Genomic DNA, 72,089 nt, shown 5'->3' on the forward strand with positions numbered 1-72,089 from the left:
CCGCCTCCACAGCCGCGTCGCCGCCCCCGCCTCCACACCGGCCGGCGCCGCCGTCTCCACCCGCCGTCGCCCCGGCCTCCCCCGACCACGCGCTGCACCGGCCTCCCCCGACCCCGCCACTGCGCCGGCCTCCCCCGACCCCGGCGCCCCGGCCTCTCCCGACCCCGCCGGCCGCGGCTCCGTCCGGCACCGTCCCTCCCGTCCCCGACCGCCCCTGCCTCACCATCCCCTCCACCGCCTCGCCCCCTGCCACGCCCCTCCCGGTGAGCTACGTTTTTTTTCATTTTTTTCCATTTTTTTCTACTGTTGGATGGATGAATGAATGCATGGATGGATGTTGGATGTTAGATTGTTAGGTTAGATGTTAGATGTTAGGTTGTTAGGTTGATATATAGTTGAATGTTGGATGTTAGGATGTTAGATTGTTAGTTTGCATTATTTTTATCATGATGATCTTGTCATTTGAGATGTGCTCTAAAATTGGTATAAGATGAGTGATTATTTTTATCATGATGATCTTGTCAAAAAAATTGAACCGGACAAAATTTGACACTTGACAAAATAAGATTTTTTTTTCATAGTTTTAAGTGTCAGTGCTTAATGTTAAGTAGCTATGTGAGATGTGCTGCAAAATTATGATATGATCAGTGGTTATTTAATCATGATGATGTTGCAAAAAAATTGAAGGACAAAATTTGACACTTGACGAAACATGATTTTTTTTCATAGTTAAAAGTATCAATGCTTAATGTGAGGTGATGACCTAAATTTTTTTCACTCGGTGTAATTAACAGGATTTGTGGTGTTCCATCTTCGTGGAGTGATTGTCGACGTTGGACGTGTTGGTCCACGATCGTCCATCTCCTTTGATCGACTACATCGGAGGGTGAGCAACAATTCCATGACCTCGTCCACTTTTTTTCCATGTCACTAGATTAAATTTTCACATCAAGTCGCATAACCTAGGTCTCCCGTACGAAAGGGTTGCATCGATAAATATGCATTCAATTGCATATTTATCACCGCAGCTCTGTCGGATTGTCCAGCGCTTTCCACGGACAGACCGAGGATGTGTAGATTGGGTACGTTGTTCATGCTCTACCCCGTTCCGGGACAGGATTTCGGCGGCGCCTCCCTATTGTTCTCCGGATGCACATTCTCTCGGCATTTTGCCGAGAGGTGTATTTGGAGAACAGCGGGGAGGTGCTGCCGAAATTTTGTCTCGGAATGGGGTAGAGCATGGACAACGTACTCAATCTACACATTCTCGGGTGGGATTAGGGCCCATCTTTACCTATTAGAGATGTAGGTGGATAAAATGTCGTTTCTCGTCAACCTTGTAAAAAATAAAATATTGATGTGAGTAATTTAAATGAATCCTTAATTTTGTTGTGTGGCTTCCAATAAAGCAGAGATGGCAGATAATCAGTGGATGTATAGTGGGTTTTTCCGTCGGAATCAAGTAACAACAGAGTGGGTCGAGAAAACTGATGTGTTTTTGAAAGAGATATTCCTTAGTCCAATGAGGATGGTGCCAGAATGCCCGTGTGCCAGATGTAAGAGGCGTATTCGCAGAGATAAGAGTGAGATGACTAAGCACCTTCGCACGCATGGATTTATGCCCAACTTTAATATGCCGATAAACTTTGCCCAGCGGGACCGTGGTAAAGAGGATGTGATACAACAACGCGTCGCTGGTTATGAGGACGATGGGGTTAGAGACATGCTAGATGATGTCTTTGCTGCACAGCCGACACCTCCGTCACATTCAGCGAATGAACCGGAGGAGCCGGAGGAAACCGCAAAGGCCTTCCTGGAAATCTTGGCCTCGTCAAAGAAACCTCTCTATGAGGGTGCCAAGCTGTCTGTGCTGGATGTCATCTCGCAACTGATGGCAGTCAAGGCTGAGTACGGCTATAGCCGAGGTTGCTTCGAAGCATTTCTGGGAGTATGGGCTAACAGCCTGCCTGAGGGCCATGAACTACCGAAAACCATGTACGGTACGAAGAAAATCATGAAGGCGCTCTCGATGGACTATGAGAAAATACATGTTTGTCCAAAGAATTGCCTTTTGTTTAGGCATGAGTATGCGGATGACAAGTACTGTAGGAAGTGTGGTTCCTCTCGGTATATTGAGGTGGTCGATAAGCATGGTCAGGTATGCTGACGGCTAGGCCGTCGGCATAGATTTCCATCTATGCCGACGGCCGAGCGGTCGGCATACATGCGCCACGTGTCGTCCCCTGAATCGCCAGCACTGTTGACGACGCCGTCCGTTGCCGTCAGACGGAAAACAACGCCGACGGCTAAACTATGCCGACGGCTCTCCCACGGCCGTCGGCATATGCTCCTATGCCGACGGCTATACTACGCCGACGGTCTGACACATCTACGCTGACGTGATCTACGCCGACGGGGTTATGCCGACGGCAGCCGTAGGCATAGATCTATGCCGACAGCAATGGACCTATGCCGACGGCCCTGGGCCGTAGGCATAGCCCGCGAGTCCGGTGGTGGAAGACGGAGAAGGAAATGGAGTGTGATTGGAGTTGGGGTCTATGTCCGGCGTAAACAGCCGGTCTTCAGCCATCGAGTGGCATGCCAGAGCGGCGCCACGCAACACCCTCAATGTGTCCTCACCGCCAGACGGCTGCCGAACCGATGGTTTCCGACTGATTCTGCATTGGATCCAACTGCCAGTCCAACATGGTGGACGCGCCGTGGCGTGTCCGGGTCTTCTCATACTCGCCTTAAATTTGGTTTGGATATGAGAGGTGGCCGTTAGCCCGGGCGTTTGGAGGCGGTTTGAAGCCCTCGGGTGGGTCTTTTTTTTTTTGATCTGCCACCGTCCGGACGTTTGAGGCGGTTTGAGACGCCTGGTTGTAGATACTCTGAGCCTGATTTGAAGTGTGCCACTTTTTGATGGTGTAGACTATTCCCTCCATTTACAAATATAAGATGTTTAGGATATTTTAATATGAAATACATATAGACTGAAATGAGTGAAAAGAACAATAAAATGTGTTTATATACATCCGATTCGCAAAAAAAAATTAGAACATATTATATTTCTGAACAGATTACATCATGGGCACAAAAGTTGCACATTTGCAGATTACATCATCCATACAAACCAAGATTAAAACTTTTTCTGGCCGTAGTCGTCGGCTGAGATGCAGCAGGGCTAGGCCGATCTGTTGGCAAATTTTAACAAGCAAGCGAAACCGCCTAGATTTTCTCGCTCGTCTGCTTTTTTGGGAAGAAATCGTTCTAACGAATTTGACCGTCCGTTCTTTCCATTAAAATTCTTCTTTTCTTGCGGGTGCTTTCCATCAGAATTCGACCGGAGAGAATTGGTCTGACGATTGGAGGACGTGATCGGCGTCTGAATAGAAGAAGGGTTTTCATCAGAAATCCTTCTTGCCTTTGCACCGCCGCCGCTCCCTTTGCCTTTCCTGCTGATTTCTCCAGCCGATCTGAGTGTTGATCCGTCTACCTCAACTTTTTCAAAGGGCAGCAAACTAGATCCACCGCTAGTATGGTAGATCAACAGCTTCTGGTGTTTGCCGATCTGCTCTTTTGATTGAGGTTTTGCAGTAATCCGATATATCAGCCTAATATTCATCCTCCATCTTCCTTTTGAGAACTAGGTGACAGGCAGTAATATGAGTCGTCGGTACTTGAATCTGGTAGTGCACGACTTCAGCAGCCGCGTCTACTCGCTGTGCCGCATCGACGTCCGCAAGCACCTCTTCTACAAAGACTCGGAAATGGCGCGACGAGCAGCACAACCTGCAGCGGAGAAGAAGAGCAATCGAGGGGAGTCGGCAGCGATGGGCTGCCAGAGAAGATTGCCTCGGCCGGCGATCAACTTCCAGGCATCGCCCAGCGCCGTAAACACGAACACGGTGTATCTGTTCTCTACACTGGGGGGCTGACCTAACACGACCGGGTGGATAGTTCCACTAGTCAAAACCCGTCCGTGCAAAGTCAAAGGGCTAGATCCCGTGGTCAAACGCTACAGGGTTAGGCGGGACGGGGGCCGTGGGGGGATAGCAATGCCACCCGAGCATCGCACCGGGCCCTCATACATGCGGGGTGCTGTGCTGGCATGTCCGAAGAGGCGGCACGCGTCTCCGGGTTGTGCCCTCTCACACGGACGGCGCCGACGCCGGCACCTGGAGGGGGGAAACGGACGCGTCGGGTCTACACGGAGGGGATCTTATTGTGGGTTTGGCCCGGATGTTGCTCTAAAGTGTTCGTATGGGCCGACCTAACACGACCGGGTGGATAGTTCCACTGGTCAAAACGCGTCCGTGCAAAGTCAAAGGGCTAGATCCCGTGGTCAAACGCTACAGGGTTAGGAGGGACGGGGGCTGTGGGGGGGTAGCAATGCCACCCGAGCGTCACACCGGGCCCTCATACATGCGGGGTGGTGTGCTGGCATGTCCGAATAGTCGGCACGTATCTCCGGGGTGTGCCCCCGCACACGGACGGCGCAGCCGCCGGCACCTGAAGGGGAAAAGGGATGCGTCGGGTCTACACGGAGGGGATCTTACTGTGGGTTTGGCCCGGATGTTGCTCTAAAGTGTTCGTATGGGCTGACCTAACACGACCGGGTGGATAGTTCCACTGGTCAAAACCCATCCGTGCAAAGTCAAAGGGCTAGATCCCGTGGTCAAACGCTACAGGGTTAGGCGGGACGGGGGCCATGGGGGGTAGCAATGCCACCCGAGCGTCGCACCGGGCCCTCATACATGCGGGGTGGTGTGCTGGCATGTCCGAAGAGGCGGCACGCGTCTTCGGGGTGTGCCCCCGCACACGGACGGTGCAGCCGTCGGCACCTGAAGGATGAAACGGACACGTCGGGTCTACACGGAGGGGATCTTACTGTGGGTTTGGCCCGGATGTTTCTCTAAAGTGTTCGTATGGGCTGACCTAACACGACCGGGTAGATAGTTCCACTGGTTAAAACCCGTCCGTGCAAAGTCAAAGGCCTAGATCCCGTGGTCAAACGCTACAGGGTTAGGCGGGACGGGGGCCCTGGGGGGTAGCAATGCCACCCGAGCGTCGCATCGGGCCCTCATACAAGCGGGGTGGTGTGCTGGCATGTCCGAAGAGGCGGCACGCGTCTCCGGGGTGTGCCCCATCACACGGACGGTGCCGCCGCCGGCACCTGAAGGGGGGAAACGGACGCGTCGGGTCTACAGGGAGGGGATCTTACTGTGGGTTTGGGCCGGATGTTGCTCTAAAGTGTTCGTATGGGCTGACCTAACACGACCGGGTGGATAGTTCCACTGGTCAAAACCCGTCCGTGCAAAGTCAAAGGGCTAGATCCCGTGGTCAAACGCTACATGGTTAGGCGGGACGGGGGCCCTGGGGGGTAGCAATGCCACCCGAGCATCGCACCGGGCCCTCATACATGCGGGGTGGTGTGCTGGCATGTCCGAAGAGGCGGCACGCATCTCCGAGGTGTGCCCCCTCACACGGACGGCGCCGACGCTGGCACCTGGAGGGGGGAAACGGACGCGTCGGGTCTACACGGAGGGGATCTTACTATGGGTTTGGCCCGGATGTTGCTCTAAAGTGTTCGTATGGGCTGACCTAACACGACCGGGTCGATAGTTCCACTGGTCAAAACCCGTCCTTGCAAAGTCAAAGGGCTAGATCCCGTGGTCAAATGCTACAGGGTTAGGCGGGACGGGGGTCGTGGGGGGTAGCAATGCCACCCGAGCGTCGCACCGGGCCCTCATACATGCGGGATGGTGTGCTGGCATGTCCGAAGAGGCGGCACGCGTCTCCGGGGTGTGCCCCCTCACACGGACGGCGCCGCCGCCGGCACCTGAAGGGGGGAAACGGACGCGTCGGGTCTACAGGGAGGGGATCTTACTGTGGGTTTGGCCCGGATGTTGCTCTAAAGTGTTCGTATGGGCTGACCTAACACGACCGGGTGGATAGTTCCACTGGTCAAAACCCGTCCGTGCAAAGTCAAAGGGCTAGATCCCGTGGTCAAACGCTACAGGGTTAGGCGGGACGGGGGCCGTGGGGGGGTAGCAATGCCACCCGAGCGTCGCACCGGGCCCTCATACATGCGGGGTGGTGTGCTGGCATGTCCGAAGAGGCGGCACGCGTCTCCGGGGTGTGCCCCCTCACACGGACGGCGCCGCCGCCGGCACCTGAAGGGGGAAACTGACGCGTCGGGTCTACAGGGAGGGGATCTTACTGTGGGTTTGGCCCGGATGTTGCTCTAAAGTGTTCGTATGGGCTGACCTAACACGACCGGGTGGATAGTTCCACTGGTCAAAACGCGTCCGTGCAAAGTCAAAGGGCTAGATCCCGTGGTCAAACGCTATAGGGTTAGGCGGGACGGGGGCCGTGGGGGGTAGCAATGCCACCCGAGCGTCGCATCGGGCCCTCATACATGCGGGGTGGTGTGCTGGCATGTCCGAAGAGGCGGCACGCGTCTCCGGGGTGTGCCCCCTCACACGGACGGCGCCGCCGCCGGCACCTGAAGGGTGGAAAGGGACGCGTCGGGTCTACAGGGAGGGGATCTTACTGTGGGTTTGGGCCGGATGTTGCTCTAAAGTGTTCGTATGGGCTGACCTAACACGACTGGGTGGATAGTTCCACTGGTCAAAACCCGTCCGTGCAAAGTCAAAGGGCTAGATCCCGTGGTGAAACGCTACAGGGTTAGGCGGGACGGGGGCCCTAGGGGGTAGCAATGCCACCCGAGCATCGCATCGGGCCCTCATACATGCGGGGTGGTGTGCTGGCATGTCCGAAGAGGTGGCACGCGTCTCCGGGGTGTGCCCCCTCACACGGACGGCGCCGCCGCCGGCACCTGGAGGGGGGAAACGGACCCGTGCTGCCTCTTCGGACATGCCAGCACACCACCCCGCATGTATAAGGGCCCGGTGCGACGCTCGGGTGGCATTGCTACCCCCCCCCCCCAAGGCCCCCATCCCGCCTAACCCTGTAGCGTTTGACCACGGGATCTAGCCCTTTGACTTTGCACGGACGGGTTTTGACTAGTGGAACTATCCAGCCGGTCGTGTTAGGTCAGCCCATACGAACACTTTAGAGCAACATCCAGGCCAAACCCACAGTAAGATCCCCTCCGTGTAGACCCGACGCGTCCGTTTCCCCCCTCTAGGTGCCGGCGGCGGCGCCGTCCATGTGAAGGGGCACACCCCGGAGACGCGTGCCGCCTCTTCGGACATGCCAGCACACTATACGGCATGTATGAGGTCCCGGTGCGATGCTCGGGTGGCATTGCTACCCCTACGGCCCCCGTAGCGCCTAACCTCCCAGGGTCCCGGTGTCACGGTCGTCGCACCGGGTACCGGGTCCCACACAGACAGTAAACTAAAAATCTAAAAATGTAATAATTGAATTGATTAAAAACTCTGGTATTCATCATTGAAAACGTACTATCACTCTGAAACCTTTAGTGCCCGGGCACCGGGCCGGCTGCCCGGGCACTGAAAGTTTCAGAGTAATTGTCCGTTTTCTTCATATAAGTCTAATGAATACCGGAGCTTGTAACGTATGGATTAGTGAACTATTTAAACAGGTCAAATTGCTTTCCCCTCGGCGAGGTGGGACTATTTTAAAAAAATTATGGTTTGCATATATGCCGACGGCCTTGCCGTCGGCATATGTGCACGTTATCAACTCCCCCGGCTGCTGACGTGTGGGCCCAGGCCTATGCCGACGGCCATGCCGTCGGCATAGGGCCAACCTTATCCGCACCGCACCCGACCTCCTCCACTCATTTTCTTCCTCAACCGCGCCCGACCCCTACCCCAACCGCCGCCGCCCACCTCCTCCGCCGCCCGCCCTGAGCACGCCACCGCCCGCGCAGCCCCGCCCCGAGCACGCCCCCACTGGCGCCTCCCCGCTCCGACCCGCGCCGCCCCACCCCGAGCCCGCCGCCGCCCGTGCCTCCCCGCCCCTACCCCGAGCCACCCCGCCCCGACCCCGGGCCGACCGCCCTGCCTCGACTCCGGCGCCCCGCCCCGGCCGCGCCGGCCGCCCCGCCCCGACCCGCCTCCGACCTTCCGGCCCAGACCCCGCACCGTCCCGCCCCGACCCCCCTCCGGGCTGCCCCGCCCCGACCCCCCTCCGGCCTCCCCGCCCCGACCCGACGCTGGCCGCCCCGCCCCGACCCCCCGCCGGCCTCCCCGCCCCGACTCCGTGCCTCCCCGCCCCAACTCCGGTCGGCCCTCTCGAAGGTGAAAATTTTATGTATTTTAAGTGTTTTTTAGTAATTTTGTAGCTAGTTAGATAGGTATTTAGATAGATATTTAGATAGTTAGATACCTAGTTAGATAGATAGTTATATAGATAGTTAGATAGGTAGATAGTTAGATAGATAGTTAGATAGATAGTTAGATAGTTAGTATGTAGTAAAAAAAATTTGGTTAGATGAGATGCTATATGTTGCATATCTTGCAAAAAAAATTGGTTCGATGGATTAATCAATGATTATGACGAATAGGTGATAATGATGATGATGAATATGTGATGACGATGATGAATATATTGTTAATGTTTTTAGTTTTTTTGCCTACATGATGCAAAAATAAATTGACCGTCGTCCGATGGAATTTGCAGGCTTTGTGGTGTTGCATTTCATTAAAGTGACTGTCGTCCAACGCGTTGTTCCCTGAGCATCCCTCTGTTGTTCGACTCCTTCCCCTACAGCCGAAGGTGAGCTACAAGTCCATCTCCTCCATTTTTTGATGTCACTAGATTTCATTCTCAAGTCAACTGGTGTAACCTAGGCATCTCCCGTCCGAAAGGGTTGCATCGATAAATATGCATTCAATTGCATATTTGTCACCGCAGCTCTTTCGGATTGTCCAGCGTTTTCCACGGACAGCCCGAGGATGTGTAGATTGGGTATGTTCTCCATGTTCTACCCCGTTCCAAGATAGGATTTCGGTGGAGCCTCCCCATTGTTCTCCGGAGCACATTCTCTCGGCTATTTGCCGAGACGTGTATCTGGAGAACAGCGGGGAGGTGCTGCCGAAATTTTTCTCGGAACGGGGTAGAATGGAGAACGTACTCAATCTACACATCCTCGGGTGGGATTAGGACCCATCTTTACCTATTAGAGATGTAGGTGGATTAAACGCAGTAGAAACTGAAAATTTGATGCCACTAATTTAAGTGAATCCTTAATTATGTTGTGTGGGTTGCAAAAAAGCAGAGGATGGCAGATAATCAGTGGATGTACAGTGGTTTTATCCATCGGAATCGAGTAACATCAGAGTGGATCGCGAAAACCGATGTGTATTTGAAGGAGATATTCCGTCGTCCAATGAGAATTATCCCACCATGCCCCTGTGCGAGATGTGCCAGACATCACCGTAGAAATTAGACGGACATGAGTGAGCACCTTCGCACGCACGGATATATGCCAAACTTTGACATGCCGCCGATAAACATAGCCGAGCAGGACCGTGGTAGAGAGGAGGTGATGCGACAACGCATCGATGGATATGAGGACGACGGGGTCAGGGACATGCTAGATGATGTCATTGTTGCATAAACGGCAAATGCGACACCTTTAGAGAATGAACCGGAGGAGCCGGAGGCAACCGCAAAGGCCTTCTTGGAGGTCTTGGCCTCGTCGAAGAAACCTCTTTATGCGGGTGCGAAAATATCTCAGCTGGATGCCATCTCGCAACTGATTGCAGTGAAGGATGAGTACGGCTGTAGCCAGAAATGCTTCGAAGCATTCCTAGGAGTATGGGCTAACAGCCTCCCTGAGGGTCATGAACGGCCGAAAAGCATGTACGATACAAAGAAAATCATGAAGGCACTCTCTATGGATTATGAGAAAATAGATATTTGCCCGAAGAATTGCCTTTTGTTTAGGCACGAGTATGCGGATGACAAGTACTGTAGGAAGTGCGGTTCGTCTCGGTACATTGAGGTGGTCGGTGAGGATGGTGAGAAAAAGCAGCTAACCATCCCCGTTAAGGTTCTTCGGTATCTTGATTTTATAAAAAGACTGCAGCGCCTTTTCATCACGAAGGAGTCTGCCAAAATGATGAAGTGGCACAAGGAAGGTATAAGGTACAATCCAAAAAAATCATACATCCATCGGGAGGGGAAGCATGGAAGTCATTCGATGAAGAATACCCCGAGGAAGCAGTCGAGGCTGGGAATGTCAGAATAGCCATATCAGGTGATGGGTTGAATCCATATGGTATGTCGTCCAATCCATACAGCTGCTGGCCTGTGTTTGTAATTCCGCTCAATCTTCCTCTCGGTGCCCTAATGCAACGGAAGACCATGTTCTTGTCGCTCATCATTCCGGGGCCTAACTACCCGGGGAAGCAATTGGGCATGTTTATGCAGCCGCTTGTGGATGCTTTGCACCATTCTTGGTACTTTCCGAGGTTGACATACGACCGGGATCTGCAGAGAAATTTCTTGATGAAAGTTTGGTTGCACTATTGCATGCATGACTTTCCCGGCTATGCTCTATTCTGCGGATGGTGTACAAGTCGTAAGATGCCATGCCCAGTGTGCATGCAGACTCTGCGAATGATTTGGCTGAGTAAGGGTGGCAAGTATGTAGCCTTTGACCTGCATCGACAGTTCCTCCCTCCAGACCATCCAGACAGGGAAGACAAGAAGAACTTCACGAAAGGCCGGGTTGTTCATGAAGTAACCGAGATTCCAACATTTTCGGGGGCAGATGTTCTTGCTCAGCTAAAAGCTCTCAAGCCTAAAGTCAAAGGCAAAGGCAAAGCCAAAGCCAAAGGCTTCGAGGGATATGGTGAGACGCACAACTGGACGCACATTACCCCCTTCTCGCAGCTTTCCTATTTCAAGGACCTCAAACTTCCTTACAATATTGATGTGATGCACACCGAAAAGAATGTGGCATAGTCACTTTTCCACACGATCCTCAACATTCCTGATAAGACGAAGGATAACGTAAAAGCTAGAGCCGATCAACAAAGAATTTTTGATAGACCACGCCTGAACATGAAGCCTCCCATAGGCGGTCGAAAAAACTGGTTCAAGCCAGATGCTGACTTTGTCCTTAAACCGCCAGAAAAAAAAAGAAGTACTTATCTGGCTGAAACAAATTTTGAAGTTCACCGATGGTTATGCATCGAATATAAGTAAGGGAGTCAATATTTCAACGGGAAAAGTGACCGGCCTGAAGAGTCATGACTACCATGTATGGATTGAGCGGATAATGCCGGTGATGGTTCGAGGCTATGTCCCCGAGCATGTCTGGCGAGTGCTTGCCGAGCTTAGCCATTTCTTCCGCACGCTCTGTGCTAAAGAAGTAAGTAAAGAGGTGATTGAAAAATTGCATAAGAAGGCACCGGAGTTGATAGTCAAGCTAGAGAAGATCTTTCCGCCAGGCTTCTTTACTCCGATGACACATCTCATTCTGCACCTCGCGAACGAGGTATTGTTGGGGGGGCCTGTGCAAAATTGCTGGCAGTACGGCCCTAAGAGGCAGAACAAGCATCTTCGACGGAAATGTGGAAACAAAGCTAAGATTGAAGCTTCCATAGCTGAGGCAGTTATCCTAGAGGAGGTGTCAGACCTCAGGACATCATACTATCCAGACCACGTTCCCCATCTGCATAACAAGGTGCCTCAATACAATATAGAAGAGCCCAAGTATCAACCCAGGCTCGATCTATTCAACGCGCAAGGTGGGAGGGCTGGGGCCTCGAAATCTTATAACATGCCACGACAAGAGTGGGAGGACCTCATGTTCTATATCTTGCACAACATCAAGGAAGTTGAGGAAGTGTGGATGAGGTAATACCACTACACCATTCCTTTATGTCTTCCACATCATCATTTTTTAGTGAGGAAGTCCCGGTCTAACACCGCTTATCTTTTTTTAGTGATTTCGTTCAAGAGGAATGGACGGGAGTGAATCCTCCTACTGAGGCGGAGGCACTTACTCTTCTCCGTCATGGAAACCCTGGACGTAAAAAATTTGTTGCTTGGTTCATGGAGAAAGTAATTTTCCACACTCCCCTATTAAATACCTACTTCAACATTTATTAGTTAACCAAACTAATGCACGCAACAATTTCCATTATACTTGTAGGGAAAAGATCTGAACATATCTATGGATGATGAATTGAGATGGGTTTCCATGGGTTTTGACCCTGCCGTCATGACATGTAAAAAGTATGATGTGAATGGGTATCGCTTCCATACAGAGGAGCACCAAAACAGCCGCCCCGATCCCAAAACTATAAATACTGGAGTGTACACCCCTGGTCAAAATTCAGTAGACTACTACGGAAGGGTACAAAATATATACGAGGTTAAATTCCGCCAGGGGCGTGAGACCCTAAGTCTGCCTGTGTTCAAATGCCGATGGTTCGATCCGCGGGAGGGGGTAAAACATACGCCTTCCATTGGTTTGGTCAAAGTTAAACCATCAACCGTCTATGCCGGAGCCGATCTCTTCATTGCGGCTACCCAAGCTACACAAGTATATTTTCTGCCTTACCCATGCCAGAAAGTGTATCTAAAGGGTTGGGAAGTTGTGTTCAAGGTGTCGCCACATGGTAAGCTACCAGACCCGAATGAAGACGATTACTACAACATTAACCCCATGACATACGAGGGAGTGTTCTATCAAGAGCAACCTGATGATGATGATGATGATGTGGTTAGAAACGATGATGCTAGACCATTGGGTGATGATGATGTGGACCCAAACTTCCACGATGCACGGAATGATGGTGAGACCATCGTCAATGAAAATGACATACTTATGCTAGAAAAGTTAAACGAAGACGCTGACGACGAGGAAGAGCCTCCACCTCCGTCGGACAACGAAGATGATATGATTGATAGTGATGATGAGACGGACCGAGAAAGAGGTTACAACAGTGATGATTCATATGGGTTCTAGCAGATGTACGTTTCAAGTATTTTTTTTCTATAGTTTAGGAATATGCCTTTTTATGCATTTTTATTAATGTGTTTATTATCATGCCTTTTCCTTCATTTCATTAATTTACTAATTGCTTTTTCTCTTTTCAATGCAGGTTCGTGGAACATGGGCAAGGGGAAGGCCGACGGCGTGGGTTTCCTACGCAAGGTCGTCGGCCTGCCTAGTCGGAGTGGTCGAGCACGTAATCCTCCCCCTCGGCTACTTGACGATGACTCCTCACAGGGAGGTCGAGGGAGAGGTGCCCCTAGAGGAGGAGGGGGCGGGGGGAGAGCCTCTAGAGGACGAGGTGCTGGGGGGAGAGCCACTACAGGGGGTCGCGGCCAGAAAGAGCGCACCCTCACCGACTTAGGGGTGTTGTCTTCGAGGCCCTCCTCTAGTGAGGTACCCTCCTCTAGTGAGGCAGGCGAGGAGGAGGAGGAGGAGGAGGAGGTGGAGGAGGAGGCAGGCGAGGAGGAGGAGGAGGAGGAGGTTGGGGAGGAGGTTGGGGAGGGGGAGGCAGGCGAGGAGGAGGGTGGTGGCGGGGATGATCGTGGTGACGGGAAGGGGGTTGACACGAAGGGGTGGCTGCGTGGCAACGCAAAGCTACCAAAGCAGGTTCCTGCTACTGAGGAGCAGAAGTGGCTCATTGAGCCCACGGGAAAAGAGTAAGTGGTTCATTATGTTGCTTGTCACATGCTTATTCCGGTTGTTATTTATTTTTCTTGTGACATGCTAATAGTTCATTCTTTTGCAGCAACTGGATATATTCTAAAGGGGTCCGTATTCCCAACGGCCTCATCACCGTCTTGCTGAAGTTATATTGGCCGGGGTTGTACTATCCTGATCCAGTCAGGCAGCCGGACCGTCGGGTTTTGGACACGAGCTGGGACCACTAGGAAGCGGCCCGTCACGCGGACCATGAGACCCATGCCAAGGCCGTGATCACTACTTTCTGGGTGAGTTCTCTTCAGAAGCACAAGTCCATTCTAGTTTCATGACTGATTTAACTCATGGCTTCTCCCATTCTTGTTTCATGCATGATTGTAAAAATTCTATCGAGTTCTTCCGGAGCACAGGGCTAGAGCGGACCAGATTGTGCTGCGCCAATGCAAGAAGAAGGCCCGCCAGATGCAGTACGAGGTGCGCTATGTGGCCATCTCCACATACTACCACGACTATCTTGGTGTGAAGATGACCAAGGAAGAAGCGCGGAGGATGGGCATTACCTTGGAGAGGCCCGAGTTCTTGGCGGTAAGTATAAAAGATTTTTCATTATGCTTTCATATATTATGCTTTCATTATGCTTTCATTACCTTGTGGTACATTATGCTTTATGCTTTATGCTTCCATAACACCAATTTGGACACACCTACATGCCATTATGCTTTTATTATGTAGGTGTGTCCAAATTGGTGTTATGGAAAAGACGAGTCCTGGGCGGCACTGGTGGATCTTTGGTGTGATGAGGCTGGAGCCTGGGCGGCTATGAGAACCAAAAATAAGGCTAACCGAGGGACGGAGAAAGTACATGCTCAGGGAAACCGAAACCACTATCTCCACAAGGCAGTTAATGTATGACTAACCCCATTAAACATTCTTCTTCTTCTATTTACCATCACTTTCTTATGTACGACTAACCTCTGTTTGGTGGTGCAGGAGGAGAAACTGAAGCGGCCGCTCTCACACATGCAGGCGTGGGAGATCGCCCATACGCGGAAGGACCCCAAGCCTGGCGAGCCCAAGTACTACGGCAAGAAGACCGCAGAGAGGAAGAAGGCATACTCCGAAGCGTATCTGGAGTTACATCCTGACACACCTGACCACATTGCGGCGCCTCTGGACGACATGGCGGTGGTGAGGATGGGGCCCAAGGAGCACGGTCGGGAGGCGGTTCTCGATGCTGTGATCACTCCTAGTATCTCCTACACACAGCTTCATCGGATCGACCCGAGCCTGAGCCAGCGCATGAGCCAGCCAGTGACTAGTACACAGTACCTCTTTCAGGAGCAACAATCTGTAAGTATTTTCCCTCTTATCTTCATTTCTCACTTCATTTTCCGCATTTAGTAGTTTTATGAGTTCCATCATGTCATACCGTAGGCCTACATGGAGCACACACGCCAGGAGACCATGGCGTGGCATCAGAGGCTTTATGAACACCAAGTGCAGAGGGATAGCCAGATGCAGCAGGCTTTTCAGGATATGGCGGCCGGCAGGTGTCCTCAGTTCCCTCCAGCACAATGCCCTCCAGCACAACCAGTGTTGATGAGCTTTGAGGAGTTTGTGGCACAGACCGCTGGCCCCTCGCCGGTTAGTTCATCCCCAATCTATTCACCCAAAGCATGTCATGCCTTTCAACACAGTCATATATCCCGTGCATATGTATTTTCAATATCCAGGGAACAAGTGGATCTACCGTTGGCGGTGGTCTTCGTAGCACTCCGGAGACACGGAGCCCGACCACTCCGATCCACGGAGGCGGAGGCGGGGGAGGAGGCGGTCTTGGCGGTAGCGCTGCCGCTAGCAGTGACGACCTGGGCTTCGGCGGTCTTGGCGGTGACGACCTCCGTGGTGCTCGACGTCCTGGCACTTAAGCCTTTGGGTCACATTGTGGCGGTCTTGGTGGTGATGATACTTATATGCTTGTGATGTTTCTTATTGTTGTTTGTGAGATTCTTATGCTTGGTGGTGATGATACTTATATGTTTATGCTTTGCGATGCTTCTTATGATGTGTGATGATGAATTTGTTCTGTGATGCTGCTGGGCCAGCTGTTATGTGATGCATATATTTTTGTGTGTTGTATATATTCAAATGAATTGAGCTGAAACAAAACAGAAAAAAGAAAAAAAAACAGACAGAAACTATGCCGACGGCTAGGCCGTCGGCATAGAGCTGCCGTGAGCTCCCAGTGGCTGCCACGTGGCAGGCCTATGCCTAAGCCGTCGGCATAGTTTCAAACTAAGCCGATGGCTAAGTCGTCGGCATAGGCCTGCTCCAGGAGCTCCCAGTGGCTGCCACGTGGCAGGTCTATGCCGACGGCTTAGCCGTCGGCATAGTTTCAAACTAAGCCGACGGCTAAGCCGTCGGCATAGGCCTGATCCAGGAGCTCCCAGTGGCTGCCACGTGGCAGGTCTATGCCGACGGTCTAGCCGTCGGCATAGTTTCAACCTAAGCCGACAGCTATGCCGACGGCCAGACCGTCGGCACAGACCTGCCACGTGGCGAGCAAGCATTGGTCAGCACTTGACGGCGGCCGCCGTTAGGCGATAACTTTTTTTTAGAGAAAGGAATCGTTCGCTGCGTAGCCGCCGCCGCCGCCTTCTTCCTGCTCGATTTCTCCAAGCGTAGCAGTGCAGATCTCGCGCGATCTTTCTGCTCTGGTTGCGCTCATCTCCAAGCCCGGCGGTCACGGCCTTCTCATGCCTTTTGTTTTGCGTAAGATTTGTGTGACTCACATATCTGATGGCACAGCGCTGCCAGCCCTACATGAAGTAATTTTCTTTCTGATAGTCCTGCATATATAATACCCAGGAATTGGAGGCGAGCGGGATTTTGCCACAGGATTCGATTGATCAAGTTTGTAGAGGAATGCATCGTCGGTCTCTGAATCTGATAATGCACGATCTCAGGGATAACCTCTATTCTCTGCACAGCATGGATCCCCGGCACCTTTTCTACCAAACAGCAGAAATCGCAGCAGAAGATGCATCAAAAGCCAAGAAGAAACAACAAGCTATCAACGATAGAGTCCTGGAACGACCTGCGCAAGCCGGTGGCAAGTTTCAAAGCATCCAGCTTCTTCACCCTGCTGAGAGAAAACTCCATCATGGTGGCCGACTCCCATGGCCGCACGACGCTCATAGACACCGACTTCAACTCCGTCGTGCCCATGCCCCCCATGGAAAACGGCAAGGGACCCAACTGCATCTGTTTCTCCATCCCCAACCCGGATCCCTTGATATCTTTAGATTCCCAGTGCCTCTTTGTCCTCGACCTGGTTCCTCCTAGTAGTGGTAACAGCTGTATGAATCCCTCCACCTTTGAGTTCCTTATCCACTTGCATGGACGCCTCCCGGCCTCTTGTGTCTTCCCATTTCCATTTGAACTGGTTATGGCGTGATCTGCCCGTGCCACCGTTCGCAGACGACCCCGTCAACGCTAGAGCCGCCATGAACTGTGCTTTCATGTTGCTTGACACTAAAACCATGTGCATATCCTCCCGTGAAGATGGCATAGGCACCTATACCTTTGATATGGTCAACCACAAGTGGTCATGGGCTGGGAGCTGGGTGCTGCCCTTCTCTGGCAAAGCGGAGTATGTCCCCAACCTCAAGCTTTGGGTCGCCCTCTCTCCTCCTAGCAGCCCCCACGGCCTATGTGCTCTCGACCTCCCTGCCAACGCCATGGATTTTGAGTCGCCGCCTGAGCTGCTGCGTGCCTGGGATTATCTCCACCTGCTTGATGATGAGGCTCCATACAAGCGCCACCTTGTTAACCTTGGCTCAGGTAAGTTCTGCGTCGTCTCCTTCTTCAAGACCTTGGAAACCAAATATGTGGAAGAAAATATCGAGGATGAGTCTGCCGTGTTCACCGGCCTGGAGGTGTGCCGCGACAACGACGGCGAGGGCGCTGCCCGGATGATCGAACACAGGTCTAAACGTTACACCTTTGGAAGATTTGGCATCCACTGCGTCCTCTGAATCTATCTTTTTGAAGCTCCTCAAGACCGATGCATTTGGAAGTATATTTTTATAATACATTGCACTTCATTATTACGGGATGTATCAGTACTTTTATGGTGTGTATCGCACTCTCTTCGTAAAGAAATATAAGAGAGTTTAGATCACTACTACTTTTGGTAGTATGTGTACCTTGAGATAAAGTATCGTGTACTTTCTCCATTTCAATTTAAATGGTCCTCTTGTATTTTGGGTCAAAATTTGACCTTGACCTAAGTCATATGCCTTTGTGTACAACATACATGAAAGAAGTTTCCAACAGTACTATAGGATTCACATTTTATTAGTCAGATTTTGTGGTCAAAATTTAGCCAAAAAAAGTACAAAGGGACTTGTAAATTTGAAGGGAGCGAGTATACGCCGGGACATGTTAGAGTGAGATATTGTTTGCTGGATTAAACGGGTTCCAAGAAAACACAAACAATAATACACAATACAAAAATCCTCCCCATCCACTCTCGCGCCGCTCCCGTGACGGACCGAGTAGACGAACCCTAGCCGCTCTCCCCTCCCCACGGTGCTTCGCGGTGCGAGACAACACATTGATGTGGTGGCATGCCGCTTCTCCATGGCGTGGTGGTGCAAGAGCGAGCTCCTGCGGCGAGGTCGGCGCGAACACTCATCATAGACAACTCAATCTCCCTTGTCGACCGTGCCACATCTTGACTGCTCCGACCTCAGCGTGTTCGACAACTTGCTCCAAGGTATATATTCCCCCAATTTTATTCATGTTTACGAGTCTAGTTCCTTGTAGAATCGTGTAGATTACATAGATTCACAAATTTTTGTAGATGTCGTTGATGATATAGGAGTTTTTCGATGATTCATCGTCGTCAACCAATGGCGAAGAGGGTGATATTTTGTTCATGGTTGCTCAATGGATAATGAAAATTAGGACGAAGTGCCAGCATGCACGACCGCAAATAGTTCTCTTACCCTCGAATATCACTGAGTTGGCCCCTTCTATCCCTATGTTCATCAAAATTTGCCATGTCAGTTTGTAGAATTATCTCAACTATCACTTCTCAGTTTCAGAGGATCTCAATTTTCCCAGCTTCTCTACTTCTCAAATTTTACACGGGAAATTTCTCAAGCTTCTCTCAAGCAACTCCATGAGATCAACCGTTCGGCTCAGCTCCGGACACAGGGTTAGAAGAGTCGAGCGGCAGACCACTTCTGAATGTAGTTTGGGTCCGTGAGCCTAGCATATCTCGCTACTCCTATTAGAACCCTATATACCTAAACGAATCGTTATTTTCGTATTTTACACAGAAGTCACTGTCTTTTCTTGAAATCAACCCGCTGTCCGGATTTAAGTAACACCCGAACCGTTATTTTACATTTTTTGAAACCCCCCTGATGTTTTAGGTAATTCAATCACGGATCATATTTAAGTCAAACAAATGCTTTTTAAAATCATCCATATCTTTTCAACCGTAACTCCGATTTAAACATGTTATATATGAAATTTGATTAGAAAAATATGTAGATTATGAATACGAGATCATTTTTACCTGTTAATTATTTTTATATATTATTTTGGATATATTTGAGTCAAAGCTAATGATTTTCTAAATTATCTGTATCTTTTAAACCGTAACTTCGATTTTAACATATTATATATGAAATTTTATTAGTAAAATGTGTGGAATCTAAATATGATGTTAATTTTACCTGTTAAATATTTTTAAAATATTGTTATGGAAGCAAACTTATAATTTATAGCGCAAGATTCATTTTTTTTCATACCGGCGGCGATCCAGATTGCAAATAAACACCCCACTATAACCATATAGGAAAAAGAAAATATCGATAACTACACATGCGTATCTCTGAAAAATGTCGCAGGGGAAAACAACAGATTTCTCATCGCGGAGTGAGAGAAAACGAGCGAGCGAGATAGTGAGAGAGAGAGAGGGGGGGAGAGGGAGGAGAGAGGGAGAGAGAGGCGCCTTAGGATTAACCATATTTAACACATGTTTTTTGTTGTTTTGTGTGAACACCGAGGCCATCGCCGGCGAGGGTGAGAAGAAGTATAAGCGGCAACACAAATATGATGCCTCGCAAAAGTAAAGGAGATGGACCTATTATGATCTTGAGTGATGGTTGTTGAGTTAAGAGCGTGTGTTATGTTTTCTTTTCCGTTGCAAAGCATGGGCTCTTTTGCTAATATACCTAAGAGATTCATCCCTATTATTTTATTTATCTTGACATGCAGCCTATCCACCTCATCACACATGACCCACACATGCCACCTCAGTAAAAAAATATCATGCATCCACATCATCTTTTTTTCCTCCCACTGTTCCGCATGCTTTAAAACTCACACTGTATATGTTTCGTCCCCATGCGCCTGGGCTATACGGAAGTCGCTTACTTTTTTTTGACACATATAGGCTACAGGAGCAAGTCATGGACCAGCTGTTGAGTATAATGTTTATTAGAAAAAATGAGATAAACTAGGATTTGTTCCGGCTTATTTTGTATTCCAAGTAGATGATTGTACTCTTATATATATGCCCACGAGGCTCAAGTAATACAACAAACTATTCCACCAATCTTCTCTCTCCCTTCTAACATGGTATCTATCGCAAGTCGATCCTAAACCCTAGCCCTCGCCGCTTCTGCACCCGCACGTCGCCTCCGGGGTGGTCGGCCTCCATGACCGCCGCCGGGGGCCGCGCCGCCCGTATCTAGGGCTCGTCCGCAGGTCGTGTTGACCGGCTGCCCTAAAGAGTCTTTTTCCCGAGCCTTGCTCCGGGGTTTTCTTTCTCCCGCCAGTCATCTTGATTGCGCGGTTTCTTTTTGATTTTCTGATCTATTCTTGATTGGTTTGCGTCTCCCACCGCCGCCGTCGACCCTGAGCGCCTCCAGCCGGCCTCTTCTCCAACCCGGCAGCCACGCGCGTCAAGGCGGCCCGTCAGGGCCAGCCGTCGTTCGCGTCTTGGTCCGTCCGTCGCCCTGCGCCGGCCGTCATCGCCCTGCTCCGACCGGGACACCTGCATCGCCCCGACCCGGCGGCCTCGCGCCATGCGACGACCAATCATAGCCACCGCTCGCGCGCCGGCCCGCCCATCGATCCACATCACCCACCTCCGCCGCGTCTGCTCGGTGGCCCGGCGGTCTACCTCGCCGGCATCGTCCTCGGCTGCGTCGGGATGGCTGCGTCGGCTGCCTCAACTCGGGCGCCGCTGTTCCGTTGGTCACTCGGGCCTTGATGTCCCGGTGCCGGCGTTGCTTTGGCAGACCGGGTGCTGGTGCTGACAAACTCGTCCGCACGACGTCCCACGCCGTCAGTCGTCGTCGGCTTCATCCTGGACACCGCCGCCACCACGCCTCCATGGAGCGGCGTCCCCGACCTCGCGCGCGATCGGCTTGATCACCCGCTCGCTGCCGCGATCCGCCTCATCTATGCCGCGCGACCGACCTGGCCCGTCGGTTACGCGCGCCTCTGTAGGTTCCGTGAAGATCGTCCCCGAGTTTAGCGCGCCTCTCCACCGATCGAGTATCGGGCTGCCTTTGTGTCGCCCCGTCGGGCCGCCGCCGCCGCCCTGTGGTTCTCCTCGCGGCTGCATCGACTCATGTGTCGCCGCTGCGCCGCCCCTTCGGGCTGTAGTGTCGTGATACGCGGTCCCGGCCGCCGCACTGAGGCCGTCCCCGCGGTTGCACCGACTCGCGAACCGCCGTTGTGTCGCCCCTTCAGGGCGCAGCGTCGCGGCCCGCGGTCCCCGCCGCCACCCAGAGGTCTTCCCGTCGTCGCCCCGACCCGCCTGCCGCCGTTGCGTCGCCCCTTCGGGCCGTAGTGCCGCGGCCCGCGGTCCGCTCCGCCGTCATCGCGCGTCGACCTCCTGTGGTATGCGTCGCGCCGTCTTCCTTGGGGCGGGAACGCCACCGTCCGCGCCGGTCATCGTCACGTTGTCAGGGTTCTTCGCCTCCTTCAAGCATCGCCGCCGCGCTTCTAACCTGGCCGCCGCCGCGTTTCTAACCTGGCCGCCGCCGCTCTTCTTCGGCCGCCGCCGCCGCTACCCCCGTAGCCGCCGCAGCCGCCCGTCCACCACCTTCGTCTTCGTCCAAGCACCAGCCCGTCGCCAGCGTCACCGTCATCTACCCCGAACACTTCGTCTACTCTGACCACCATTGGTGACATCGGCCCCGCGCCGATGGATGCCGCAATCGTCGTCGAGTTCTTCTCTGCTGGCCCCTCCGACTTCTCTGACATGGCGTACAGCTCGTGCAGGTCCCTCGTCTACGCATGCCCAGTGCTGGCAACACCGATGCGTGCCTTCATCCACGACGTGTCCCGGGGCCTGGCAAGCCTGGTCGGCGCTTCGTCAACTTCCTCTTCATCCGTCTACGCATCCCCGATGCTGACAACACCGGTGCGTGCCTTCGTCCACGATGTGTCCCCGGGCTTGGCAAACCCGCCGCGACGCGTCGTCAACCACATCTTCTTCCCGGCGCACCACTACTTCGACACCACTGCGTCCATGCTAACTCGGCGCCCCCTTGCGCCTGCAACTCCATAGCGACTTCCTCGACACCGGCCACCCCGACTCGACATCGACCACGGCATTCTTCGCACGGCTACCTCGACCACGGCTCCAGCACCCACGCTCTCGGCTACATCGACAAACGGCACAAAGGGCTACCGCCTGCTTGAGCAACCTCGTCGGTTTTCACTCCAGCCACGACTCCGCGATGCATCAACCGTTACGACTATTGGGGGGGGTCCGTCGGCTTGCCTTCGGATTCTTCTCCAGTCTCATCGTCTGCGTCGCTACCGTTGTGACTACGGGGGATGTTGAGTATAATGTTTATTAGGAAAGACGAGATAGACTAGGATTTGTTCCGGCTTGTCTTGTACTACAAGTAGATGATTGCACTCTTATATATATGCCGATGAGGCTCAAGTAATACAACGAACTATTCCACCAATCCTCTCTCTCCCTTCTAACACTAGCTAATTTGTTTTTACAAAAAAGCCAATTTGGTTTTGGTGGGAGGAGCTTGCTATTTGGACGTTCCAGCCCATGGGACTAGCTTGGTGGAACGAACTGGAAGGTCATTGTGAAAACAAAACGTAGGTAACGTAGGTAGCCACGTGTCTGTCTGTTGTCTACCCAATTACTCCTACTGAACCGATTAATTTCCCAAATCTCTCCGTATTTTACGACAGACTCTTCATCTTCTCCACTGAGCAAACGCAAGAGTAAGAGATGTAGTTAATCTCCCTTTTAAATAATGGATCTGCTCCATTGCGTGGTCTTCACCATAGCACCCCAGCTCCAGAGGATTAGCAAGGTAGTCAGGTTTTGCTCTCAGAAAATTAGTGCACCGGAGTGATGAATTTGTAACCCTGTTGTCACCACCTTTACCACCATAGTTTTGGACAGGGTAAATCAGAAGGAGGCCTGGACTCGAAGCTTCCACGAGAACCGGCGGAGGGCTTCATGATGACCCTGTGCCTCTAGGTCGTCGTGTACACGCTCCACGGCCGAAGCCGTGGTACATCTTTGGCCGATGCCCGTGGGATCAAGAACAAGTCCCCTTATTTCAGTCCTTCGACCATGCTAAGGATTTCACCCGTGAGCATGTACCTATGTCAATCCCTGATTATATATATCACAAATTAGCCTCACACGGTGTTGTCGATTTTGCTTCCTGCATGACTTTTTTCGCTAAGTTATAGGTGAAGTTTCAAGTCGCTGTCGCCCGCTGGTATCTTCCTCATGGTATGTTATTTGTATCAGGTTGTCTCTTTCTTCCATTGCTCCATCCCTAATCGTACCTTTCTATCTTTCTATTTTACCATCAGCTTATCCTAGATTAGTTTTTGCCATTCCTTTATAGTTATGTTCATAGATGAAACAATGTTCATATTGTTTGCCATCTGATGATGAATGCTTATTGGTTGTACTTCTGGATTGTTGTCAATTTGTGTTATGTGGTTTCTTATACGTACGAACATCAAAACATAGATGGTTATTGTACTTGGAGGGTTGGGGTTCCATTATTTATTTTGACAAGCACGATCGAAACAAGAAAAAAGATTACATCAAATTGACAATCAATTCTTAAGCACCACACAAATTGTTTCCCTAGATCTGTGGTGCACCGTAGATAATTCATTCTTAAAGTTCACTTTTGAGTTGTCCCAGCATATATATTATATATCTCACTTCCGTGCCTCGGCTTTACAGGACATCCTGTAAATTTTATCGATCAGAGATCTTGATGGAGTGGCTATGAATCATAATATTTGGAGTAAGTATGAAGAGTCCATTCTCCAAGTGTTACTGGTTATTTCCCCCAAGTTCATTCTTTATTTCAGTTTCTTTCATGAACCAAGCAGCGGGCATCCCAGGAAAGTAAGCAAATAATATGTTTTAGTTCATGTAAGTGGAAAGGGTTGGCTGCATGTTGTAATGAAAATTGTGGATGAACTTGCTGTATGAATCATCCAATTTTTGTGTATCATCTGATTAATGTAAAAACATATCTCAGACATCATTTGCTGATTATAATTATAATGGTTGCTTTGATCAGACTAGGAAATATAAAAGCATTATTCTGAGTAGTAAATTTTGTAGACAAGGCACGACCACTACTATAACAAATACTCCCTCTATACCAAAATATAAGTCGTTTTTTCACACTATCATAATGTCAAAAGCATCTTATACTTGCATTTAGGTGAAAATTGCCTATGTTGAACTCACTATAGGCCAACTGAGTGTACCGGAATTATTTCAATGTTCTCACACTACTGCTAAATCTCATCATATCTGTACAATATTGTATTTTTTATAACATTTCAAATGTAGATATGGATATTCCAGTAGATCATCAATATAGCATGTTTCCTTTTCATTCATCCTATCTATGCTTTTCTTCGAATATGCCGTTAGAAGCTAAAATGTTCCGCAGCAACGCGCGGGGTATTATCTAGTTTCTCTAATAGCTCGCTTGGCACACATATTTGTTGGGAAATGTACTAGAAAAAAACCCGCGCCTACGCATACCCAAGATCAATATAAAGATGCATGATGTGTTGGGATCACGATCGTTACCGTCACTGAGTTGGTGCGGAAGAAGAACATGTCGGTGTAGATCGTACTTGAAATCCCTCAAACCATCGATGAATGATCCCTCATACCGCCCATGAACAGTCCCCGAACTGAAGGCCAAAAGCACGGCCCCTCTACTTGGTTGCAAGCGTGCAACCTTCATGATCTGGCAGTGCTTCACCATCCAGAGATAATCATCGCTGGAGAATTAGAGGAAGAAGATTAGAACCACACCTGCCTTCTAATTATGAGGACAAGAGGATTAGCCTAGCTCTAGTGACAGAGCGAGGTCTTCCTTTGGCGTCGGGCATCTCAGTGACTTATTTTCTTCGATGGCTTGACCTTGGGTCGCTGAGGGTTCCAATGCTCAAGTGTTCTTGATGCATTTGGAGCATGTTAGCTGTTATTTAGCATTTTGTATCTTTCGCCTTTTTCTTTTCTTTTCTGGTTTGGTCAGTTATATCCAATGAAAAAAATAGCGTGTTATCACAAAATAACGTGACCCTTAAAATACACTACTAACATGCTATTAGCGTTGAATTATACACTGATTTATTTAACGAGATATTTCTGAAAACGCTAGCACACTATTTTTTTCACTAGTTGTAACAGGTATGCTCGGATGTTACCTTTATCTATAGACCAGGGCGAATACATTTTTCCGCTATATCCCACGGAGGGACAAATTAGAATCAAATATGGACCTAGAGAGCCTCCGGGCCCATATTTCACGTAGCTATCCTATAAAAACAGGGAACACGACTTGACCTACCGTCAATGCTACATCCACGGACTCTTACATGGTTTTACGCGCTTAGTTTTGAGTTGTCATTCTTTCATTGGATGAGGGGGAAGGGAGGGGCCCCACCCCCCCCCCCCCCCCTGAAAATCAGGGGGGGAGGGGGGTTGTTTAATTGTTTGGAAGGGTCCGTTGATGGCCCGTAATACTCCCGTTGATGTAGCATTTTTTCTTGACCTACTCCAACAGTAACAACTTGGCCCATGTATCGATCGCTGCGTGCGTCGCCGCCGCCGCCGTCACCGTTGCCTTCCTGCTCGATTTCACCAAGCAAAGCTATGAAGATCTCCCACTGCCTTTCTCCTCCTAACCTGTCTGCTGGTGTTCGTCTCCAAGCTCGGCGGTCACGGAGCCTTCTCATGTGATTTGTTTTGTTTGATTCACATTCACGTGCATATAGTCCAATAGTCAGGAATTGGAGGCAAGCGGGAATTTGCCACAGGTGTGTATTTTTCGATCGGTCTACACATACTGCGTGTTATCTGATTGATTCTCAATAATAATTGGCACAGCTCCAACATGAAATAACAATCGCTTCATTTCCTCTTTCTCTAGAAAATCAGTCCACCAGACCGTGAGGATTCGAGTGATTAATTCTTGGAGAGGACGAAATGCATCGCCGGTTTGTGAATCTGATAATGCGGGATCTGAGGAGCAGCATATATTCTCTGTACCGCATGGACATCCGACCCCTTTTCTACGAAACAGCAGAAATCGCAGCGCAAGTGCAAGCAGCAGAAGAGGCAAAAGCCAAGCACGAGAAGAGGGACAAACTATCAATGGTAGAAGAGTCCTGGAAAGATCATCCCAAGCCAGCAGTCAATTTCAAAGCATCTAATTTCGTCACTCTATTTAGAGAAAACTCCATCATGATCGGTGACTCCTTTGGTCGTACAAACCTCTTAGACACCGACTTCAAGTCAGTTGTGACCACGCCCCCTATGCGAAATGGTAAGGGACCCAATTGCATCTGTTTCTTGATACCCAATCCCGATCCATTAAAATCTAAAGATTCCCAGTGCCTCTATGTCCTGGATCTGGTTCCTGGTAGCAGTACTTTTGAGTACCTGACCTACTTAGGCAATAATGATTCCTCCCGACCCCTGGTGTCGGTGCCTTCCCATTACAATTTGGATTGGGTATGGCGAAATCTGCCTGTGCCACCATTCGTAGACGACCCTTCAAATTGTAGAGCCGCCATGAACTGTTCTTCCATGTTGCTTGACAGTTCGACCATGTGCGTATCTGAAGAGGGTATAGGCACCTATACCTTTGATATGGTTAGCCGTAAGTGGTCAAGAGCCACCTGGTTAACCTGGGCTCGGGTAAGTTCTGTGTCGTATCCTTCTTCAAGACCTTCAGCTCCAAATATGTGCAAGAAGATGTCGAAGATGAGACTGCTGTGCTCACTGGCCTGGACGTGCGCCACTGCAACAACAGTGAGGGTAGTGAGGGTGCTGTCCGGATGATCAAACACATGTCTAAACGTTGCACCTTTGAAAAATTTGGCATCCATCGCGTCCTCTGAATCTTTTTTGAAGCTCCTCAAGGCCGATGGATTTTTTTTAGGAACAGACCTAAGCATCTTTGTATGACTTGGATCTTTTTTTATAATGTATTGCACTACATTGTTATGGAATGTATGAGTACTTTGATGGTGCGTTTGGTACTTTTGGTAGCATGTGTACCTTGAGATAAGTAAGAGTGTACTTTCTCCGTTTCAGTTCAAATGGCCCTCTTGTATTTTGGGTCAAATTTTGACCGTAAATTGGACCTAAATCATATGCCTTTGGATTTGTACACGAAAGAAGTTTCCACGTGTATTATAGAACTCGTGTTTTATTAGTTAGATTTTGTGGTCAAAATTTTGCCAAAAATACAAAGGGACTAATAAATTTGGAGGGAGCAAGTATATGCCGAGACATATTTAGAGTGAGATATTGTTTGGTGGATTGCACGAGTTTCAAGAAAACACGGACAATAATACACCATACAAAATACCCCGAGCCCCTCTCGCATCGCTCCCACGAGCGACCAAGTGGACGAACCCTAGCTGCCGCCCCGACTCGTCCCAGCCCCCTCCCTCCTTCCCTCGCCGCTGTCGGGCGAAGCTCGGTAGGAATTGGTGGTGGCGGGGCCCTCTCTCATCTTCCCACGGTACTGCACGGCGTGAGAATGCACATCGATGCGGTGGCGCACCGCTTCTCCAAGGCGCGGTGGTGCAAGCACGGGTTCCCGCGGGAAGGTCGGCTTTGCCGAGGAGAACAGTGCGAACACCCATCGTAGATAACTCCATCTCCCGTGTCGATTGTGCCACATCTTGACCCCAATTTTATACTCCGACCTCAATGTCTTCGACAACTTAATCCAAGGTATATTTTCCTCAATTTTATTCATGTTTACAAGTCTAATTCCTCATAGAATTGTACAGATTACATAGATTCGCAATTTTTTGTAGATGACGTCGATGGTAGAGGAGTTTCTTTTTCAATGATTCATCGTCGTCACCAATGACGAAAAGGTTGTTGATGGTTGCTCAATGGATAATGAAAATCAGGATGAAGCGCGAGCATGCATGACCACTGATAGTTCTCTCACCCTTGAATATCACTTAGTTGGCCCCTTCTCTTCCTAGTTTTAATCAAAATTTGCCATATCAGTTTGTAGAATTATCTCAATTATCGCTTCTTAGTTTCAAAGGATCTCAATTTTCCCAGCTTCTTGACTTCTCAAATTTTACACTGTAAATTTTGCCAACTTCTCTAAGGGAACTCCAAGAGTTGAAGGTTCGGCTCAGCCCCGGACACAGAGTTAGAGGAGTCGAGAGCCAGAGCACTTCGGAATGTGGTTTGGGTCCATGCGCCTATCATATCTCGCAACTCCTATTATTAGAATTGCTCTAATAGATCATTTGACACAGATGTTTTCATGGATTTAAATCAAAAGTAAGATATATTTCTTTCTAGAACAAGTTTTTTTTCCAGGAACTTTCTAGAACAAGTTGGTTCAATGAAAATACTCATGAGGAACTAATGCGATTATGATGTTAAGGCTATCCCTCAAACAATTTTCTCTGTTTCTTCTATTTGAATGAAAATTGGTTTTGAAACATAATGAGTTACCCAAACTTTTTGTCAGTTACGTGGTCCATGCCAAATTTGCCTTGAAATTCAAATTCTTGAAATAAAAAAGCAATTGGCTGCCAATTTGTCTTGTGTGAATAAGTGAATGAATACCTCCTGCATCTACTTTGCTCTCTAGAGTTATAGACGGTACATATATTTGTACGAGATAATAATCCATTCAACATCTTCTTATATATACAAAGCTAATAATTCATTTCCCGTTTAAAAAGTTTATAATTCATGACCAGAGATTCACAAATATTTATTCACAGCACACACTCGATGTTACGGTCTCCGATGCTGAAACGCTTGGACATGTGCTTGATAAACTGGAGAGGACCATCGCCATCATTTCCGCGCTTCACCTCCAGGCCGGTGAAGATGGCACACTCCCTGTGAAACGTGGCTTCATAGTTTGAATCGTACGCCGACATACCACAGGTGCCCAACTTGGTGCCGAAGAAGGCGGCAACACAAAACTTGCCTGAGCCAAGGCTGAAGAGGTACAGCTGGGACGGTGACCACGGCTCTTCCCCAGGTAGATCGATATAATCCCAAGTATGCTGCAGCTTTGGTGGCTGCCCAGGGTCCATTGCTGAGAGATCCAGAGCAAATAGGCTGGAGAAGGGGTTGCGGGCTGAGAGCCCGAACCAGAGGCCGAGCTCGGGGACATGCTCAGCTCTGCCAAAGAAGGGCAGTGCCCAGTGCGTGGCCTGGCTCCATTTCTTGCTCGCCGTGTCAAAGGTGTAGGTGCCTATGGCCTGCTCCAGAGATGAAATGCATATGGTGGAACCGCTGACCACGGCATAAGAATACAAGTCGGGGGCTGTTTTTGGATCGCGGAAAAATGGCGGCGGCGGCAGGATTTCCCAGCTCCACTCCTTGGGAAGAGCCCGTTCATCCTCGCGGCGCGAGAGGACCTCGAAGCAGCAACCGGGTTTGGCATCGGGGGAGAGGTTCAGGACGTACAGTGACAGAGGTTTTGTGGGAGAGGTTATGGGGAGACTGATGACATTCCAGCTCTTCCGTGAACTGGGAGGAGCGAAGGGATCGATGGTGTTCAGGTCAAGGTTACAGAGCGCGGTCTGGCAGTTGTTGTCAGAGTAAAGGATGTTGCTCTCCCCTCCCAGTATAGAGAACAAGTACGCCGCCGTCTTGTTTTGAATACTGGGCGATGCTTGGAAATTGATCGCGGGCGGAGGCAATCTTTTGCAGCCGCCCATCGCTGACAACTCTCCTTGTTTACTCTTCTTCTCCATGGCAGGTTGTGCTGCTCGTCGTGCCATCTCTGAGTTTTCCTAGAAGAGGTGCTTGCGGACGTCAATGCGGCAGAGAGAATAGATGCGACTGCTGAAGTCGTGCACTATCAAATTCAAATACCGGCGACTCATACTGTCACCTGACTCTCAAAAGAAAGGAGAATGGATATTAGGCTGAGGTATCGGATTACTGCAAAACATGAATCAAAAGTGGAGATGCACACCTGCGCCAAAATACTGTCGGCCTCTAAATTGTCTACGTAGAAGAATCTTCAGATGGCATGGCGGTACGGAGGCTCTTGCCGATAGAAAAACACCAAAAGCTGTTGATCTACTATACCAGCGAAGGATCTAGTTTGCTGCCTTTGAAAAAGTTGAGGTAGAGACTGACATTAGCCACCAGATCGGCTGGAGAAATCAAGAAGAAAGGCAGACGGAGCGGCGGCGGTGCAAAGGCAAGATGGATTTGTGAAATCCGGAAGAAAGGCAGAAAGGCGGCGGCGAGAGGGTGTTGGAATTTATATGGGCCTTTTGACCTATATATGGCACAAAGTGGATTTGGCCCAAATGAATTTCTGCACAAGAAGATAAGTCAAATTGGTGGAGGTAGTATGAAAGTTCAGTCTTATACCTCTCAAAAAAAGAAGGGCGTGATCTGCGCCGACCCAAATTTGGACCGGTCGAACCAGCGTTGTACGATCTACTGCTCAGGTGCTGCACGATTGCCTCTTCCTCCCACGTCTTTCTTCTTAATAGAAAAAAATTTCCCAACGCGCAGCCATGGACAATGACACGCGAGACTCAAAGCACCTCCCCGCGCGTCTCCCCTTTCGTTGCCCGCGCCGCCATGGACGACGAAACGCGAACCTCAAATTAAAGCACCTCCCCCGCGCGTCTCCCCTATCGTTGCCCTCGCTGCCGGTCGCCGTCGTCTGCATCGGTCGCCGTTGTCGCCTCTTGCGTTTCTCCCTAGCAAACATGTGCCCTCGTTGCGGGCCATGTCTCTGGTGGCGCTAGTCGCCGATCGCAGCTTCGGTGCTTGTCGCCGGTTGTAGCTCTAGTGCCAGTCGCCGTAGTAGCACGACCGACGACATGCACTACAAGCACCCAGTCAGTCATCGTCGTTTGAACGGACGTAGAAAAACATCACCGGTTGTAACAAGAATGACAGCCGGTTGCAGCAAAATCAATGCCGCCGCCGTCGTGAGGTCACAACTCCGTCTGCTGGATGTAGCAAAAAACTTTGCCGGTGGTAGCTAAATCCACTACAGTTGAATCTTTATTATCCACGGTTGAAGCTTTTTGCAACACCGGTTGAAGCTTTTTCCCTGTTGGCAGTAGCCAAGCAATAGCATCGGAATTTAGTGCTTGAAGCTTTTTCCAACCCCTGTTGAAGCTTTGTGCGATACCGGATGTAGCTTTTTGTTGTGGCAGTGGTTGGTTTCAGCATCTGCCGCCGTTGGTTGAAGCTTTTCGCCGCATCGGTTCTAGCTTTCCAGAATGCCAGTTGCAACATCAGGGGGTGTCTCCCTTGGTGCTCTCATCTCAACGTCCACCTTAAGCTCGTGAGCCATGCCCCCCCCCCCCCCCCCCGCCTTGTGAGCTCGCAGGTGATGCCCCCTATTATAGTAGCGCCGGTGCTTGGCCCCCGATGAGTGTGGCCATGCCTTATGAGCTCGCCGACCTAAGAGCAGCGCCGCCCCGTCCTCACCGCACTTGCCAGCCATGGCGCCGCCCGCTCACCGATTATCCGCGTGAAGGAAGTGGGTCGCGTAAAAAAAGCTGCTAAAGGGTCCCATGCATCAACGCCTCGCGCGAGGAAGTGACCGGCCGAAAGATTCGGCCGGCGTGTAGACAGGAAGAGGTTCCCAAAAAAGAATGAACGTTTAGTCTCATGACGCCTAGAAGAAAGACTTGGACCAACATGCTGGCATCTAACATGGTCCCTTTGGATGAGAGGACAAGAGAAAACTACAGTACAAAGTTACACTAAGTGTTTGTCAATTAATTTGGATCCGATGGAGTAAGCTAAATGCGCGCTCACGCGACTACTGGTTTTGACCCATATATGTGAGATCACCCATGGTTGAGAGGCCGCTCACACAGAAAAATGCTTAGAAAAACCGTTGCCATTTTCAGCCCAAGATGGTGAGCTGTTTTAGAATCAGGTGAGTTATTTATGCCGAAGTGATGCTTCACTGATTTTTTTTAAAAAAAAAATTAAAAAAGGAGGATGACCCCCGGCCTCTGCATCTGGGCGATGCATACAGCCACTTTATTAATTATTCTCATAAGACCTTACAAAGTAATACAACAGTAAGACTAAAGCCGCCGTCTAAGCACCTCTATCCAGTTGATGAAGGGGCGCAGATAGTCTGGGCTTAATACCAAACAGACATCGCAGCCAAACCTAACATTTAAGACCTGAGATCCCATCCAGGACGCCTGTCGGGCATGGGTCTCACCGGTCCGGTGTACATTCAGAGGCCGCCGCCGCCAACTGCCACCGCTCCATCTTCAGAATTGTACTGATGCATCAACCTTGCTCGATCCAGCTATCGTCGACGCCACCACGGCGCCCAACGGCACCTCCTCCCTGCGCGCAAACAGCTGAGCACGTCACGGTCGCCACTGATACACCTCAGCACCATGCTGCCAAGTACCATCAGCCGACACAACTTGAAGTCTTTGGAAGAGCTGTCATGCGTAGTACCTGCCGACCAGGCATGACAAAGCGTAGCACCTGTCGGTCAGGCATGACTTGACATCTCCACCGAAGCTCCGTGCAAGATGAAGCCGCTCCACCTCCAGCCTCTCTGAATGGGACGGGAGCACCCCAGGAAGACACGGCGAAGAGTTGAGCACCACAATCACCACGAGAGCCGGACCAGCCGACCGCCATGGCGAAGCGACACCACTAAAGAAGGAACCGCCGCCATCAGAAACGCCAAGAACGCGCTGCAGCTGTCCCACCTCCCCGCGGACCCAAAGCGGCGCCTTCAAGAAGGTGACGGAGCCGGGCACCGCCGCCGCCCAACCAAAGTTGTGGGTTTTCACCCGGGTGCAGGGGGAGGCGAGGGGGATTGAGCTGGATCTCGAAGCCGCCTTCAAGAAGGAAACAGCGCCTGGAGCGCCGCCGGCGTCGTGGCCGCTGCAGCCGACCAAGAAATTACTCCAATCCAGAGCTCCCAACCCCACATCCGCGCAGTCCGCCACCGGATCCGGCCGGACTGATAAGGAGGAAGCAGCAGCACGGGGGCGCCGTCTTCAGATCTGGCGAAGAAGAGCAGCAGGGGATCCCTCCACGCGGCGCCCGCGTCCACCGCCAACTCGCCGCCCGCGCGGCCGAGTAGACGCGGCCCTCTACTCCGGCGAGCGCCGCCCGCCGCCAGGACAACGCCGCCCTCACCAGAAGAGGCCGCCGCCTCAAACCCTAGGCCCGAGCCCGAGCGGCGTCGCCATCGGCGGCCGCGCGGGGGACCCGGCGCCCGTCTCCGGCGGCGGCGAGGACAGGAACAGGGAAGGGGAGGAGGCGGACGGGAGGATTGGTCGCCCCCGAGTCGCCCTCGAGAGGGCGACGCGAGGGAACGGGTATGATTCATTGTGTCATAAAACTGGCAGCTGACAGCATGCACCTCATAACAGCGGAAACACCATGCACCGTTGTCATTCCATTCCACGAGCCAAACTCCGAAAATTGCAGACCGCGGCGAGCGATTCACTGCTAAATCGAATCAAAAAAGATATAATGTACCGCATCTGAGGAGGGATTACCCCAAGCAGATGTTGCACACAGCTGTTACTTGCTTCAAACAAGGAAATGAAAAATGCAGGATGACTGATGGGAAATGAAGATAGAACATGAGCCCAAGATGACACTCACACAAAATAGCATTCAAGATAGGCACTAGTAAAATCAAACAGTTGGTTCAACAAATCCCAGATTCAGGTTATCATGCATCTCTAAAACTAAGACCACTCGATAACTAGATCATTTATTTCTGCTCCTCTACTTTGAAGCTGACAAGTGGAAGATGTTCGCATGCACAATGGAACACATCGGTACTTCATCGGTCAATTTCTTCAAAGGGGGAGGAAACTGCACCGGGATGTCATTGCTTCAAACTTAGAAGATGGGTAGATGCCTGTAAAGGAAATGATCTCATCGGTCAATTTGAACTTTCCGTACTGATTACTGCAAAGATTCTCAGCAAGTATATACAAGACATAAAAGTTCAGTACCACGTTTAGGGACCTTATTCCAGAATTAATTGTTCACAGGTTAATCACTAGCAGTATGCGAGTATCGGTTATAAAACTAACGTGAAAAGAGGAGACATGAAAAACTGCCTGATACTAGAAATTTTTTAATCGGTGGAACTACAATATTGTACAAGAAAACACATAATAATCATGGTAAACAAAATTTACAGTTAATATTACATACTTATCACAATAGTCAGATGCCTTAGATAACAGAAATTATATATATAGAACAAGGTAAATATACATCACCTCATCAAGGGACACATCATGCTAGCAGTAACAAGAGACCACTCATGAACATTTATTTCATTGTTTAACATTTCAGGCCCATCATCATCCCCATCAGCCACATTACCTACAAACAAAAGACAAAATAAACTGACAAAAATTAAAATAAAAGGTACTCCCTCCATTCCATAATTATTGTCCTGGTTTTAGTTCAAGATGGCAATGTAGTCATGTATACCTTGAGCCAGTTACTAACATAAGATACAATGTTCTATAGGAATAAGCAAACGCACATCTACTACAAATTTGATGAAAAATATATATATGCAAAACAGTATAGTAATGCTCCATTTTGCACAGTAGTGAAGGATGCTTCCAGCCTATCATTATGTTGTCTAGAGGACTATAACTGTTTTCAATTGATTTTGTTCCAAATTACATGAAACACACAAAATCAAATTATGACAGTAATCAAACAGTGACAAGGAAGAACATGACTACTACGATTCAAATAGATATGGCCTTAATTACAGAAAATAGGAGAAAAGCAATATTTATTTCTGATTCTAGTAGGAGGACTCTCCAGCAAAGGATTCAAACCTTAATGAAACTTGCATATTAATTCAATAAGGAAAGATATAGATGCACGTCGTAAATGCGGATATAGGATTACTGGTAAGATCAACAGACATGAACACTAACTTGTAGAGAGAGAAAATATTGTAACGAAGACAACAAAAGGGAAATGTGCAAATCAAATTACTCAAATAGCATTTCTGAACTTAACCATCCATATATTGTATGTGCATAGAAACGAAAACGGTTTTGTTCTAGATTTCGCCGGGTTCAACAATCATATCACAAACTATTGGCAACAATTTAGGTAACAAACAGAGAAACAAGTACTATAACCTATATATGAACCGGTAGAGCCCCCTCGACAACATTTCAATAATCCGAAAGATAATTGGACTCTTGAATTTGAGTTTCAGCATTCACAGACAGAAAAATGTTTCAGTACAAATTTGGCAATGTTTGTAGCATATGTAGACATAGAGAATGCAGTTCTAGGAGAGCTTAGGTAATGTCAAGTGCACATAGTATGATCTTAGATGTTTATCTCAGATAATAGGGTTATTACAAGAAAACCGTGTAATGCGCCGTGAGAAGAGTATGATGTGCCATGCCCAATGAATTAGTTAAATATGTGCATGTTAGTAGAAAAGAGTAGAGAATGATGTGATACATGTGAATGACACGGGGTTTGGTTCAGCTGTCGGTAATTTAAGTTTCTGTATAAATTTGGCGCTATCTGTACCTATTTCTCGACATAGGTAGACAAATTTGGTGTTGTTCAAAGAAAGGTAGATAATTTTTAGCATGAAGTGTAAACCCAGATACTAGAATGCTTACTGTAGTGTGAATATGTGAGTTAATTAGCTTAAATTAGATAAAAAAATTAGTACTCCCTCCGTAAAGAAATATAAGAGCGTTTAGATCACTGAAGTAGTGATCTAAATGCTCTTATATTTCTTTACAGAGGGAGTACTTTCCAATCTGCAAAAAAGTAGTGATCTTAATGTTCTTAAATTTACTGGTTTCTTCTAGCATAAGTATTGCCAATTTGTGTATACCTTGATTCAGAGATCAATCACATCTTGATTCAGAAAAACCATACTACACAATTATGCTATTTCCTGACATGAGAAGAACACCCCAGCGCATAACTAGTCTGTAGACACGTGCCATCGAAATTCTGACATTTTCTTGGGTTAAAGAAACATTTTCTTTTATTCAGTCGTGGCATGACACCAAAAGAACCTAGTATGTAACTAATGCTATATATATTCGATTCTTCTGAAACTTATGCTTTTTTTGTTCGAAGACCGAACTTATCCATTTGATATGGAAAATTGAACATCATAAGTCAGATTGCCATGGGTTCATAAGTCAGACCTACTTATGTTTTTATGGATCTTGGAAATATGATTGATGGTGCATTTGGGTTCAGGTAAAGGAGGGAACAGTTCTGAGCACTCTGCAGGTGATCTAGAGGTTGACCCCAGTTCTATTTCGTATTTGGTCGCTGGTCTGATGGATTGCTACTGCTGCTAGTTGGTGGTTATGGCAGGGACATAGACGGCCACCGAGCGAGCAAGGGAGGGCCCATGGCGCTCGCCTGCATGAGCTGCACGTCCGTTGCCAGCGGCCCCTCCGTGCGCCGGCACGCGGCGAGTCCGCCCTGGTCGTCTGTCGCATTTTCCTTTGCCAGATGCATTGGGAGATCGGCGGCCGCCGCCTCAGGGTGGCGCATCGACGCCGTCGCCGGGAACGGAGGTGGGTGCTCTCTTCTCGACTTACTTTGTTCTGCCTGGGTGTTGATTCTCTCTGCGCTCTTGGCTTCTCCTCCTAGGTGAGGCGGCGGGTTGGGAGTTGTGCCCGTACATGTCATCTTGGATGATGAAGTTGCCTGAACTGAACGTAGTCACCCCTAGAGCCCAGATTCCTCGACGGAATTGTCCTATTGACTTTTGTGCCTCTAAGCTTCCTCCTAGAGATGTGCCGCCTTCTGTTCCTGCATTACCACCACCATTCTTTCTACAATAGTATCTGAATCCTGCCACTCTGCTGCACCATTACCAACCTTACTTACTGTCTAAAACAAATTCAGTCGCCATTCACAAGTCGGAACAAGATAAATGAAGTGGGTTTACGAATTCGAGACCATTCTCACTAGCTTTGGTAACTTAGAGATATTTAGCATTCTTAATGAACCCCTAGCATCTTCTTTGAGTTAGTAATGTTATTACATACGTTTGTACTGTTGATGGTTACTACTGTTAGTTATGCACTTGAGTGATGGGTCTGTAGGATAATGCTGATCAAAATATTGATATGTTAGGACTAGTTTCCTAGTGCAAATGCACCAAGAAAAATCATGTGCCAATTGACATTTATGCTAGCTAGCTATATTCAGTTGGTAGGTGCTCATACTTAAACTGCACATTTAAAATTTAAGCTTCGGTAGTGTTATCTATTTAGTCTGATTTATACAGTGCATTCCTAAGCTGAAATATTTTTTGTAACTGAAATATATAGTCTGAGTTTCATTCAGTTATTTGCAATGTTTTAAATAATGGGTTATGGCATGTAGCGGCGACCCTTAAAAACAGCTATAGCTGGGCTATAGTGGGCTATAGCGGAGCTATACCGGCAAATTGTACATGAAATCATTTAGCGGCAACACCCTCAAACAGCTATAGCGGAGCTATAGCGAGGCTATAGCCGGCTATTTAAAACTATTGTTATTTGTCACTTTTTAATTGAATATTTTTTGTAACTGAAATATATGTGTACTTACCGTGCATATTCGCATTGTATCAGAATCTTGGTCCTTTTCTCCTGTATCGTCTGAGATTATGCTTCCTCTCCATTTATTCATTATATCTATATGCCTTGCTGATGCTCATTTCTACCGCTGCAGGATAATGAGATGTTGAAGCGGCAAAGTGAATCCATGAGATTGTAGTGTAATTGCACCGTTCCATTGAATATTACTCAGGAATAAGGACATTTCAACGGCAGACTAGCTCTATTTTTCCTTTTCATTTTTCTTACTATTGGAGTGAGGAAATGTAGAATGAGAAACTGTGTGGTAGCACATATGGCAACTGTGTGATAGTAGAATCAGGAATAAGGAATATGGCAAGTGTGTCATAGTGACATTTTTCCATCACTATTGTTTCTTAAAATTGTATGCATAAAATGGAATTGGTTGATTTTATTTGTTTTAATCCTACATAGTTAGTAGTAGCGTGGGAACAAATTAAGCACTACTAGTATCTAGCGTTGGTATTATAAGCACGCTACTACTACTTTGTTAGTAGTAGCACGGTTCTGTAATAGCAAAGTTAGTAGTGACGTGGGTCTACCCGCGCTACTACTAATTATTAGTTGTAATGCGGGTACCCATGCTGCTAGTAACTATTTTACCAACGCTACTAGTAGCCTTTTTTCTAGTAGTGTATGGGCACTACCAATGTTCTCTCCGTCGGCCCCAATAAACGGAGCTGAGATAGATCAATGTTTTTTCCACGCACCCAACGATCCGGGCTAGACTTCCTCTCCCACAGCTGAATGGTGCGCCTGAAGACATGGCAAGGCCGAGGCCGCCATCCTCTGTCCGCAAGATATGGAAGAAGGACTGCGCGGTACGTTGAGCATCCGTCGGCCGCTCAATCACACGCAGGCTCTGCCTTTCAATGTCAAACTCAAGGAGGGCACCATGATCGATCCTCCATCAAAGTGCATTATTCCCAATCAGAATGCTATGGCTTAACGGATCAATCTCGTGAGGAGTGGCTGTGTTGACCGCATCTCCCCACACACCGTACTCCGATTCGTAGAGGCAAGCCAGGATCGCATTGTGGCTGTAGCGTAGCACCAACTTAAACGGGCTATCGCCGCCGCCATCGCCATCGCCGGCGGTGGCAGGGCACAACATCGCGGCGTGCCGAACGATGGTCTCCTACCTGTTGATGTGGAACCCTGGCTGAAAAGGCACCCGGCGCTGGTGGCCGGGGATGGGGTCCCACACTAGGGCTTCGGGCCGCTCCGGGCCGAGGAGGAGGGCGACGCCGTGGCGGCAGCCGCAGAAGTGGCCGCGCCCCTCGCCGCTCGACGTGAACCGGTTGAGCCACCCGGCGGGGATGCGATCCAGTGGGTCGAACGTGGGCGTGAAGAAGATCGGGCGGCACAGGCCGGCGAAGAAGCCGAGGAGCGGGGCCCGCCGGTGGTGCGCGCGGAAGCGGCGGAAGAAGGCGGGGTCCTTGAGCAGGCGGCGCCAGCGCTTGCAGACGAGGGCGGCGCGCGGGAGCGAGGTCGGCAGCGGAGGGAGGCGGACGAGGATCTCGCGGAGGAGGTTGTCGTCCTCCAGCGGGGGCGTGGAGGCGAGGAAGGAGCGGCCGTCGTCCGGCGGGGAGGAGCGACGGTGGACGCGGAGGTCTAGGTCACCCAGCGGCGAGGCCGAGGGGGAGCGGGACCGGCGGCTCATTTCTCCTTCGTGTCGTTGGACTGACTGTTGAGTCGTAGAGACGGTCAAATATCATCGTGGCCAAAACAGCGAGACCATTCACGTTGCGCTATATCTGCCGTCAATTTCGGGCGGAGGGCAACAGTGACTATAGCGGCCAAAGAAAGGAAATAAATCATGGCCAAAACGCTTGCTCCATATTTGGAATGCATGGTAATTCTAGTTTAATTTTTAGATAATATTTATAAAAAATAAAAAATTCAATCTATTGGTCAACTGTTCAAAATTGAACAGACGCTTGGTCTGGCTATTTAACCATGTTCTCGGCCGGCACCATCTACATCACAAACATGCCCAGTCGTCCACTTACAATCCTCCTCCGTGCATCACCTCTGTCATGACCGCAAGCTCGAGAGTGTTGTGGAAGCCTCTCGGCGAAGCAAAAGCACGAGGTAATCGGCCTTGCGGCAAACTGCTAGGACCGCCATGCAGGTAGATAGAAATAGGCATCCTGATGAGCTCGCCGAGGGTGAGTGACAATGACATGGCGGTGGAAGAAGCCTACGACAACGAGTCGACGCCCTTGCTCGCATTGTTTCATACCGACTGCACTATAAGACAGACACAGGAGAAAGAGCACTACAACCTCGCTCTCCTCGCATCACCGACTGACAGATGGCTAGATCTACGACGAGCTCACGAGCCAACCTCGCTTTGGCTAGATCTACGACAAGCTCACAAGCGAGGAGGCAATGCTGCTGGCTAGTTGTGTGGACCAGTTAAGGAAATAAGCACATATAATTGCTACTACCTTTGTCCTGGTTTATTGGCTCTCATTATATTTTATGCCAAATTTAGAACGTAAATTTAACTAACAAAATTTCATGCATGTCACAAAAAGTTATGTCATTACAAACTATGTTCAAATACAAATCGAATGATATAATTTTTGTTGACATGCATTAACATATTGTTAGACGCATTTCATTTTCGACCAAAAACATTTTAAAAGGCCCACTTATTTGGCACGGCCTGGCCCTTGCCGCAGAGCCGCGCCATCCTCTGCAGCAGCGTCGCGATCTGCCGGCCGTCGCCGTTGTTCCGCACCACCACCTCCCGCAGCTCCCTCGCGCGGCGCCTCGCCGCCTCCCCTTCCTCCCCCTTCACAGCCGCGCGCACCGCCCACGCCACTTCCTCCGCCATGAACTCCCCGAACCGCTCCTGCTTCACGCGCGCGGCCGCCGCGCCCAGCTCCACCGCGAGGTTGGCGTTCAGCGGCTGGTCGATGTGCAGCGGCAGCGCCACCATCGGCACCCCCACCGCCATCGACTCCAGCACCGAGCTCCACCCGCAGTGGGTCAGGAACGCGCCGCAGGAAGGGTGCGACAGGATGCGCCGCTGCGGCGCCCACCCTTCCACCACCAGCCCGCGCGCGGGCGCGAACCCCGGCGGCATGGACCTCGCCGCGCCGCGGGCGTCGTCCTCTGCGTTCGGGAACCGCACCGCCCACAGGAAGGGCACCCCGCTGAGCTCCAGCCCGCGCGCCAACTGCGCCATCTGGCGCTCCGACATGAAGTACTCGCTGCCGAAGGAGACGAACACCACGGAGCCAGGCTCCTCGCCGTCGAGCCACCGCGTGATGCGCCCGCCGTCGCGCTGCTCTTCCGACCCACCGGAGTCGACGAGCAACGGGCCGGTGGGGATGATCTCCTTGCCCAAGAGCTGGGACAGGTAGTCCATGTACTTGCGCTCGATGTCGGCGCAGGACTTGACGGCCACGAACCCGGACGAGCGCTCCAGGCTGAGCGGCAGGCGGTCGCGCTCGGGAACCAGGGCGGTGCTGTCCTCGCGGACGGCGACCAGCGCCGTGTACTTGACGTCCTCGTCGGCGCCGCCGAGGCTGATGCTCTCGAACGGGAAGGCGCTGGGGGCCCGGTCCGTCTTGAGGCAGTGGATGAAGAACGACGTGGCGGCGGCGCCGCAGGTGGCGAAGTGGACCGCCGGGACGCCGCGCGCCTCGGCCTCGAGCGGCGCCCACGGCTGGATGAAGTCGTAGACGAGGATGTCCGGGCAGAGCTCGTCGAGGAGCGCGCCGAAGCGCGGCGCGGCGAGGTCGCAGGCGCGCTTGAGGACGGGCATGAGGCGGGCGGGGAGGCCCTTGGTGGTGTGCAGCGCGGGCGGGAGGTCAGGGAGCGCCGGCAGGTGGAGCCCCACGAGCCTGAGCCTGTCCGTCTGGTGGTGCGCGAGGGGCGCGAGGTTGGCCGGCGTGGAGACGAGGTGGACGACGACGTCTAGGTGGTGGCCGTCGGAGGCGCTGGCGATGAGGCGCTTGGCCAGCTCGAGGTACGGGCTGATGTGGCCGTGCGCCAGCCACGGGAACATGACCACGCGCATGCGCTCGCTCTCCGCCTGCGCCATGGCGATCGATCGGACGTGGCTGTGGATGGGGCTACTGGGTACAGGAGTGCAGTGCAGCTTAACAGTGCCGGAGTTGAATTCTTCTTCTTGCTGTGTGATCTGCGTCCGGCGGGGCGCGTGGATTTATAGGCGGAGTGATCGTGTCTGGAAACGCGAGGGCGCTGACCGTCGACGTGCGTACGTGCAGAGAGCTCAGTGGGCGAGCGCCGCGCGCAAGCTCCCCGGAGGTCGGGGGTTGCGGCGTCAGCATGGGTGGCGCGCGGAGTCACTCTTCCGAGGCCACGCGTTGCGTGGGGGAGAGGCGCGTGTCGGGCTTCTTCCATCACGTTCGTGACTCTGGCCTCTAGATCTAGATGGGGCACGCGGCACGACGGCGGGAGGGTCGGTAGGTGGCCGGCCGGCTGGCAAATTCAAATTTGCTGTTTCTCGCGGGCTGCGTGAAACGACGGCTTCCGGGGCAGAAAAAGCCCAGAAGTTGCCAGAGTTACGGAAGAATTGGCTAGAAACGAGCCTGAAAAGAGCTGAAACTTCTTTTTCTACTAAGTTAGTATTATATTATTCTGATGTAAAGAATTAATTCTTTTCTAATCAATTTCTTGTGTGATATTTGAATATTCTTTCACTCCAATTGAAAATCCAAAAGGGTTTCTATTTACGGAAATGATAACGGGCGAACGTCACATGGCAGGAGATGGCACATAAATGTTTTTGCAACTTTACTTATTGGTACGAGATGGCAAATTCAGCCTTTTTGCCACAATTTTTTCTTTTTCTTTGCAGAAATTGACGTACCATACAACTAAATTTGCCATCTAAAATGTTCGCAATTGAGGCGTGTCTTCCAACCTTGTCTTCAGTCGCCAAGCTTGTCAGGGCGGATGTGGCGAAGATCGTCAACTCTGTTTATTTTGACTGTCATGTTGACCATTATAACGGATGAGGCGCACATGTCATTCTTCTTCTTCTTCTCCTCTTTTCCTGTTCGACATTTTAACAAACACTTCATATACATCATCCGACAAAAGGAGTGACTGGTGTTGTTATTCGAGCACGCATGTCAGGTGCGGCCATGGGCGCGGCCGCGAGCGTCACCACGGCTATTGACGGGGAGCTCCCCTACACCACCATCTGGAGCAGCATCCCATGGTCGGGCAGGGCGTCGCCGCTCCTCCGCCGTCGCATCCGCCCAGCCCATCGCCGGAGTGGTCCGTTCATGCCAAAGACCTCCTCCTCCACGCGAAAGAAAGCCAGCTCCGGCACCCTTAGGCCAGTGCTCGCCCGCGCCGCCCATGGGCACCTCCTCTCCTATGCTCCGCGATCTCCCCCTCCTCGTCCTCTTCTCGGCGGCCGGCGTCCACGACGCGTCCAGCTCCGGCGTCACGCCCTGTTCGCCACTGGACCGGCTGTGCGGCAGCCTGGGCAACTCCGCGCGCGGCGCGCCGGAGCTCGCGGTGGCCAACACCACGGCGCTCGCGAAGCTTGCAGACAAGGCCACCCGCGACGCGGTAGGGCGAGCTCCATGTCCTCGACGGCGTGCCCATGCGCTGTTTCACCACGCGGGTACGAACACCAGGTGTTCGTTGAAATGCTTAAGAGAGAAAGAGGATGAGGAAGAAGAAGGTAGATGCTGACATATGGGACCCATCTGTAATAACGGTCAATCTAACTGCCAAAATAAACAGAGCTGACTTTTCCGCCACGTCAGTTTTAACATGCGGGTTCCGTATGTCATAAACAGGTCATCAACTTAAGTTGGTAGTTTTTTGTCACAAAATTAGTACTAATCTATAGTTTTCGGTCACTTTTTAAAATGTGATGGTTCTATAGAACGATGACGTGAAATATGATAGTTTTTTGTCAAATACTCAATCTCTCAGGCTGACGTTTGGCCTGTCGTCGGCGCTCGGCATGCTTCTGCTTCTATAGAGATTCACCGCTGCACTGCACCCCCGTCGGCGATCATTGTTGGACTCATAGCAGCTGTCGATAGGCTCTTGGTCCAGCCATCAAAAGCACGCCTTCTAACTTACCCCCTTTGTAAATTTTTATAAGATAGTTTAGATCACAAGGGAGTATGTACACTTGAAGTGTCGCGTCAAAAGAAATCTTTTTGTTTTGGCTCGCTGCATTTGGCTTGAATGTTTACATAGCTTTGTTTAGTTTTTTTGTTCAGAATATAAGGTGCTCACTGACCAGACCACATGCTCTCGCGCTAGGCACATGATGTAACGAACCTTGCCTGTATGTTTTTTTAACATCCGTATAGACACAAACGCTCATATACACGTGTATACACTCATTTCTATAAACGCACACACACGCACACCTTACCCTTATGAGTATCTCCGAAAAACTGAGTCGGCATATTATCTTGAGATTTACGAATTCACTGTAGGTGTCTCGTTGTCGACGGAAACATCTCCTCCCATCAAATGCGCATCGCCGAAAATCCTGAAATAAATACGAGCATCAGGATTTGAACCTGATGGGCTGAGAATACCACAGTCCCTCTAACCATTTAACCATAGGTTGATTCGCTCCCTGCATGTTTGTTAGTTGTAAAGTTTTTCATCACGGAAGGAGAACCTGCAAAATCTCCGCAAAACAGGATGTACTAACAACAGGAATGAGACGCCTGAAACAAGCGTGGGCTCACCACGTCTACAATGACAGCTGCTTATAGAGGCGCTTAGAAGAAAAAAAACAAAGATTATAAAACAGGAATAACACCTAGGAGCCCAATGAGGAAGTCCAGGATTAAGGGGTCCTCGGGCGTCCGGCCTGTTATCTATGGGTCGGACTGATGAACTGTGAAGATATGAAAGCCGAAGATTGCATCGTGTCCGGATTGGACTCTACTTGACGTGGAAGGCAAGCTTGGCGACTGAAGATTCCTTCTCATGTAACCGACTCCATGTAAACCCAAGATCCCCTCAGTGTCTATATAAACTGAAGGGGATAATCCGGAAAGGACAACATACATACTCATTAGCATATTCATAGGCTAGACTTTTAGGGTTTAGCCATTATGATCTCGTGGTAGATCAACTCTTGTAATACTCATATTCATCAAGATCAATCAAGCAGGAAGCAGGGTATTACCTCCATAGAGAGGGCCCGAACCTGGGTAAACATCGTGTTCCCCGTCTCCTGTTACCATCGATCCTAGACGCACAGCTCGGGACCCCCTACCCGAGATCCGCCGGTTTTGACATCGACATTGGTGCTTTCATTGAGAGTTCCACTGTGCCATCGACAAAAGGTTCGATGGCCCCTTCAATCGTCAATAATGACGCTGTCCAAGGAGGAATCTTCATCCCCAGACAGATCTTCGTACTCGGCGGCTTCGTACTGCAGGCCAACTCACTTGGCCATCTAGAGCAGATCGACAGCTACGCCCCTGGCCATCAGGTCGGATTCAGAAGTTTGAACTACGTCGCAGATATCCGTGGAGCCTTGATCTTCGAGGGATTCGAGCCCGCGGCGATCGCTCCCCCTCATCCCAATGAACGTGACTTAAATATGTCATCAGATCACACCCAGAAGATGGTTCTTGCAGCTGCAACGACCTTAGAGCCGAAGAAGATCGAGCCATCCGTAGCCGCAGAGCCCGCGGCGCTGGAGCAGCACATGGACTCGATGCCCTGCAATATTCGCTTTAACAGAATTTCGGACTCGTCTCCGGCTATAAGTTTCAGACGTGTACGCCCGCGGACACCGAGCTAGATCGGTTATCGATCTTCGAGTTCAGCGCCGCTGACGTTTTCCAGCACTCACCTTTGGGTGATGTGCTAAAATCTTTAAAGAATCTGTCCTTGGAGAAGGACTCACAGCCGAACTATGTCCGGTTCGAGCTAGAGACGGATGATGAGGAATTTTGCTTCCAACCCGCCACCCACTTCATAGCCACCGTCGATGATTTAACCGACGTGCTTGACTATGGCTCCGAAGACATCGACGGTATGGACGACGATGCCGACAAAGAGCAAGGCCAAGACCCGCCATTCACTGGACGTTGGACGGCTACCTCTTCGTACGACGTGTACATGGTTGATACACCTAAAGGATCTGGCGACGACAAAGAAGATCCAGATGCGAATAAAACCTCCGAGACACAGTCCAAGCGCCGGCGGACCAGGCGCCGCCCCAAGCCCTGCCACTCAAAGGATGGCAACACTGGCACCGGAGAAAATAGTACTCCGGGCGACGCCGAAAACAATGAAGACCCTGTCGGGGCTACATCCGAACAGGAACACGACAGCAGGGAAGACAACCCCGACGAACAGGCCATAGAAGATGACTCGGAGGATGATAGTTACCGTCCACCCTCCGAGGACAAGACAAGCCTTGGCAACGAAGAGTTCATCGTGCCTGAGGGTCCTCTCAAGCAGGAGCGCTTTAAGCTTCAGCTCATAGCCACTGCAAGGAGCTTGAAAAAGAAACAACAACCGCTTCAAGCTGAACAAGATCTGCTCGTTGACAGATGGACTGATGTCCTAACAGCCAAGGAATACGGCCTCAACCGCCCAGCCAAGAGCTACTCGAAACGCAGACTGCTACCTCAATTCGATGAGGAGGCGCCGGAGCACATATCTCCCTCACGTAATGCGGATCGACCACCACGTGGTCAGGACAGGATAGCGGAACGGCCACCCCACGGTCGCGATAAAGCGGCAACTCAGGCCGAACAGCAGACCGCCCCACCACCCCGTCAAAATAGGGACGAAAGAGTCTAGAGTCATATGTACGACATCCGACAAACTCTGGACAGCAGAGCAGGACACACAAGATTGATCTATGGATCGCGAGGATGTGCCTCAAAGCACGACGACGGCTACCTATTCGGACGTGACAAACCTAGCCACGCTCGGGCCGAATGCCGCAGACGGACTCCATCAGAGCTTTGCCACGTTGTGGCCCGATATAGAGGCGCCGCACACTCGCTCTGCTTCATATATGAAGTACTGGATCATGAATTCCCCAAGGGGTTCAAACCCGTCAATATCGAATCATACGACGGCACAACCGATCCTGCAGTATGGATCGGGGATTTCATTCTCCACATCCACATGGCCCGAGGAGACGACCTCCACGCCATCAAATACCTCCCATTAAAGCTCAAAGGACCAGCTCGGCACTGGTTAAATAGCCTGCCTAAGAACTCCATCGGCAGCTGGGAGGACTTGGAAGAGGCTTTCCTCGACAACTTCCAAGGAACTTATGTCCGGCCACCAGATGCCGATGACCTAAGCCACATAGTTCAATAACCCGGAGAATCGGTAAGAAAATTCTGGACTAGGTTCCTAACCAAAAAGAACCAGATCGTTGACTGTCCAGATGCCGAGGCCCTAATAGCCTTCAAACACAGCATCCGTGATGAATGGCTCGCACGCCACCTCGGACAAGAAAAGCCGAAGTCAATGGCAGCCCGTATGGCACTCATGACCCGCTTTTGCGCAGGCGAGGACAGCTGGCTGGCTCATAGCAAAAAAACACAGCCAGCAAGGCAGGCCCCACCGAGGCCAAGAACAGCAGCAGCAAGCTCCGGCGCAATAGACACAAACGCAGAAGCAACGTCGACAACACCGAGGACACCACAGTCAACGCCGGATTCAGTGGCTCCAAGTCCGGCCAACATAAGAAACCCTACAAAAGAAACAACGAAGGACCTTCCATCCTGGACCACATACTCGACCGTCTGTGCCAAATTCACGGCACCCCGGATAAGCAAGCCAATCATACCAACAGGGATTGTTGGGTCTTCAAGCAGGCTGGCAAGTTAAATGCCAAAAACAAAGAAAAGGGATCACAAAGTGAGGACGAGGATGAAGAGCCCCGGCAGCCGAACACCGGGGGACAGAAGAACCCCCCCCCCCAAGTCAAAACGGTGAACATGATATACGCCACACACATCCCCAGAAAAGGAGCGCAAACGAGCACTCAGGGACGTCTACGCGGTAGAGCCAGTCGCCCGAAAGTTCAATCCATGGTCTCCATTTCCGATCATCTTCGATCGACGAGATGATCCGACTAGTATCCGCCACGGCGGTTCGGCCGCACTGGTCCTTGACCCAACCATCGATGGTTTCCACCTAACACGAGTCCTGATGGATGGTGGAAGCAGCCTCAACATGTTGTACCAGGATACAGTACGGAAGATGGGCATTAATCCCTCACGAATCAAACCAACAAAGACTACCTTTAAAGGAGTCATACCAGGTGTAGAGGCCCGTTGTACGGGTTCAATCACTCTGGAGGTGGTTTTCGGTTCTCCGGACAACTTCCGAAGCGAAGAGTTAATCTTTGATATCGTCCCCTTCCGCAGCGGCTACCATGCACTGCTCGGACGAACCGCGTTTGCTAGATTCAACGCAGTGCCACACTATGCGTGTCTTAAGCTCAAGATGCCCGGTCCACGCGGTGTCATAACAGTCAATGGCAATACGAAACGCTCCCTCTGAACAGAGGAGCAAACCGCCGCCCTAGTAGCAGAAGTACATAGCGGCCTTCTCAAGCAGCATTATAATCCAGCTGCCGAGCCCTTGGACACCATCAAGAGGGTCCGAATTACACTGCAACTGGACAGCGCAGCTCGTCAAGAGCTCGACCAGCAATTTGGCCTCCGTCCCAGCCCCAATGAGGTAGTGGCATTCGTACCACGCGTACACAATTACGCACTCAAAATTCCATGAACATCGACGGAGGCACGAGATAACTCGGGGTCCACAATTCGGCAAAACCAATCCCGGACGCACATACTTTCACTTCTCTTTCTTGTTTCAGGCACCTTTTTTCCGCGGGCCTGATATTAAGTCATTTAGAAGGACTGGAATACAACGGAGGCAAGCAACACAGGTGTGTAGGGTAACCTTTATACGTTCTTCTTGATGGTATTCATACTTATTTCTCAGGAGCCGCACGCTGCGCCCTTTTGATTCCGACATGTTAAATGGCCTGATACTTCTCGCACCATCTGTACAAGATACGCCTTGACGTATCCTTCCAGATATAATAAAAATGGTTCGTGGCCCAGTTTCTGTGGTTTTCGCTTCTTACTTCGTTTTATTTCGATCTGCTTATTTGTTGCATCGACACTCTTTTACGTTCCATATTCGCCAGGGGCTACCTATCGCCCCACAATACGACAGCACAGTCCGAACACTTCTTATATATAAGTTCGGCACCCCGAATTTAACATTATATGCATTGGCTCCGAATCATGTCTTTGGTCAATAGTTGGGTTGCCCGGCTCCTGTGCTTGCTACCCTACATTCCGCTCCATCGGCTAGGGTAGTAAAGGGAGAACTACTGCGATTGTGCCCTGGCTTTGACCAGACGAGCACCTCGGTAGAGAAAGCCGAAAACTGACTATCATGATGTGGCGAGAGCCGGCCAGCTACTTGAGGGTTACAGACGTTGGAGATTTTTCCGCGTTACGCGAGAGATCGGCACTTCCTGATCAGATGCTGACAGTACTCTGGCTTAAATCAGGGGCTGCACCCATGCTTTATTATAAAACTACTATGGCTAAGTGAGGGCGTTAAAGCCATAAAGTATGATTGCCTTGTTCGTTGCGGTAAACAACTCCTTCAAGGACCAGGTAATTGGATCAAGATTGTTTAGATTCCACCCCGAACACCTCCGTACTATCTACGTGAGGGCAGAAGCCGATGACTGGCCAACCCTCAGATTACACACAACACGGCCGTACAGGAGGAAACAATTCAAAGAATAATAAAATTACTTTACAAAAACTGGCTTTGTTCCCATAATACAAGACAAAGGCAACATGAATACATTTATTCAAATACAATGTCCTGCGAACATTGCACCGCTGCAAGTCGAGACCCTTCTACGACATCCTCGAAATATCGCTCAGGTGTGCGGTGCTCCTTGCCCTCCAGCGGCCCGCTGGCGACTTCAACAGCGTTCATCTTCGCCCACCACATCTCGCAGCGAGCGAAGGCCATACGGGCACCTTCAATACAGACGGAGCACTTGATAACGTCCGGCCGAGGACAGGTGTTCACCATCTGCCTCACGAGTCCGAAGTAGCTGCTAGGCATAGCTTCGGCTGGCCACAGCCGGATTATGAAATCCTTAATGGCTAGTTCGGCCACCCTATGCAGCTCCACCAGCTGTTTCAGCTGATCGGTGAAGGACACGGGATGCTCTGGTGCCGCATACTGCGACCAGAAGAACCCCCTCCTTCGGCTCGATAAAACTCCACGGTGTCTGATACACTGCGTGGCAAATTCGCAAAAGCCCCTGGGGAACTCCGAACCCGGGTTAGTAAAAGGTACTGCTTCTCCGCATACTTGCTTTGCATCTTCTTGGCCTCCTGGTTCTCCTGGAGGGTGGCTTGGGCCTCATTCCGTGCGGTCTCCATGCTCTGACGAGCCTTGGCGAGTTTGGTCCCTCGAACCGACGCATCATGCTCCAAGGCCTCGCATTGTTTCACCGCATCCTGGAGCTCCTGCTGGACTTCTTTGACCTGGGCCTTTAGCTTCTTACATGCGGCTTGCTGCTGGACAACCTGCTCCTCGGCCTCGCCCAGGGCCTTCCTCAGGGCCTCGACCTCGGTCGCGGCTTATGCACATATCACAATACCGCTATCAATATACAACGCTTATCCTTTCCCGAACATATAGCAAGTCGTTCCTCACCTTGCTTATCCTGGAGCCGAACCTTAACCTCGCCGAGCTCGTTCTCGGTCCGCTCCAGCCTCCGCTTCAGCTCGGAGACCTCGGCAGCATGCGAGGTCACGGCCAACAGGGATGCCTGCTTGTCGATACATATTCAGTCAGCCTCTTATAATTAAGGATTGATCCCTTGTCCGGTTCTCCTCGCCGAACACCGGACAACGTCTCAAGGGCTACGGACTATACGGGATTTTCTCTTTCTTACCTCGGAACCTGTTAACAGGCTGCTGCAGGCTTCATTCAGTCCGCTCTTGGCGGACTGAACCTTCTCGATCACCACACCCATAAGGATACGGTGCTCGTCCATGACGGAGACGCTTCGTAGCGCCCCCATCAGGTCATCTGGTGCTCCTGGATGGATAGGAGCCACCGGTGGAGGCGACGCACCCCCCTCCTTCAGAGGGGGCTGCTCACCCGACTCCGGAGCCATATTCGTCTCCGGAATCGTATTCGGCTGAGGGCCGAATTGGATACGGCCCTCTTTGCCAGTCTCCATGGGGATTGACTCCCCCATGTGTCCGGCAGTGGAGGTCCCGCCTTGTGGCGCCTCCCGGACAACGTCCTGGGCTCCTCCCTTCGAAGCGGTCCTCCGGGATAACACTTCGGTGTCGTCTCTGGCCCCGGGGGACTAAGAAGGCGGTGTCGACATGCTCGCCATCTCCGACGGAGCCAACGAACCTCCAGATGAGGATCGCTGGATAAGGTCACGGGCCGGACTACAATAGTGTGGATTAACCATGTTAGAGTAATAAAAGGAAAGGGTTGGATGTGCGCATAAATAAGCCATATCACTTACGATGTGGCCTAGGGCCTAGTACGGGGGCAACGTTCCGGGCTACTGTCAACGTCCCACGCGGTGTCGACCGTTGGGGCGCCCTTCCCGTTTTTGGGCGCTTTCGCCTCCAGATGTGCTGAGGCCACCCTCTTCTTCTTCTTCTCCTTGGGAGGAGGGTTGTTTTCCTCCTCCTCCTCCTCCTCTTCCTCGCCGTTGTCCTCAGGGACAGAGGAATGGGCCTCGTCGTCTTCGGACGTCGCGTCCGAAGTGCCCTTGCGACGGGGGCCACTCTTGGCCCCCTTGGCTTTCTTCTTGGACTTCTTCTCCGGCGCCGTATATGGCACCGGTACCAGCATCTTCGCCAAGCGCGGGATGAATGGTTCTTTGGGCAACGGAGCCGGACACTGGATACGCTTCGTGCTCTCCACCCAGTCCTGAGAGAGCAATACTAAGATCTCAGACATCATGCTCGAAACATTTAAGTTGGAAATACGTCAAAAGTAACATACCTCGCTGGCGGGGCAGTTACAATTGTGACCACGGTCTGAGTCCGTTGTGACGCCCCAAGACCGGAGCTTCAGATACCTTCCAGGGTTTCCGGGTTTCGTCGTGTGATTTGTTTGGTCCATTGCATTTCATCTTTGCATCATGTGCATTGCATCTTCATGTTTTCAAAACTTGCATTCGCCCGGGTTCTCCCAGTTCCTTCCATTGTCCGTTCTAAGCCCAGACACCCTTGTACGCGCCCGCGGCATGTCCAAAATAGTATTTTAGAAGTGGCCCGGAAAATGTTCTCGGAATGGGATGAAAGTGGGCGTGCGGTGTTTTTTTGTTGTTAGTAGGCCGCCTGCCAAGTTTCATCGCATTCGGAATCCGTTTGACGCCCCAACGGATAACTATAGCGGGAATATAGTCGCTCAAACGTCGGACGTTTTCGGTCTCCGGAAACAGTTGCCGGGCTGCCTTCTTCCTCTCCTCTCATCCCAAACCCCTCTAACAGGTCATCACCTACCGCCAAGTCCAACCTAACCTCTCTCGTCAGCCCGCGGCCCTCCTCGCGCGCGCGTCCGGAATTTGTCCCGGACCCGACCCGGGAAGTCGTCACCGTTGGATCCGGATCATCCCCAAACATCTAAAAAACGTCTCCGTTTTCTTAGTTGGACTCCCTAGCTATTTTATTCGTGACTGTCTGATTTTTATCAGAGGGACCAAATAGTCTAACGTCAAATCCCCCACCTATATAACCAAACAAAACCCTAAGTTTTAGGCTAGTTGTCCCATCTTTCACACCCGCCGCCGCCACACTCCCGCATCCACCTAGGGATCCTCCCAGATCGGATCGATCCAATCGACCAACGCCACTTCGCCTCCTCCTCCATCCTCTGCTGCTCCCTCGCTCGACCCCCCTGCATCCCGTGCCTTCCCGTGCCGGCAACCGAGTCCCCCACGCAGAGCGATGGATCCAGAGACCCTGCCTCGTGCAGCCGCGCAAGTAGCACGAGCTCCCATGGCGGCCCCCGAGCCGCTCGAGCACCTCTTCCTTCCTCCCGTCGCCTCGCCGCTCCAGCAACCAGGTCATGCCACCACTCCCCGTCTCCTCCTCCTCTCCTTTTCCTGCTCTCTCTCCCGAGCTCATCTCTCTCTCTCTCCCTCCCGTTCTACAGGAAGCCACCAGGACGGTGCCTCCATGAACGGGAGCCACCTCCTGCCGCCGTTCACCTCGACCGCGCCCGAGTATTCCCCTACCCGAGCCATGCCATCCGACGACGAGCGCCGCCGTTGAAGCTCCTCCGCCATGGACGCCAGGCCCCAAGGTCCCCGCGCCCGTCCTCATGGCGCCCCGCATCGTCTTCGTGGCCCCGGAGCTCCTCTGTTGCCGCCCCCGACCTGCCTCGGTCCACAGGGAACCCATTCCCGTCCTCCTCCGCGCCGGATACGGCAAGCACCGGCCGGATTTTGCGTCGCCGCAAGCCCCGCTGCCGGCCACCAAGTCCCCTGCGCCTCCTCTGCATCTAGGTCGCCTCGCCTCCTCTCGCTCACACTCCGGCCCTCTCTCTGTCCCTGCCTCTTGTCTGAATCCTCCCTGCCATGGCCCTGCAGTTCCTCCCCGCCTCCAGGGCTCCACGCTGCGCCACCAGAGACCAGCTGCCGCCGCGCCTGTCCCCTGCCGGGCTGCCTCGACCTGCGGCTGCAGCTTTCTTCAGAAACGAGCAGAGCGCACGCCGTCAGCGCCTTCGCTGCGCCTCGCGTTGACCCAGCGGCCTCGATCTCAACCGGGCCTGGCCCATGGTGCGAAATCCCCCTAGCTCACATGCTCTGTTTCGGCCCAGTGCATGGATTCGGCCTTGTTATGTTTTCTTCTTGCCAGGACGTTTTTTCTATTTAATTAGAGTACTGCAGTTTTCAGAAACCCCTTAATGTTCATGCATATAATAACTTAATAACCGTAGCTCGGTTTTAAATAATCTTTATATGTAAATGGGCTCGAAAAATGCCTAGTTTAACAAGGTGACCTTGCTTTGCATGTTTAATAACTCTAAAATTATGTTTAGGGCAGAACAGTACCAAACCTAATATATGCATATGAGGAGTTTCCGGAATTGTTGTTCGTTGCTTCCGGCCTCATTTAAACTTTCCTAGATAGGTAGTTTTGTTGTGCTTCACCCCTTGCCATGTTAATCAACATTTAATATTGTTGGGTACATAACGAGAGAGAATTAAATAAGTCATGTGGTGTTTTCTTCAATATGCAACTCCGTTGCATATTGAGCTCCACTTAATTTGTAGGATTGTTTATGCATTTTGCCATGCCATGCCTCATTAATCCGGACATGCATCATACTCGGTTGTGCATCTTGCCATGCTTATGTGGTGGTTGTTTACTATGTTGTTTGCTTTCTTTCCGGTGTTGCTTCTTTGGGTTGGTTCCGATAACGTCGCGTTTGTGAGGATTCGTTCGTCTACGCCCGTTTGTCTTCCTCATGGACTCGTTCTTCTTCCTTGCGGGATTTCAGGCAAGATGATCATACCCTCGAAATCACTTCTATCTTTGCTTGCTAGTTGCTCGCTCTTTTGCTATGCCTATGTTGCGATACCTACCACTTGCTTATCATGCCTCCCACATTTTTAAACCAAGCCTCTAACCCACCTTGTCCTAGCACCGTTGTTTGGCTATGTTAGCGCTTTGCTCAGCCCCTCTTATAGTGTTGTTAGTTGCAGGTGAAGATTGAAGTTTGTTCCTGGTTGGAACATGGAGATGTTGTTCCTTGTTGGAACATGTTTACTTGTTGGGATATCACAATATATATTATTTAATTAATGCATCTATATACTTGGTAAAGGGTGGAAGGCTCGGCCTTATGCCTGGTGTTTTGTTCCACTCTTGCCGCCCTAGTTTCCGTCATATCGGTGTTATGTTCCCGGATTTTGTGTTCCTTACGCGGTTGGGCTATAATGGGAACCCCTTGACAGTTCGCCTTGAATAAAACTCCTCCAGCAATACCCAACCTTGGTTTTACCATTTGCCACCTAGCCTTTTCTTTCCCTTGGGTTCTGCAGACTCAAGGGTCATCATTATTTTCACCCCCCCGGGCCAGTGCTCCTATGAGTGTTGGTCCGACCGAGTAGACTACGGGGCCACCTTGGGGCAACTTAAGGGTTGGTTTTTACTCGTAGGATGTCTCATATAAGTGTGCCCTGAGAACGAGATATGTGCAGCTCCTATCGGGATTTGCCGGCACATTCGGGCGGTGTTGCTGGATTAGTTTTACCATTATCGAAATGTCTTGTAACCGGGATTCCGAGTCTGACCGGGTCTTCCCGCTAGAAGGTTTATCCTTCGTTGACCGTGAGAGCTTGTGATGGGCTAAGTTGGGACACCCCTGCAGGGATTTGAACTTTCAAAAGTCGTGCCCGCGGTTACGGGCTGATGGGAATTTGTTAATGTCTGGTTGTAGATAACTTGAACCTTAACTTAATTAAAATGCACCAACCACGTGTGTAACCGTGATGGTCTCTTCTCGGCGGAGTCCGGGAAGTGAACACGGTGTTGGAGTTATGTTTGACGTAGGTTGTTCTAGGATCACTTCTTGATCATAGTTTTTATCGACCGTGCCTTGCCTTCTCTTCTCGCTCTCATTTGCGTAAGTTAGCCACCATATATGCTAGTCGCTTGCTGCAGCTCCACATCATACCTTTGCCTTACCTATAAGCTTAAATAGTCTTGATCGCGAGGGTGTGAGATTGTTGAGTCCCCGTGACTCACAGATACTTCCAAAACCAGTTTGCAGGTGCCGATGTTACCGAGCAGGTGACGCAACCAAGCTCAAGGAGGAGCTCGATGAAGATCTTGTCCTTGGTGTTGTTTCGTTCTAGTTGATCAGAAGTGGAGCCCAGTTGGGGTCGATCGGGGACCTTGTCACATTTGGGTTTCTTCTTTTATTTTGGTTCCGTAGTCGGACCTTGATAGTATTTGGAAGTTGTAATGCTTTATTCATGTAATTGTGTGAAGTGGCGATTGTAAGCCAACTATGTATCTCTTTCCCTTATGTATTACATGGGTTGTGTGAAGATTACCTCACTTGCGACATTGCTTTCAATGCGGTTATGCCTCTAAGTCGTGCTTCGACACGTGGGAGATATAGCCGCATCGAGGGCGTTACAAGTTGGTATCAGAGCCTTCCCTGACCTTAGGAGCCCCCCTGCTTAATCAATTAGCTGGCGTTGTTGAGTCTAAAAAATGTTTTGAGTTATTTAGGAATTATATATCGGAGAGTTTAGGAATTCTTTTTACTCCCCAGTCCCTTCATCGCTCTGGTAAGGCATCCTGACGTAGAATTTTGACTCTTCTCTTCTCAAATTTCACTAAAAAAAATTTAGGATCACGCGGGTATCTTGGAATCGTTCCGATGGTTTTGTGACGAGAACATTGTTCTTGGTGCCTCCTGACATTTAGGGGTTGTGGCAGTGTCCCGGGGAGTTGAGCTCTGAGGTGTTGTCGTCACAATTTTATCGTTGCAGTTCTGGAATACCTGAGTTTAGTTTTGCCGACATCAAAAATCTCTTTTATGCGGTTGTTGGTGAGATAACCTCGACGCCACCCAGTACTGGGGCGGGAGTTCGGGAGTATTGCCATAACTTGTATAATGAATGCTTTTCGAAGGTTGAGGTAAACGATTTCCGAAGGTTTCTTGGTTATGTGTTGAAGGATGGATACAGCGGGATGTAGGATTTGCTAGTTTTGGGTGAGATATTATGCTTCCCCTGTATCTCCAACACCTGATTGCATAACCGGAAAATTTCGGGAGTTTATAAGTGGGAATTCAAGTAGTTCGTAGGATATCTTTTCCGACAGATGTATGATATGAAATTGGGGTTCGACGTCTAGTGGTCCGCCTATCCACGGTCGGTTTTACAGTGCTCTCCTTGTGTCTTAAAGAGTCCTTGGCTATGCCGACTCGGGGACGCTTCGTATGTCATGTGCACTGCCTTGTACATGATGGTGATGTACGATCGAGCCCGTGTAGGCCCCACCACAAAAACTTCGGACGAAATCTCTATCATATGTTTGTTCCAGCTTATTCTGCAAGCCAATCCTTTGTTTTTGTTTTGAGTTGTGGTATTCGATTTGCTTCAATGTCAAGTGTTGATTCCATGCCTTTTCCTAAATGGTGTTCTCATACTCCGATGTGAATACTAATCCTTCTTGATAATTGATATTGTCATGTCAATCCTTTTCAACCGGCGAGTTTTCTCTTCAACTGGATCCGATCACTTCAACTTTTGCAAGATCAATTATCAGTTCTTCTCAACGGTGTTTGCTTCATCCGTTCCAAGTTGCCTTTGTTTTTCCCGCCCACCCACCCTTTTTCCTCAAGGACTCGGATTTCTTTTCAAGTATCCTTTTATTGATGTGAAGTCTCTCCATTATTTTTCTCCGTCAATGTTCTTATCCGGTGTTTCTCATGAAGATTCTAACGGAGCTTCAAGTTCGTCATTCCTCATTCCTTTTATTCTCCGGTGGTTTCAAGTCAAGCTTTGTTGATCATATCTTTTCCTTGTTTCAATGCTTACTTATGCCAGTGCACCTCTTAATCTTCCCCGCTTGCCATTCAATTGTTCCGGAGTGTTCAAGATATCTCGAAGATTCGTGTTTCCAGTCTGCTTTCGTAATCCTTTCAAGCTCTTTTGAGGTTATTATCTCATTCTAGCCATTTAATCTTACTGGTGCATTCTCTCTTTTAAATCGTTCTATGGTGTTTCTTTTGAGTGGGCCCTAACCCACAGGTCTTTTCCAGGATCTTACCTGACTCTTCTTATTTTTCCCGGAGCTATCCTCAAATTTCTTTTCGAAGTTTGACGTAAGAATGATTTATCATCAGTCAAATGTCTTTTTCCAAGATCTTCCAAATTCTTTTCATCATTGGTTCAACTTTTATATTCTTCTTTATTCCGGAGTGCCTCAACAATTCATGGTGGTGTTTATCATCGTCATTCTCGGATTTGAAGACCGAAGAAGAGTTTTTCCTCCATATCTTGCTCCATTCTCTTCAAGATTCGTGATTCTAGCTTGTTGCCATCGTCTCATAATTATTTTTCGATTGTGAGAATTCTTTTCACCCATCCGGAGCATTTCATGAGTTGTTTTCCATTTCTTTTCCCCGGAGCCCATCACCTCAGAAGTATTCATTCTCGGCTTTCAACTCTCTTTCTCTAAATCTTACCGGTGCATCGTTCAAATATCCTCTAATCAGCTCGTGATCTCTTCATTCTCATGTATCTAAATCCTCTCAAGCATCTTCGTTCATTTTATAATTCTTACTCGGTGATTTATACCTTTACTTCATTCTTTGTTAATGCTTACGGTGGTTCGTTCCAGATTTTCTTTCTTATCATATCAATTCATTCGTTGTTTCCTAATCCTACCGGTGGTTCATTGAAGACCTTCTCAAGTTTGCGCAATATCTCTCTTAATCTTTTCTCCGAGAATAAGTAGTATGCCAAATCCATTGATTGCCATCTATTATATTGGTGAAGGATACGCATAATGTAATTCTTATTCTTGTTTCATCGAGTGAACTCAATTCCTTATCCCGGAGGTTCATCAAAATTCTTGTTTCCAATTGTTCATCTTCTCTTCTTCCTGGAGTTCCAACCTCTTTCAATTATATCACCACGGAGATTCATCTAAATCATTGCAAGGTTTCACCTTGTGTTTTTTTCAACTTCTCTTTCTTTTCGTTATCCTTTTGTTACCGGAGTTGTTCATGGAGGCTACATGATGGTCCATCAAGGATTTTTTTCCCTTCTCGAAGCGTTCATCAAGATTCTTTTCAGAAGAGCTCAAGTATTTCTTCTTCGTGCAATCCGGAGTGCAACACTTTCTACCATATCATTGGAGGTGGTGTTATGTCATTCTTGATGATTTCCCCTATGTGGTTCATGATTCACATGTTGTCAAGATTGAGATATCTTAAATCCATCAACCTCTTCGTTGGAGTCATGTTGGGCTATACTTCACCTAAAGCTTCTCCTAAGGATTGTCGATATTTATGTTGCTCATATATGATCCAAGTTCTTCATTTATCCTCCGGGTGAAATAAGTTCTCGTCTCCTTGTTCTTATCAATCAAATTCTTTCCCGTGAGTGGCAGGTTGTCACCTCATAATTTGACATGTATTCCATAAGACCATATCAAATTTATTATTTTCGTTGTTGGTTTTTCCAACAACTCCATTCTAGCTTTTGTTGTAAGCGTGCTCTCTCAAAGATCTTGTTTCCCTTCGTTCATTCCACTCCACTCTTTTATTTCATTCCGAAGGCTTTGTATTGTTGCTATATTCACTTGATCTCGTTTTGTCAAATATCTTGTTCTTTTCGTGCTTGTCCATTTAACCGGAGTATCGTGCCCTCTTTTGAAGTTCTCTCATCTTACCAAGTTTTGCCTCACTTTTCAATCGGAGTGCCATCTCAAATCGTTCTTACCCCTAGTACCATTCTTTCAATAGTTCCGGAGGGAGTATATTTGATCTCATCAAGTATCCTCTCATCTTGCCAAGTTCTTATTCAATTCCTTTTCCTTTCAATCGGAGTGCTGCCCGAAGTTGTTCTTCCTTGTTTCTCTTTTCTAACGGAGTTTTTTTTTTCAACTTCGCTCATCTCCGTTGTATTCTTTTCTTGAAATGGCTTAACCTTTTCAAGGTTCTTTGGTTTCACTCGTTTGTCAAAGAAGCAACTTAGTTTTGCCTCTTCTCTTTCTCTTCCGTTTTCCCTCCGGTGCCATTCTAGATCTCGGGACGAGATCCTCTCGTAGTGGTGGAGTGTTGTGACGCCCCAAGACCGGAGCTTCAGATACCTTCCAGGGTTTCCGGGTTTCATCGTGTGATTTGTTTGGTCCATTGCATTTCATCTTTGCATCATGTGCATTGCATCTTCATGTTTTCAAAACTTGCATTCGCCCGGGTTCTCCCAGTTCCTTCCGTTGTCCGTTCTGAGCCCAGACACCCTTGCACGCGCCCGCGACATGTCCGAAATAGTATTTTAGAAGTGGCCAGGAAAATGTTCTCGGAATGGGATGAAAGTTGGTGTGCGGTGTTGTTTTGTTGTTAGTAGGCCGCCTGCCAAGTTTCATCGCATTCGGAGTCCGTTTGACTCCCCAACGGATAACTATAGCGGCAATATAGTCGGTCAAACGTCGGACGTTTTCGGTCTCCAGAAACAGTTGCCGGGCTGCCTTCTTCCTCTCCTCTCATCCCAAACCCCTCTACACAGGTCATCACCTACCGCCAAGTCCAACCTAACCTCTCTCGTCAGCCCGCGGCCCTCCTCGCGCGCGCGTCCGGAATTTGTCCCGGACCCGACCCGGGAAGTCATCACCGTTGGATCCGGATCATCCCCAAACATCTAAAAAAACGTCTCCGTTTTCTTAGTTGGACTCCCTAGCTATTTTATTCGCGACCGTCCGATTTTTATCGGAGGGACCAAATAGTCTAACGTCAAATCCCCGACCTATATAACCAGACAAAACCCTAAGTTTTAGGCTAGTTGTCCCATCTTTCCCTCACCCGCCACCGCCACACTCCCGCATCCACCTCGGGATCCTCCTAGATCGGATCGATCCAATCGACCAACGCCACTTCACCTCCTCCTCCATCCTCTGCTGCTCCCTCGCTCGACCCCCCCTACATCCCGTGCCTTCCCGCGCCGGCAACCGAGTCCCCCACGCAGAGGGATGGATCCAGAGACCCTGCCTCGTGCAGCCGCGCAAGTAGCACGAGCTCCCATGGCGGCCCCCGAGCCGCTCGAGCACCTCCTCCTTCCTCCCGTCGCCTCGCCGCTCCGGCAACCAGGTCATGCCACCACTCCCCGTCTCCGCCTCCTCTCCTTTTCCTGCTCTCTCTCCCGAGCTCATCTCTCTCTCTCCCTCCCGTTCTACAGGAAGCCACCAGGACGGTGCCGCCATGAACGGGAGCCACCTCCTGCCGCCGTTCACCTCGACCGCGCCCGAGTCTTCTCCTACCCAAGCCATGCCTCGTCCCTGGCCCCCTCCTCGCCTCGCCGTCCGACGACGAGCGCCGCCGCTGAAGCTCCTCCGCTGAAGCTCCTCCGCCATGGACGCCAGGTCCCAAGGTCCCCGCGCCCGTCCTCATGGCGCCCTGCATCCTCTTCGTGGCCCCGGAGCTCCTCTGTTGCCGCCCCGACCTGCCTCGGTCCACAGGGAACCCATTCCCGTCCCGCCGGATACGGCAAGCACCGGCCGGATTTTGCGCCGCCGCAAGCCCCGCTGCCGGCCACCAAGTCCCCTGCGCCTCCTCTGCATCTAGGTCGCCTTGCCTCCTCTCGCTCACACTCCGGCCCTCTCTCTGTCCCTGCCTCTTGTCTAAATCCTTCCTGCCATGGCCCTGCAGTTCCTCCCCGCCTCCAGGGCTCCACGCTGCGTCACCGAAGACCAGCTGCCGCTGCGCCTGTCCCCTGCCGGGCTGCCTCGACCTGCGGCTGCAGCTTTCTTCAGAAACACGCGGAGCGCACGCCGTCAGCGCCTCCGCTGCGCCTCGCGTTGACCCAACGGCCTCGATCTCAACCGGGCATGGCCCATGGTGCGAAATCCCCCCAGCTCACATGCTCTGTTTCGTCCCAGTGCATGGATTCGGCCTTGTTATGTTTTTTTTCTTGCCAGGACGTTTTTTTCTATTTAATCAGAGTACTGCAGTTTTCAGAAAACCCCTTAATGTTCATGCAATAACTTAATAACCGTAGCTCGGTTTTAAATAATCTTTATATGTAAATGGGGTAGAAAAATGCCTAGTTTAACATGGTGACCTTGCTTTGCATGTTTAATAACTCTAAAATTATGTTTAGGGCAGAACAGTACCAAACCTAATATATGCATATGAGGAGTTTCCGGAATTGTTGTTCGTTGCTTCCGGCCTCATTTAAACTTGCCTAGATACGTAGTTTTGTTGTGATTCACCCCTTGCCATGTTAATCAACATTTAATATTGTTGGGTACATAACAAGAGAGAACTAAATAAGTCATGTGGTGTTTTCTTCAATATGCAACTCCGTTGCATATTGAGCTCCACTTAATTTGTAGGATTGTTTGTGCATTTTGCCATGTCATGCCTCATTAATCCGGACATGCATCATACTCGGTTGTGCATCTTGCCATGCTTATGTGGTGGTTGTTTACTATGTTGTTTGCTTTCTTTCCGGTGTTGCTTCTTCGGGTTGGTTCCGATAACGTCGCGTTTGTGAGGATTCGTTCGTCTACGCCCGTTTGTCTTCCTCATGGACTCGTTCTTCTTCCTTGCGGGATTTCAGGCAAGATGATCATACCCTCGAAATCACTTCTATCTTTGCTTGCTAGTTGCTCGCTCTTTTGCTATGCCTATGTTGCGATACCTGCCACTTGCTTATCATGCCTCCCACATTTTTAACCAAGCCTCTAACCCACCTTGTCCTAGCAAACCGTTGTTTAGCTATGTTACCGCTTTGCTTAGCCCCTCTTATAGCATTGTTAGTTGCAGGTGAAGATTGAAGTTTGTTCCTGGTTGGAACATGGAGATGTTGTTCCTTGTTGGAACATGTTTACTTGTTGGGATATCACAATATATATTATTTAATTAATGCATCTATATACTTGGTAAAGGGTGGAAGGCTCGGCCTTATGCCTGGTGTTTTGTTCCACTCTTGCCGCCCTAGTTTCCGTCATATCGGTGTTATGTTCCCGGATTTTGCGTTCCTTACGCGGTTGGGCTATAATGGGAACCCCTTGACAGTTCGCCTTGAATAAAACTCCTCCAGCAATACCCAACCTTGGTTTTACCATTTGCCACCTAGCCTTTTCTTTCCCTTGGGTTCTGCAGACTCAAGGGTCATCATTATTTTCACCCCCCGGGCATGTGCTCCTCTGAGTGTTGGTCCGACCGAGTAGACTGCGGGGCCACCTCGGGGCAACTTGAGGGTTGGTTTTTACTCGTAGGATGTCTCATCTGAGTGTGCCCTGAGAACGAGATATGTGCAGCTCCTATCGGGATTTGTCGGCACATTCGGGCGGTGTTGCTGGATTTTTTACCATTGTTGAAATGCCTTGTAACCGGGATTCCGAGTCTGATCGGGTCTTCCCGCTAGAAGGTTTATCCTTCGTTGACCGTGAGAGCTTGTGATGGGCTATGTTGGGACACTCCTGCAGGGATTTGAACTTTCGAAAGTCGTGCTCGCGGTTATGGGCAGATGGAAATTTGTTAATGTCCGGTTGTAGATAACTTGAACCTTAACTTAATTAAAATGAACCAACCACGTGTGTAACCGTGATGGTCTCTTCTCGGCGGAGTCCGGGAAGTGAACACGGTGTTGCAGTTATGTTTGACGTAGGTTGTTCTAGGATCACTTCTTGATCATAGTTTTTATCGACCGTGCCTTGCCTTCTCTTCTCGCTCTCATTTGCGTAAGTTAGCCACCATATATGCTAGTCACTTGCTGCAGCTCCACATCATACCTTTGCCTTACCTATAAGCTTAAATAGTCTTGATCGCGAGGGTGTGAGATTGCTGAGTCCCCGTGACTCACAGATACTTCCAAAACCAGTTTGCAGGTGCCGATGTTACCGAGCAGGTGATGCAACCAAGCTCAAGGAGGAGCTCGATGAAGATCTTGTCCTCGGTGTTGTTTCGTTCTAGTTGATCAGTAGTGGAGCCCAGTTGGGGTCGATCGGGGACCTTGTCGCATTTGGGGTTCTTCTTTTATTTTGGTTCCGTAGTCGGACCTTGATTGTATTTGGATGTTGTAATGCTTTATTCATGTAATTGTGTGAAGTGGCGATTGTAAGCCAACTATGTATCTCTTTCCCTTATGTATTACATGGGTTGTGTGAAGATTACCTCACTTGCGACATTGCTTTCAATGTGGTTATGCCTCTAAGTCGTGCTTCGACACGTGGGAGATATAGCCGCATCAAGGGCGTTACATCCGTGGCCGGTGGCTTCTCGTTGCCCTTAAAGAGCAACTTCCAGGCCCCTTCGTGAGAAGTATCGAAGAGCCTTTTCAGAGTCTGGTGCTTCCTCGAATTGAACTCCCATAAAGGGCGGCTTCGGCGCTGGCACGGAAGAATCCGGTGGTTTAGCATCACCTAGATAACGTCAACGAGCTTGACGTCCTTGGTCACCATGCTTTGAACGCGCGTCTGTAGTGCTATCAGCTCGTCAGGTGGACCCAGTCCGGACTCTTCTCGACCCAGGAGGTGAGTCGCATGGGAGCACTGGAGCGGAATTCGGCAGCTGCAACCCAGGTGGTGCCGGGAGGTTCTGTAATGTAGAACCACTGCTTCTGCCATTCCTTTACTGTCTCCACAAAGGTGCCTTTGGGCCAGGAGACGTTGGATAGCTTGCTCACCATGGCCCCTCCACACTCTGTGTGCTGGCCATCCACCACCTTCGGCTTCACGTTGAAGACTTTGAGCCGTAGCCCGAAGTGGGGATGGATGCGGAGGAAGGCCTTGCACACGACGATAAACGCCGAGATGTTGAGGAAAGAATTCGGGGACAGATCATGGAAATCTATCCTGTAGTAGTACATCAGCACTACAAAAAAAAGACACATCCGCGACATTTTGGGCCGAACGAAATTTTTTTCTATCATACATATGACACTTCTATGATGATAATTGTGACAAAACCTGGTATCATCATAGATGTGGTGGGCTCCTACTTCTATGACAAAAAATCATGACAGAAAATGGGCTTTTCGTCCTGGGCGGGCCGGAGACGCAGCTGCATGACATTCTTTGGGCCGTCCATGAAGGAAAAAACCGTGGTAGAAGCGAGGGGGAGGAAAATTTTGGGGAGTTCCCGGTTATGGTGGGAGGTCGGGGGCCGAGCGATGTGCGTTTCTCTCGTACACGTACGCGCGTGTGTGCGAGGCGTTGGCTCTAACTAAACCCGAGTGAGGCGTTGGGCTCTAACTGAACCCGAGCGATTGCACTGCAAGCTACGCGTTACTGAACCCGAGTGATCGATCGATGGCTGTTAACTGAACCCGATCGAGCGATTCCTTCGCTACTGCTGCTAACTGAAGCCGATCGATGCTGCCTCTGGATGAACAGTGAGCGTTGCGGGGGGGGGGGTGGATGAGCAGTTCCTAATGGGGGTGGATGAACAGGACCCCGTGGTGTTGCCTCTGGATGAACAGGACCCCGATCGATCGAGCCGGTTGGGGCTGGATGAACAGGACCCTGTGGAGGGCTGGATGAACAGGACCACCCCGTGGAGGGCAGGATGAACAGTAGACGGTGGAGGGCAGGATGAACAGTAGCCCGTGAAGGGGTGGTTGAATAGGAGCCCGTGGAGAGGGCTGGTTGAACAGTAGCCGGTTGAGTAGCGCACGGTGGAGGCTGGATGAACAGGAGCCCGTGGATGAACAGTCGCAGGTGGAGGCTGGAGAAGGTCGACGGTGGATGAACAGTAGCTTGTGGAGGCTGGAGGGGGTCGACGGTGGAGATGAACAGTATCTCGTGGAGTCCCGTTTTGCGTACGCCACACCCCTCCCGATGAACAGGACCCCCGTTTTGACTGTAGCGCTCCAACACAAGTCTGTTTCGTCCGTTTTGCGGTACGCCACACCCCTCCCGATCAACAGGACCCCCGTTTCGACCGTAGGAGGTCCGTTTCCTCTGTTTTGCGGTACCCAGACCCCTCCCGATCAACAGGATTCCATTTCAAACGTGGCCAGTAGAACACAAGGCTGTTTCCTCTGTTCTGTGGTATGCCAGGCCTCGTTTCCATCGCATGTTCCGTCCAAGCCCTCCCGATGAACACGACGCATTCCGTTGCCTCCCCATGAACACGACGCATTTCGTTGCCTCCCCATGAACATGACGCATTCCGTTGCCTCCCCATGAACACGACGACGACGCTGTTTCTCCGTTCCGACCCAGCCATATACACGAGCTCTGGCCGTACGTATGCGTGAGTAGGCGTTCGAGACCCCGCCCGTATGTACACATACGTGGCCGTATTTTCTTTCTTGCACCCTGGCCGCCTCTACTACGACACGTGCGCGCCTCTACATCGAGCAGTATATATGTACGTACACGTTCGCGACCAGAATGACAACGCTAGTACGCTTCGACCAGGTGGGTCCCGACTGTCAGGCACTTCCTTGCCTGCGAAGATGTAGCTGGTGGGTCCCAACAGTCAGGGGGTGAATCGTTTTTTTTTCAGACGCACTTCCTTGCGTGCGAAGATGTAGCTGGTGGGTCCCCGCAGTCAGGGGGAAACGTTTCTTTGCGAAATACAGTGTCCCGTCTGGTATGTATGTTTGATTGTAGATAGATGGCCCGTGTTGTTGTTCTGTTGAATTTTAATGCGTTCCTTGAGAAAGCAAAGTTGAAAGATGATGGTAGCAATTACACGGACTGGGTCCGTAACTTGAGGATTATCCTCATTACTGCATAGAAGAATTACGTCCTGGAAGCACCGCTGGGTGCCAGGCCTGCTGCTGGAGCAACACCAGATGTTATGAACGTCTGGCAGAGCAAAGCTGATGACTACTCGATAGTTCAGTGTGCCATGCTTTACGGCTTAGAATCGGGACTTCAACGACATTTTGAACATCATGGAGCATATGAGATGTTCCAGGAGTTGAAGTTAATATTTCAAGCAAATGCCCGGATTGAGAGATATGAAGTCTCCAATAAGTTCTATAGCTGCAAGATGGAGGAGAACAGTTCTGTCAGTGAGCATATACTCAAAATGTCTGGGTATAATAATCACTTGATTCAGATGGGAGTTAATCTTCCAGATGATTGCGTCATTGACAGAATTCTCCAATCACTGCCACCAAGCTACAAGAGCTTCATGATTAACTATAATATGCAAGGGATGAATAAGACTATTCCCGAGCTCTTCGCAATGCTGAAAGCTGCGGAGGTAGAAATCAAAAAGGAGCATCAAGTGTTGATGGTCAACAAGACCACTAGTTTTAAGAAAAAGGGCAAAGGGAAGAAGAAGGGGAACTTCAAGAAGAACAGCAAGCAAGTTGCTGCTCAAGAGAAGAAACCCAAGTCTGGACCTAAGCCTGAAGCTGAGTGCTTCTACTGCAAGCAGACTGGTCACTGGAAACGGAAGTGCCCCAAGTATTTGGCAGATAAGAAGGATGGCAAGGTGAACAAAGGTATATGTGATATACATGTTATTGATGTGTACCTTACTAATGCTCGTAGTAGCACCTGCGTATTTGATATTGGTTCTGTTGCTAATATTTGCAACTCGAAACAGGGACTACGGATTAAGCGAAGATTGGCTAAGGACGAGGTGACGATGCGCGTGGGAAACGGTTCCAAAGTCGATGTGATCGCGGTCGGCACGCTACCTCTACATCTACCTTCGGGATTAGTATTAGACCTAAATAATTGTTATTTGGTGCCAGCGTTAAGCATGAACATTATATCTGGATCTTGTTTAATGCGAGACGGTTATTCATTTAATTCAGAGAATAATGGTTGTTCTATTTATATGAGTAATATCTTTTATGGTCATGCACCCTTGAAGAGTGGTCTATTCTTATTGAATCTCGATAGTAGTGACACACATATTCATAATGTTGAAGACAAAAGATGCAGAGTTGATAATGATGGTGCAACTTATTTGTGGCACTGCCGTTTAGGTCATATCGGTGTAAAGTGCATGAAGAAACTCCATACTGATGGACTTTTGGAACCACTTGATTATGAATCACTTGGTACTTGCGAACCGTGCCTCATGGGCAAGATGACTAAAACACCATTCTCCGGTACTATGGAGAGAGCAACAGATTTGTTGGAAATCATACATACAGATGTATGTGGTCCGATGAATATTGAGGCTCGTGGCGGATATCGTTATTTTCTCACCTTCACAGATGACTTAAGCAGATATGGGTATATCTACTTAATGAAACATAAGTCTGAAACATTTGAAAAGTTCAAAGAATTTCAGAGTGAAGTTGAAAATCATCGTAACAAGAAAATAAAGTTTCTACGATCTGATCGTGGAGGAGAATATTTGAGTTACGAGTTTGGTATACATTTGAAACAATGCGGAATAGTTTCGCAACTCACGCCACCCGGAACACCACAGTGTAATGGTGTGTCCAAACGTCGTAATCGTACTTTACTAGATATGGTGCGATCTATGATGTCTCTTACTGATTTACCGCTATCATTTTGGGGTTATGCTTTAGAGACGGCCGCATTCACGTTATATAGGGCACCATCAAAATCCGTTGAGACGACGCCTTATGAACTATGGTTTGGCAAGAAACCAAAGTTGTCATTTCTAAAAGTTTGGGAATGCGATGCTTATGTGAAAAAGCTTCAACCTGATAAGCTCGAACCCAAATCGGAGAAATGTGTCTTCATAGGATATCCAAAGGAAACTATTGGATACACCTTCTGTCACAGATCCGAAGGCAAGACTTTTGTTGCTAAATTCGGAAACTTTCTGGAGAAGGAGTTTCTCTCGAAAGATGTGAGTGGGAGGAAAGTAGAACTTGATGAGGTAACTGTACCTGCTCCCTTATTGGAAAGTAGTACATCACAGAAAACTGTTTCTGTGACACCTACACTAATTAGTGAGGAAGCTAATGATAATGATCATGAAACTTTAGGACAAGATACTACTGAACCTCGTAGATCAACCAGAGTGAGATCCGCGCCAGAGTGGTACAGTAATCCTGTTCTGGAAATCATGCTGCTAGATCATGATGAACCTACGAACTATGAAGAAGCGATGGTGAGCCCAGATTCCGCAAAATGGCTTGAAGCCATGAAATCTGAGATGGGATCCATGTATGAGAAGAAAGTATGGACTTTGGTTGACTTGCCCGATGATCGGCAAGCAATTGAGAATAAATGGATCTTCAAGAAGAAGACTGACGCTGACGGTAATATTATTGTCTACAAAGCTCGACTTGTCGCAAAAGGTTTTCGACAAGTTCAAGGGGTTGACTACGATGAGACCTTCTCACTCGTAGCGATGCTTAAGTCTGTCCGAATCATGTTAGCAATTGCCGCATTTCATGATTATGAAATTTGGCAGATGGATGTCAAAACTGCATTCCTGAATGGATTTCTGGAAGAAGAGTTGTATGTGATGCAACCGGAAGGTTTTGTCGATCCAAAGGGAGCTAATAAAGTGTGCAAGCTCCAGCGATCCATTTATGGACTGGTGCAAGCCTCTCGGAGTTGGAATAAACGCTTTGATAGTGTGATCAAAGCATTTGGTTTTATACAGACTTTCGGAGAAGCCTGTATTTACAAGAAAGTGAGTGGGAGCTCTATAGCATTTCTGATATTATATGTGGATGACAGATTACTGATTGGAAATGATATAGAATTTCTGGATAGCATAAAAGGATACTTGAATAAGAGTTTTTCGATGAAAGACCTCGGTGAAGCTGCTTACATATTAGGCATAAAGATCTATAGAGATAGATCAAGACGCTTAATTGGACTTTCACAAAGCACATACCTTGACAAGATTTTGAAGAAGTTCAAAATGGATCAAGCAAAGAAAGGGTTCTTGCATGTATTACAAGGTGTGAAGTTGAGTCAGACTCAATGCCTGACCACTGCAGAAGATAGAGAGAAAATGAAAGATGTTCCCTATGCTTCAGCCATAGGCTCTATCATGTATGTAGTGATGTGTACCAGACCTGATGTGTGCCTTGCTATAAGTTTAGCAGGGAGGTACCAAAGTAATCCAGGAGTGGATCACTGGACAGCGGTCAAGAACATCCTGAAATACCTGAAAAGGACTAAGGATATGTTTCTCGTATATGGAGGTGACAAAGAGCTCATCGTAAACGGTTACGTTGATGCAAGCTTTGACACTGATCCGGACGATTCTAAATCGCAAACCGGATACGTGTTTACATTAAATGGTGGAGCTGTCAGTTGGTGCAGTTCTAAACAAAGCGTCGTGGCGGGATCTACATGTGAAGCGGAGTACATAGCTGCTTCGGAAGCAGCAAACGAATGAGTCTGGATGAAGGAGTTCATATCCGATCTAGGTGTCATACCTAGTGCATCGGGTCCAATGAAAATCCTTTGTGACAATACTGGTGTAATTGCCTTGGCAAAGGAATACAGATTTCACAAGAGGACCAAACACATCAAGAGACCCTTCAATTCCATCCAGGATCTAGTCCAGGTGGGAGACATAGAGATCTGCAAGATACATATGGAGCTGAATGTAGCAGACCCGTTGACTAATCCTCTTCCACGAGCAAAACATGATCAGCACCAAAGCTCCATGGGTGTTAGAATCATTACTGTGTAATCTAGATTATTGACTCTAGTGCAAGTGGGAGACTGAAGGAAATATGCCCTAGAGGCAATAATAAAGTTATTATTTATTTCCTTATATCATGATAAAAGTTTATTATTCATGCTAGAATTGTATTAACCGGAAACATAATACATGTGTGAATACATAGACAAACAAAGTGTCACTAGTATGCCTCTACTTGACTAGCTCTTTAATCAAAGATGGTTATGTTTCCTAACCATGGACAAAGAGTTGTCATTTGATTAAACGGGATCACATTATTGGTTGAATGATCTGATTGACATGACCCATTCCATTAGCTTAGCACCCGATCGTTTAGTATGTTGCTATTGCTTTCTTCATGACTTATACATGTTCCTATGACTATGAGATTATGTAACTCCCGTATGCCGGAGGAACACTTTGTGTGCTACCAAACGTCACGACGTAACTGGGTGATTATAAAGGTGCTCTACAGGTGTCTCCAAAGGTACATGTTGGGTTGACATATTTCGAGATTAGGATTTGTCACTCCGATCGTCAGAGAGGTATCTCTGGGCCCTCTCGGTAATGCACATCACTTAAGCCTTGCAAGCAATGCAACTAATGAGTTAGTCGCGAGATGATGTATTACGGAACGAGTAAAGAGACTTGCCGGTAACAAGATTGAACTAGGTATTGGATACCGACAATCGAATCTCGGGCAAGTAACATACCGATGAGAAAGGGAACAACGTATGTTGTTATGTGGTCTGCTCGATAAAGATCTTTGTAGAATATGTAGGAGCCAATATGGGCATCCAGGTCCCGCTATTGGTTATTGACCGGAGACATGTCTCGGTCATGTCTACATTGTTCTCGAACCCGTTGGGTCCGCATGCTTAAGGTTTTGATGACAGTTATATTATGAGTTTTTACGTTTTGTTGTACCGAAGGTTGTTCGGAGTCCCGGATGTGATCACGGACATGACGAGGAGTCTCGAAATGGTCGAGACATAAAGATTGATATATTGGAAGCCTATGTTTGGATATCGGAAGTGTTCCGGGTGAAATCGGGATTTTACCGGAGTACCGGGAGGTTACCGGAACCCCCCGGGAGCTATATGGGCCTTAGTGGGCCTTAGTGGAAAAGAGAAGAGGCAGCCAGAGATGGGCCACGCGCCCCTCCCCTCCCTTGGTCCGAATAGGACAAGGAGAGGGGGCCGGCCGCCCTTTCTCTTTTCCCCCCTCCGCGAATCCTATTCCAACTAGGATTGGGGGGATCCTACTCCCGGAGGGAGTAGGACTCCTCCTGGCGCGCAACCTCTAGGCCGGCCGCCCCCACCCCCCTTGAGCCTTTATATACGGAGGCAGGGGCACCCCAGATAAACACAAGTTGATCCACGTGATCATATTCTTAGCCGTGTGCGGCACCCCCTGCCACCATAGTCCTCGATAATATTGTAGCGGTGCTTAGGTGAAGCCCTGCGACAGTAGTGCATCAAGATCGTCATCACGTCGTCGTGCTGACGAAACTCTTCCCCGACACTTTGCTGGATCGGAGACCGGGGATCGTCATCGAGCTGAACATGTGCTAGAACTCGGAGGTGCCGTAGTTTCGGTGCTTGATCGGTCGGGCCGTGGAGACGTACGACTACATCAACCAAATGCTTCCATTGTTAATCTACAAGGGTACGTAGATCACACTCTCCCCTCTCATTGCTATGCATCACCATGATCTTGCGTGTGCGTAGGAAATTTTTTGAAATTACTACGTTCCCCAACAGCGTCGCTGCTCGGCGCCGACGGCGAGGAGGAAGGCAAAGACGTTGAGGGTCGGGGCGCGGGGGGCGGGGGTGGTGGGGGCGGCGGGGGTGGGGGCGCGGGGGCGCGTGGGCGGCGGGGGTGGAGTCCGGCAGGGGTTGGGGCGGCGGCGTCGTGGGTCTGGCGAGGG

General features: G+C 49.8%; 2 protein-coding genes across 2 annotated transcripts; both read right to left on the reverse strand.

The window, feature by feature from the left end:
• Nucleotides 1-28,942: 28,942 nt before the first annotated feature.
• LOC123191518 (uncharacterized) lies at nucleotides 28,943-30,426 on the reverse strand. The gene is made up of 2 exons (XM_044604223.1): nucleotides 30,160-30,426; nucleotides 28,943-30,075 (listed from the first exon to the last, which is right to left on the reverse strand). Exon 2 carries the CDS (start codon nucleotides 29,960-29,962, stop codon nucleotides 28,943-28,945), a length of 1,020 nt encoding a protein of 339 aa, XP_044460158.1. The 5' UTR covers nucleotides 29,963-30,075; nucleotides 30,160-30,426.
• Nucleotides 30,427-40,382: 9,956 nt separating this feature from the next.
• Nucleotides 40,383-42,109, reverse strand: LOC123184766 (UDP-glucosyltransferase 29-like). The gene has a single exon (XM_044596831.1). The coding sequence runs from the start codon at nucleotides 41,877-41,879 to the stop codon at nucleotides 40,467-40,469; it is 1,413 nt and encodes a 470-aa protein (XP_044452766.1). The 5' UTR covers nucleotides 41,880-42,109; the 3' UTR covers nucleotides 40,383-40,466.
• Nucleotides 42,110-72,089: the final 29,980 nt, after the last annotated feature.

The sequence above is a fragment of the Triticum aestivum genome, chromosome 2A (genome assembly GCF_018294505.1).
Source record: "Triticum aestivum cultivar Chinese Spring chromosome 2A, IWGSC CS RefSeq v2.1, whole genome shotgun sequence".
NCBI classification, from domain to species: domain Eukaryota; kingdom Viridiplantae; phylum Streptophyta; class Magnoliopsida; order Poales; family Poaceae; genus Triticum; species Triticum aestivum.

Excerpts from the sequence above, each read along its gene's own strand:
- LOC123184766 (XM_044596831.1), bottom strand. The coding sequence starts at position 41,879 with ATGGCGCAGGCGGAGAGCGAGCGCATGCGCGTGGTCATGTTCCCGTGG.
- LOC123191518 (XM_044604223.1), bottom strand. The coding sequence starts at position 29,962 with ATGGCACGACGAGCAGCACAACCTGCCATGGAGAAGAAGAGTAAACAA.